Consider the following 72089-nt stretch of genomic DNA (forward strand, 5'->3'; position numbering starts at 1 on the left):
GGATGTGGATTTGAGCCGACATTTAAGGTGGTTCCAGTAGTCTCTATCACTACTTACTTCCTTCATTGTTGGTCTTATCAAAATCGTATGTTGGTGTGTAGACTGTGTGGCAGATGCTGGTGACGGCATTTTTCGGCCAAGTAGCATAAGCTCTCTACTAAAATCTGGACATTCACCTTTATTATAGAGTAAGGCCCGTTTTGGCAATCCCAATGCATTATCCAGTGACAACCCCCCCCCCCAAAAAAAAACAATGTACGTGAAATACACTATGAATGTATTACGAGATATGGCCTGCAACATTTCCTGGGTTTGGTTGCTGGCCATATCTCGTAATACATTCGCAGTAATGGTTACCTCATCATCTTGCTTCAGCTACAATTCAAATCTGCATGCCAGCCGTGCAGAATGGTTGGTTTTGTGAACAGTGTGAACAGATAGTTAGAAATTTCAACACTCACCAGACTTGTCATGAACTTTGCTGGTACATTCACTGTCATTCTCCTCGGACGAGTCATGTTGGTCATCATCACCCACAATGGAACTGGTTTTTTTTCCTTCTTTTCCTTGCTTCATGTATTCGTGAAACACCTCTTGGGTTCTGTCGAGATGATGCTTCCCACCCATCAGGTGTTTGTCGAGACGTTTCACCATTGTCCTGCATCCAGAGACAGGGCAGTAGTATTTTGACGGTGCTGACGATGATGGCTGTTAGAAGTAAAAAAATCCACATTTTCGAATAAATACCTAAACAATAAGTATTCTTTGTCCCTGCCTTCTGTCTGTCCATCTGCCTACCTGACTACTTGGATCAGTGCAAATAAGATACTGTCTTTTAGTCTTTCATAGCTTTGCCACCTGATATCGAGTAGTTCAAGAAATATGTGACTCTCTCTCTCTCTCTGACAAAACCCACCCACCCACGTTTTTTCTGAAGGCAAAGTAATTGAAAAAGCATTACTCTGTTCTTATATTGGGGCAATTTTAAAGCATTATCTAGTGATATTTGTGCACTCTTGAATAGTTAAACTAATTCAATGTGATAAACATTATTGAAAAAATGGAGAAGAAAAATTTTTGATAAAAATAATTTTTTATACATTCCCCCTTTTCTCCATATTTTACCTGGCTTCTTATGAGGGTTTTCTCAGAGTGGGTCACATATGTGAGCATATGAATTTACTTAGCATATCTGTAAACAGACCTGACTTGGTCATACACGCGTTTCATTAGTATTGCGGTATTCTCCGACGGAAACAATATTTTCAAACTTTCGAAAAGGTTTTGTTTCTCGTTCAGAACCTCCCTGACTCTTGCTATTTTGATGGACCTAGTCTTGATTTCATGCTTAAATGCGTGGGCCACTTCTGCTCTAAGAATTTCAGGCCAATACACTTTTGCAGGTTTTTCAGGCTTAGCAGTCTTGGTATCCATGCCATTATCTTTACGACTAGTTGATGGTAGCATCGGCTGTGGTGCTGGAAATGATCCTTGGACTGTGTTCATTGTTTCATTTTTAATAGCAGACGTGACCAGACTTGATAGGTTGGCCATCATGTCATGCATGTTGGTCATTTGCATCTTCAAGATAGACGAATCTACGTTCGAGTCTCTGTTGGCACCATTCCCACTGACACCATTTCCATCGGTATATGTTCTGTTGGCTGTTTCGGTTTCAGTTCTATTGACGCTGTTGGATTGTAGCATCGGTTGTGGTACTGGAAACGATCCATCGACTGCTTTCACTGCCTCATTTTGAACACCAGTCTTGACAAGACTTGTTATGTTGGACATCATGTCACGCATGTTGGTTGAATCTATGACGTGGTCATTGTTGGCATCATTCCCACTGGCACCATTTCCATCTGTATCAGATTTGTTAGCAGTTTCAGTTTTAGTTCTTTTGATGCAGTCGGATCCGCTGGCTGTATCAGTTTCATTGGAAGTGGGGGTGTCGATCCGATTGGGGCAATCGTTTATATTGGTTGTTTCAGTTTCATTGGCGGTATCGGTTCCGTTGGAGCAATCATCTCCATTGGTGGTATCGGTTCCATCATCGGTATCAGTTCCATCATCAGTAGCAGATCCCTCGGAACTGTCGTCACTATCTGATTGATTTCCAAATACGATCAAGTAGTCCGGCTTTTTTTATTCTTCCATCAGTTGTCTATAGTCATCGTGGCCAGGCTTGATGCCGTGCGCCTTACTGCAGAGGTGCCTGTCGAGTCTTTTCACAACAGCCTTGCAATCAGGTACTGGGCATCGGTATTTTGTAGTCGGTTCACCAATAGATGGCGCTTTGGCAGAAGTCGGGCGATGTCTGGCAAGAGCCTGGAAAGCAGACATTGTCAAATGCCACCGAAAAGACTAACACAAGACAAATACTATTAAAAAAACGCACCCTACCCGAATGCAGACACTTTCGAAACTGGCTTGCACAATGACAACCACACTAACACTGGGTGACTTTAAAGTTAGTGTTAGTGTCAGTGTTCGGGGTTAGTGTCAGTGTTGGTGTCTACCTGATGCCCCAAACACCATGCCTGGTGTCAACACCGATTGTTGACCCTAGGTGTTAACACTGGTGTTGACTCAACACCTCATGCCGATATATGGTGTTGAACTGAAGCTCAAAACACCAGGTCTGGGTTGACACCTGGTGTCAACCCCAGTGCTGACACTGAGGAATCCATTTTGTTTTCAATCATGGTGAGCCAGCTGACAAGGTAGGCAAACCACAACTACAGCAGTTTTAATCACATTTTGGCCCACATTTTTGCTTGGCCTTATCACTCACAGATTCAACACATGCTTTGCTGAGCAAAAAGAAGTAACCTTATAAGAGAGGAACATATCAATTCGATGAGCTGATGCAGACAGTGAAGCACGGGGATGCCTTGCCACTCTTCTGGCATGAAATTCATTTGCAACAACATCTATTTGTTCTTGCGTCAATCTCATGTGGTGTAGTTCTACTGGCTCATCACTTTCAGCTGGCTTCCGTCGAATGTTTGGACTTCTATCATCCACTATTCCAGCAACAACCTCTTGGGCTGCTACAAACAACATGGCTGCCAACACCACTAACTGTAAACTCAATCTGGTGTTAACCCCTAGAGGGTTGGTGTTAACACTAATGGATAAGTCCATTTGACTACTTCAAAATTGACACCAGCAGTGGTTCAGCTCAACACCAGGTGTGTCTTTGGGTGTCAACCCAACACTAACACCAACTATAAACATGGGTTAACACCAACACCAAGTGTCAACACTGACACCACTGCTGCAGTTTACAGTTGGTGTCAAATTGGTTCTTGGTGTCGGTGTTGACACTCAACACCGACACCAAGACTAACTTTAAACTTGGTTAACACCAGCACCAAGTGTCAACACCAGCAGAATTTCAGCAGTTTATAGTTGGTGTCAACCAGTTTAATGACGTTGGTGTTAGGTGTTAATACCGACAATAACACTAACTTTAAAGTCACCCACTGTGTCATCTTATCTAATCTACTCTCTGTGTTTGTGTTGAGGCCTTCAATTTGATTTTTTGGAAAATAAATTGACTATAAAAACCTCATATCTTTCATTTTTGGGCTTGGTAATTGGCACTGTATAACCAAAATTGGTGTCGGTGTATCCGACTTTTCTTGTAGCCGGAAGACTGGCCGTGGCTAGGTTTAGTTTTTGACGTTTGCTGACTGACTCTAAAATTTTGCAGCTGTGCATGAGAAATTCGTTTTTTTTTTACTCTCCTACACGAGTTCAAATTGGAGATTTTCATAGTATTGCATCGATCATGGCTATGTGTAACTTACTTGCACATCCTTTGAGTAAAGCTTGGCGGCCAGCTTTGTGAATTTATGCTTTTCTCCAAGGTGTCTGGGAAACGAACCACCTTTTAGTTCTCTTTCACAGAACGGGCACGTTTTTTCCGCCTTTGGCATGTTGTCAGTACGATATTACAGTGAACCTGAAAAAATCACAATCGAGAGTTAGCTTAACTCATTGGTTACTAACAACACTAAATCAATTTCAAAATGAAAAAAAACGCATAAACATTCGTATAGGAAGGGATTCAATGTGTATTTAAGGCAGACATCGCCGATGCAAGCATTGTGATATCCATTTCTGAGCACGACCAGTGAACTCATTGTGCTGTTGATCAAATGACACTTATTCTTCTGAACATGGCAAAATAATGTATAAAAGCGTGTACATCTCTCTATACAAAACGCCCAAGGGCCTGGCGCTCAGCTGATATACATGCCATAATATTTGCAGCAGTCAGACATTCTGAATAGATGGATCCCCTTCAGTGTCATCTTGGATTAACACAGAACAAGGCTAGTGTACACATTATCAAAGGTGTAGTTTTCTGTGTTTTTACTTCACAGCACCCTCAATAGAGTTACATGTACCCAGTGAGCAATCCGCCAATGGCTTCTGAGACAATCTGGCTAAAACCTCCTGACTTTGGCTAATTTTTTTCAAAAGGAAATTGGATTAGGCTAAATAAAATATGGATTAGCTATCAATTTGACTAAGCAAATTCCCAGGAGAGCTCCAACCCTGGGTGGCTAACTAAAGAAACAGAACTGGAAGGTTCTTCGACCTGACACATGACACCCCAATAGATGATCGTAGCCAATTTGAAAAATCTGAAGTGGTGTGTAGAAGTTATTGAGCAGAAGGGAATTACCACCTTTCTACAAAGCGCCCCCTATCGGGCAGAAAATGAAGGATATAGACAAATCAAAAGACATATTATGTACCCCGGGTAGTTGACCCTCTCATAAAAGTTTCATGAAAATTATTAAGGTGAAACTAATTTTTTTTAGTTTTTCACTAATGCCCCCTGGTGGCAAACCGAAGAAATGGATTTGAAGAACCTTTCATTACCTTTGAATACCGTTCATTCACCTTACAAGGATTTTTATTAGGGGCCTATTTCTGAATAGAATTTAATTTTAAACATTTGATGGAAATTGCCAACATTTGAATCACAGTGAAATAGGCCTAACTACATGTAGATTCTTGACATTGTTCAAGTAATAGTAAACAGTCCACTCTTTTCATTCAATCAAGCTTTGCCTTTCCATTGAGCTGCACAGTTCAATCGAGCTACCATTCCAGCACTACTATAAGCTACATAAATCCTTGGATAGAGCTGTGTCAAAGACTTCCACTGAAACCAGTTTGGGCAAAAAAACTGCACATCCATGCAAGCTCGGAATGTACCGGTACCTATAATGTCTCGGTCAAAATTGCCAATTCTGCATGATTAAGCCAGTCCAAATCTAATCTTGCCTTCTTGAGTTTAATGGTGAAAAGTGGCTAAAAACAGAGGTATCATCCTGATTTGAATATACACTCATGAGAATATTTTAGTTGATTCATGTATTTAAATCATCAGGATGGTAATAGATTAAAATGGGACTCTTACCAAAAAATAGTGTTTGCCGTACATTATTTACGAGGTATTGTAGATTCCATTATATTAAAATCAATTCTCTTGTTTATCTGTAGTAATATGAACCATAAAGTCGACAGGAGATGAGGGAAAGCCTGGGTTCATTTTTGAAATAAATCTAATTCAAATTAATTTATTGAAATTTGTTTAGGTTAGACAGCATTAGGCCTATAAATAAAGAAATTGCCACACGTGGGCCCTTTTCTTTGAATTGTGTGTCGAGGAATGGGGACCAAGACTAAGAGATAATATCACCAGATTTGATAACCTGATCAAAAAATCAGTAGGCATAGGCCTGTGTGTTTCTGATACCATAGATATTACTAGGGCCTAGTGCACATCATGACCATGATGACATGGTAGGCCTAGGCCTCTTCTCCGCACCTAGTATCTTATCCGAAATTAGATAGGTAGTTCTTTGTGAGCAAAGCTTCCTCACAAAATAGAAAAAAATATTCCAGTTCCCGGACAGGCAGCCAGTCCAGGCTATGAACATGATGATGATGATGATGTAGCACCAAAATCTGGTGCCCTACCAAGGGTTTCTCTTTAGTTTTTGGGATTTTTGTCTGAAACCCTGGTAGGACACCAGTTCCTCCCATTCACGGTGTGTAGAGGGTCTTGCCGGCGTGATCACGTCGGCGCCAAAATAAAAGAAATTCCCGAACATACCACCACACTGGCAGCCGGCATGGCTGCTGACAACAACACGTGTCTCGGACATGCCAGTCTTTCAATGAAGCCTAACCACTCCATTTAGCGAATTTACTTAGTATACTGTAACCAAACTATTTCTAGACACACTTAAACATCCGTCTACAACAACATATCGAGTGTCAAAAGCAATGTCACACGTAATTAGCAAGAAAATCTCACTTACCGGTGAACAATGTGCGATCTCAGCTGCAGCAAACCAGGAAGAGATCACAACTTTGAAAAATCCGAGTGTGGGGATAGAAGGTGTGTATAGCGTGGATAAAAAGGCACCAAATGTGATTTCAGCAATAAACCACAGCTCTTTATATTCCTACCCGCCCACACAAGTATTTGAAAATTAACTCAACAAAACTTTGTTCAGTTATTTTTCACCAAAATTAACTCAACAAATGTGGACTTTCGATAACAAAGTTTGCAAATTAACGCAACAAATTTTTCAAATAAAGTCATATTTTGTTGAAGATGGTTAAAAGGTTACTTACCATTATTAACACCCTAGGCGCCTAGCAACACTATTCATCCGGGGACGATGTGCTGGATCCTAATGCCAACATTATCTTTGATTAGGCTAACCATGTTAGGGCAATATTTTTTTAATTTTATCCTGGCAAAAATTTGTCTAATTTTATCCTAGCAATTTTGTTTACTTTATAAGAGGGAGAACACGCATGTATTTGAAATCATTCATGGGCCAAACCAAATTCAAATTCAAATTCAAATTCCGTTTATTGAACCTTATAAAACGATTTACATGGGTTTGAAAGACAATAAACAGTAGTGCAGTGTTGTAAGAAAAGAGAAGAATAGGAGAAAGGAGAGTGTGATCTGTCTTCGGAATTGTACACACTCCCCATAGCGTGAAAGAAAATATATAATACAATAAACAGTGACAAGAATACAGTATATATATACAAGACGCAACACAGTACAATGGAGCACAAAGCAATTAAGCTAAAAAAAAAAATCTTTTGTAGTTCATCTATATACGAACGCATCATCGGTTTACGAGGAAGACGGCAATCAAGTATGCTGCTGGTGAGTACATTTTCCTTGATGACTCTTTCTTGCAGAATTTTTTGGCATTGATGGGATTGCATATTTGATTGATAGTATTGTAGATGGTATTGGGTTTACTGAAATCATTTTTACTTATCAAATACCGTTCCGAAGCCAATCCTATCTGCTCTACCGATAGGCCTATGTAATAAAAGGATATATGTAAAGTGACGGGATTGGGATTGTAAACGGGAGTGTGAACGGGACTTACAATATTGTCGGTATCGGGATTACAGATGGTATTATGATATGCTTCGAAATTATGCTCAGTTATCAAATACCGTCTACAAATACAAATTCGTCTGCACTCCCTATCGGCCTATGTTAAATAACGTTCATAATACGCCTGTATGAATGTATGTCATAATAAGCCTGTAGGAAAAGTGTCAGGATTGAGATTGTAAACGGGACTGAACTTAATGTTTGATGATATTGGAACTTGATATCGGAATTGACAATATTGTAGACGGTATCCGGTCTTCACCAAACCACCCCGTTTTTCTTTTCAGAAAACGACGACGAGAACACGTGCCCCATTGAAGGATGTTTTGCAAAGTTCACCTTCAAACGAAGAAGCATGGGCTGAATCCTGGTGATCCCGATTATCATCGATATCTCAGGTTGACTAAGATAACAAGTCCTACCGTGGCGAAAGTGGAGATGGAAACGGATGTTGCGGAGGGTGTTGTCGTCCAGGATGCGGACAATGATGATAGTGGTGATGATAGCAACTATATCCCAACATCTGATGGGGACGATGACGATGACGATGACGATGATGACCTAAGTGATAGAGATGATGATATTCCCGAGTTATTGCAATCCGAAATTCGAGGATTTAAAAAATGGTTGACATCGTTCGGTGGCGGATCCAAGAGTGAAGCATCGAGTCTTCAATCGGCCAGCCAGGTCAAAATTGTGTTGAAAAACTTTGGCAATAAAAAGTTTGAGTCAACGTCGATTATTTCGAATCTGGATGAAATCGAAGACGAATTTATTCCAAAAATGCTCGAAACAAAGCAGGCGAGTACTGTTAAAAATTACCTACTGTCCTTTCAAAAATTCGTGAAGTTGGGTGATATGAAACAAAAGCCATGGATTACCAAAGACTGTGCCGATTCTATCAACGAACATGTCAAACTGTGGAACACTTCATTACATAAGCTAATCTCAACTCGAGCTCACGAGAAAAAGGACTTACTTAGGAAAGCTATTGTAACGGTGGAACAAGTGCAGGCATACCTGAATGGCGATCGTGCGGAAAGAGCACTAGAAATCCTGAACGATGATTTAGACACTGTTTCGCAACAGGATCATACTAATGCGCGGAACCATCTGATAATGTTGTTAGTTTTAGCGAACGCTACACGAGCAGGTCCGATTATCAATTTAACGATCAATGATGTTGTGAACGCTGATGACAATATTCACGGTGAGCGTTGTGTTATGAACGTTCTCGTACATAAAACTGAACAAAAATATGGCACGGCACAGATTTCATTATCAGTGGAAGAATATGAACTGTTACGTTCTTATATTGACAAGGTCATAATGTCCTAACTTCCACTTTCAGTGGTACAAAAATACGAGAGGTCAAACAGGAAGTTAGACAACTTCCGTTTATTCGTCATCGTCCATCACAACACTGTCTTTGTATTTGACAGGTGTTTCGGAGGTCTTTTTACTACGCCCAGTACGCGATTTCTTTGAGCCACCACTACTACCACCTTTCTTATCCTTTTCTTTACCCTTGAAGGAGAAATTTTTCTTTACCTCAGGGTCATCTTCGGCCAAACCCTTTGCACCTTCGCCACCACCACCTCCACGGCTACCACCACTTTCTTCGGTAACCGATGTTGATGTCGTCTCACTGCTCGCATCTCGTTTAGGTGGTTCTGGCGCGTCTTCCTTTTCTTCGTCTTCCTCCTCATCCACATCACCACTACTACCATCGCTGTGTGCTAAGCTTTCGGGTATGACTTCGAAACTTTCTGGTGCTTCACTTACACTTGATCTGCGACTGCTCGCTCTTGTACCAGCGTTAGATCGCATCGCTTCTGCTAAACGTACCATATCGCGGTCGTGTTCCTCTTTTTTTCTTTGGTAATCCAATAGGAAATATTCGTATTTATCCCTGCTGGAGTTTAGGATTTCGAGCTGTTCGTATCTGAATCGTTGAATAAATGAATTCAGTTCCGATTCAATGTCCTTGATCAAGTTGTGTATTTCGTGGTACAACGCATTGAATTCCGTGTTTTGGGCGTTTATTTCGCTGTTATGTTTAATGTACAGTGATTTTAACTGTTTACTCACGTCTTCAGCTTCGTTGTTCTTGCCGTTCGAATGTAAATTTTTGATCTTACTTTCAAGTTGAGCACATTTGCGAACAAATTGCGACATTGAGTTAACATTTCGAAGAGTAAGATCTTTCAATTGTTCCAAAAGTTTTAACATTTCCTTCTTGTTATTCGTAATTACTATTTCGTGTTTGTCGCGGTGCTCTTCCTGAACCTTGACTATATGTGTTCGCATGTCATCTCGCAGTTTATCAAGTTTCTCGATTGCACTTTTGTCTTCGCTAGCAACGTTGGACACTGTCTTATTAGACATATCCGTCATTCGTATGCGTAGTTTATCATTCATGTCGGCTATAAATGATTTTAATGTGGCATTCGATGCTTCAATCATACCGTTGAAGTCGTTTGTTATATTGTGCGTTTCATCGTTTCTATTTTTCAACAATTCACGTCCTACAGTTTCTAAATTCACTGTAGCTGATATTGCTCTGGCCGGCGTGTAATCTGACGCAGATATTGTTCCAAACTGTTTGTTCGATATGGGTGTTTCCTTAGGGGGTGGTTTTGGAGCGCTTGGTGTTGTTGAAGTCGCTGTCAATGACTTTCCGATACTTGCAAACTTGTCACCAAATCCCAAAGAAACTGACGGTGGGGTTTTGAATGAAGACGAACCGTATCCTCCACTGTAGCCTCTACCGTAGCCGCTTGCACCCGTACCGCTCGATATACCAAACCCACCGCAGATACCAGCGCTGCTGCTACCGTATCCACCATATCCTGGTCCCGGTGACCACATGCTACCTCCTCCAAAACCTATACCCGTTCCACCAATACCACCAATACCACTGCTAGGTGGTGGAAGGAAGCTCGATGATGACGACGTACCGTACGCAGGGCCATATGACGATGGTGCGGAAGGTCTGTATCCACTGAATCCACTTCCAGTAAATCGGCGTTTACTACTTGAGGATGCTCCAACACCACCAGCACCGCTTTTGCTCTCGCTCTTTGTCCATCTTTTTCTCTTACCACCACCAATCAAGCTACTACTGTCGTAGTCTGAATCATAATCGCTGTCACTGTCTTTGCCTGGTTTTCCACCGGAACGGAGTAACTTGGCCGGATCGAGAATAACACTTCCTCCCACGTCTGTTGCCACCGAGGGAATGTAATACGTGCGTGGCGGAGACCATTTGTCATCTGGGTCGAACAAGAAAGGCTTGATTTCGTAAATGTCTTTGCCACTACACTTGTATTTTGGCAAGTTGCTTGTGATTTGATCTGTCCTACCGATTTTGATGTATGCAATGTCTCTGGCTTGTCTGTTATACATATGACGAGGTCCTGCGTAAATGCATTTCTTTTTAACCATGTTGAACAGATGTTCTTCCCTGTGTTTGACATCTATCAACCAGAAAGATATCGTATAGGAACAGTCGATTACGTCTGGTGAGCTACCGTCACCGATATATCGCAGTTTACAACTGTATTGGCAGTTCAGTTTATCGTTTTTTAAACGCGAAGACAGCCGACCCATTCCACATTTCGGTATTGTAGTGTTTTGTGGACACACAGATTCGGGATATGGTGCAATCACTACGTATAGATCGCAGTCACTCCTCCTGAGTTGTTCTACGTTGAATAGACGATCGGTTGGAATACGTAAGCCGTCTTCGAAAATTCCACGACATACAGCCATTGTGGTCAGCGTGTTGTAGATGGGTATGGTCAACACGTCGTTTCTATCGAATGACGCGAGCGCAATGGGTCGTATAATGCTGATGAATTTTCGAACAGGGCTTTGCAACATTTCGTTTTCTTCTGCGTTAAAATATGTATCTATATCTTGCTTGAGAGAAGTGAACAGATAGTCTAGCATTGGCGATGTTGTAGACAGGTTTGTACCAAGATTTTTCAGTTCCATTAGTGTCCGATCACATGTTTCGTATAGCACATTCGTAAAATCCGCATAGTACGGACTCACGCTCCCCTCCATGAATTTGAGTAGCGCAGATTTTGAAATGTCGATATCGTTCTTGTTCAGGGGGCACAGAGAAAACATCAAGTTACACGTTTCTAGAATATCGTACATGTTGTCTGGGAATTTTCTACTGTTCATCCCTCCGCCGAGTTTCTCTTTGTCAACGATGTATTTTTCGCCGAGTGTGATCAATGATTTGCATATGACTTGTCTTGTGGGCTTAGGGTCATAATTTCGTCTACTCGATGGGAAACTGCTAATATTCCCATCAGCCACAAACGGGTCCACACTTCGTACAAGTCTCTCCATATTGACTTGTTTTTCTTCTTACAATCAATACGCAGAAAATTCGTCTATCAGAAAGCTGCGTGTGGCTATAGTATAACACCACCAGAAGCAAACGCTAATAGAAATATTTTCCACGCGTGTCCACAGCTAGAAGGAAATCGGCGTACAACTGACAGATGGCTAAAGTAGCTTCTGGGCCAGTCGTGGCTAATAAACTTTTATTAGTCCTACACTTTATATTCGCAGCGGCGCTTTTCTGTTACGTGCTCCTATATCGGAACACGATTTACCACACGGATTTATCAGACTCTGAGACTTCCGGTTCAACTGCGAAAATCGTAAGTGTATTGAAACCCGTGTTTAAATTGTGTTCAACGCTGTCCGGTTGTTATGAAAAAAACGATGCTGGACCACCGTCAGTTAATAAAAACGAAACGGCGACTTCGCTATACGAAACATGTTACGAAAAAATGTATTCTAAATGCGAAGGATCAGACCGATGTTGCCGTGATTGTAAATTAATCGGGGTCAAAGGACTTTCAGATAAGATTCTAGCCAGAGCAAAGGATCCTGATATTAAAAAAATGCTCGAAAATGAACAGACTCACAAACCTTTGCGCATAGACATCAACGACAAGTACAATGAGCCGATAAAGCATTTAATCATCGGCCTATTATCAATAGTCTGCGTTCATATCCTCGGACTGGTAGCGAGCAACATGAGAAGGAGCCAGGAGAAAAAATACGTTGAGAAAAATTGCAAAAAGTGTTTCTTTGATTGCTTAACGTGGGTTGCACTGTTCGTGGTTATAATTGGTTGCTGTGTGTTGCTGATATATTCATTCACAAGTTTCATATCTGCTTTAACCAAAGACGAGAAAATAAACTTCCATGGCATATTTTTCGAATGTAGAATTATTTTCTATACTTACGTTTCCTTCATATGGGTTGTCATATCCTACTTCTTGGATTTCATATCAAGCATAAATTTTGGATATAAAATTGTGAGTTTAAGAAAGAGAAAGGAAATAAATGCCATTGAAAGTGTAAAAAGACACCTTGCTACTGGAAGCGGCGGTAGGGGGGCAGTAAACAGCGAAGGATATCAACAATTCGGTACAGGTGTGGAGGGGGAGACTCGAAAAATGCTCGGTGAGGTATTGGACATTATGGAATCGAACAAGACCGAAGAAAAGGCTAGAGGAAACGGAAAACTCGTCTCGGTATCGGGTGGTCCACAATCCTATGGGATGATACTCATGTTCAAGCTACTTTCTCTCTTAAACGGTATAACTTTGCTTTGGTGGATTCTCGTGACCGTAGACATTTATTTCCTAAGTACTGGTAGATGTATCATACCACCGTGTGAAAAACAACTGTAAAATTAACGTAACGTACGAAGAAATGAAATAAATAATTTATATAATATAAAAGCATTTTTTATTCCATTCGTTCGGTTTTCGAAAAAATAATACATACATACATACATGCATTTACAACTTCCTTTTCAGAACACATTTTCAAATCAGGAAGTTAACACAAGGAATATAAAAATCAGGAAGTTGGGAGTGCAATACGTTTGGACTTAGAAAATTTTCGCAGATTTTTTTGTGATTTTTTAGAAAAGTTTTTTTCGAGGCATTGTGTGTGCGTATTCGTATTGTCCTTCACTCTGATCACCATTCATAACGTCAACAGTCACATATTTCGCGTATTTTCGCACTTTCTTTACCCTTTTAGGTCCTAGTAAATTTTGCATAGTGTTTGGCGAAAGAGTTGTTTTATCCGGTGTAAACACACTATCGAAGTCGTCCATAGGCACTAGATTTCTTTTGGTGACCCTATTGAAAATGTTGTCTGCTCCTTTCGACACGAAATCCAAGTCTTCCCCTCTTGGGCTTTGACACATCGCTGTTGTCGCCGTTACAACTGCTGCTGGATTTGTTACCGAAACATTCGACAAAACTGCTGTCGGTGACCGCTGTAGAAGGAAGTTCGGTACTGTTCTCTTTCCCGGTGATAACACTGTCATTTCGGTCAGTCTTTTGCTCAGAGGTGACCTTGATTGAATTAACGCCAGTTCGTTCATCGACATCTTTCAAACCGGGGAATCCATTTTCGATTGTAGGCTGATATTGTTGCTGCTGCTGCTGCTGTACTAACACGTGTGTAGAATTCGTAGAGTTATTGGTATCATAAGGTGTTGAAATGTGTTGGTGCTGTGGAAAGCTGTTGTTGTACACGAGTGCTGTCCCGTTGGAGAATGTGTCCACTTTCGGCTGAGTTACCAGATTATATAGGGCTTGTTGTTGTTGGATTTGTTGTAACTGTTGATTGTACAACTGCAGATACAAATCTTGTTGATATTGCCCTAAATCGTATTTTTGTTGCTCGTGCTGTGGATAATACACGTACTGCTGTGGGTGTTGTGGTTGTTGTAAAAATTGTTGATGTTGTTGTTGAAAAACGACATCTTGGATCTTCGTTACAACAAATGTAGAAAAATTGACATCTTCCGTCTGTAGGAAAAGTGTCATTCCCAATTTTTGCAAAATATCCTTCGTATTTGCGCGGAACCAAATTTTCTCCTTACGTGAAATGGTTAGACACAGTGGAAATGCACTGTAAATGTCTCGCAGAAATGTCAAAAGCTTGTTGAGCACTTTCACTGTGGTCTGACTAGTAGCGATGACACAGAAGTTGGTAGCTTTCCGCTGGTTGAAATAAGACATTTCCGTTTCGCTGACAACATTTGCATTCCCGTCAAACTGACGAACCTCTTGTATAAGATCGTTAATAATCGTTTCTGTTTCCATTTGCGGGTAAAATACCGAAAATGTTAATGGATTCCGACATTGGAGAAGCACACTCTCTCGCATGAACAAGTTCTGTATAGCTTTTCGAACATTTTCTTCTTCGCCGTAAATTTTAAATTCGTGTGTTTTATCTTGACGTTCGGGATGCCAGATAAAAACGTCAAACATCGCTGCGCAGTACTTTTTTGCTTTTTCCCTTTTCCCAATTAGTTGCGACACGATGACAGCATCCCTTGCATGAAACGATGCAAATTTTCGTCCGCTAGTAGTTTCCTGCATATGAACTTTATACTCCATGATAGTGGTGCTGCTGATACGGGTACGGATATCCTCCTGGAAATGGTGCAGAAGCGATCACTTGTGGTGCATGTCCTGTAGGTGGTGCTTCTCCGCTGAAACCCCAAACAGTAGTGTTCGGGTCCGCCCAACGTGGTGGGATATTCGAGTGGAGATTTTTTGTTGGTCTTGTTGAGTTAGAAGAACCATGAACCATATGTTGATCGGCAGATGATTTTTGTTGTGATTGTCCACATGCGGTCTTCGAGTTGTTGGCAGATGTGCTTTTTCTCGCAGACGAACCACTTGTTCCAAATCCGGATTTTTTCTCCCTGTCAAATTCGCGATATGCCTCGTCAAGTGCCTTGGCCACAACCATGTCTTGTTCCCTTTCAGTGTTTACCAATTTTTTCTTGTACTCGGCTGTTTCGTCCGTAAGCAGTTGGTTGTTCCAGTGCAGCCTCTCCAGTTCATGAGACATCTTTGACAAATCCGCTTGCAACTCCTTTCGCTTCTGCTCACTTTCTACCAAAGCTCGTTTACCGCGTTTATCTTTTTCATTTTTCAATTGAATGCATTCGGTGTTGAGTTTTGCCAATTCTTGAGAGTATTGACTCAGTAGGTCTTTGACAACGCTGTACTTGGTCAATACTTCGTTTGAATTTTCGATCAAGTCTTTGATGTGACCGCTGTTTTCAGTGATATCATCAGACACGAGTCTCACGCATTTGTAGTACACATCATTTTCACCGTCCTTCTTGGCCAAATAATTGAGCGCTGTTTCCACGTCGGTGATATCTGCGACATTCAATCCGTCACGCAGTTCTCGTGTTTTCCTTTCCTTGTCCAGGCGCTCGAGAAATTTAGCAGGTGGCACGTAGTCTTTCAAACTGTCGTATGAAGCGATGATGTCAATATCAGAATCGGCCATCGTGTATGTGGTGTATCTGTACTCGAGCAACACTGTGTAACAAATGTGGAATTATCGTCACACCTCCACGCCTTATATAGTTACCACACGAAACCTCAACAAATATAACGACACGAAACCGATAGCGGGTTTTCCGAGTTATTTTCGTATCCAAAAGCGGAAGTTGGAAATGTTGCGTTTTGTGCTCTGTGAACAGGAAGTTGGGACTTACTGTAAAACGGGAAATTTTCGCGGATGGTTTTTTTTGCGGATTGGCTAAAATTCCTTGAAAAAATTAAATTTTACGCTACTTATTTTTGCGGATCAGAGAACATCTTTCAATAAACTCTATTTAAAATTCCTATTTTGCGGTTATTATTTTTGCGGATTTTAGACACCCGCAAATATAGCAAAATTAAAAACACAGCGAAAATTTCCAGTTTTACAGTATAGAATTTTCCGAAAATTTTCACGAAAATTATTTTTACAGAAAATTGTGCGGTTTCGAACCAGATATGATATGTGGGAATATCAAAACGACATTATTGAGTAGAACGAGTATAATAATGATCCAATTGACACCATAAGACCATCTGCACGTTTCACTGTTGTTTACCAATCCAACCAAGTCAGTTGATGAATTTTTATGCTGTAAATGAGCTAATTTACTGTCTATACCAGCACCACCGATTGCTGCACCAGCTTGGCTTGCTACCACAATCCAAATCAGTACGGTAAACAGTGAAATGCTTCTACACCACATCACAGCCCTGGTTTTCAAGATATCCAAACACCATGAGGGACCGTGTTTTTTGTTTTTCCTATGTTGGTCAGTATTTCTCAATGCGGGAAACGTGCGAAAATTATATTTCCTATCCTGTTGATTGACCTTGTCGATATTCGCCGATAATTCTTGTAAATGGATGATAGAATTGGGTATGTCTGTTTTATCAGCCATATAACATTTTATAGGCTTATTCGCTTCTCCTGGGCATACCATAATGGAATTCGACACGATATTGTTCATTTTTTCTATCTCATAGATTTTTGCACCCATTCTAACTAATTGTTTTACAAGATTGATATCATTCGCATGTTTAATGATCTCACCGGCATCTTCGCAAATAAATTGTATATGTTCGTGGCACGTTAGCCATTCGGAGGCAATTCTTTTCACCAACGACTTGGCATTATTGTTAATATCGTCTATAAGGCGTTTGTGAAACGATTTGGCCATAATGCTCTCATCAACCTTTGGTGTAGACACGACTGTCTTTGTCATTTTTTTCGATTTTGACTCTTTCCCTGCTGTTTTCTTTTTCGTCTTTTGCTTTTTCCTCCTTTTTTTCTGTTTTGATGTCTGTTTGACCAGTTCAGATTCACTATCACTATCGCTGTTGGAAGAAGTTGTTGAACTAGAATTAGAACTGGAACTAGATGAACTCGATGAAGAACTGGAACCGGAACTGGAACTTGAATTAAAAAATTCGTTGAATTCATCACTTGTTTCGAAATAGCCTGTACAAAACTGGTCATGGGCATATGTTTTGTCATCCTTTCGCATAGTCCATTTTTTGTACTCTTTATGTAGCGCCTTCTTACATTTTATAAACATCCGTGTCTCGACGACCCAGTAAAACATGTACCACGCGTTCAATATCACGAGACTAATAATAGTGAAATTCGTGAGAGTCTGCAACTCTGGCTTCCCTGGGCATACCAACAGCGATTCTGCTTCCACTCTCGCATGAAAAACAGAAATTGTTATCAGAAATACGAATAAAATCACTATTATGACTGTAAAAAACCGTAGTGCAATAATTTTGTCCTTTACAGATTTCTGAACATAGTACAGAAGACACTTGTAGAACGAAGATTGTCGAAGAGCTTTAACCTCATCTTCCCCCACAACAGTCAATTGTTGCTGGTCATTTTCACCCAACAGAGGTTTTTTCACATCAGAGACTAAACTGATGTTGTCAAACTCATCATGTACATTTCCACGGCTGTCAGTGTTTATACTTCCACCTTCCATCATCATCCCATTCGAATAACCGAAGAAATAAAAATGGATGTTTATATAAACAGTATCATCGTAAGGGCGATCGGTGATGTCATTGCCACTGAAACGGGAAAACAACAGCGCGAATTAGTTTCCGAATGTGAAAATTTAGCTGACAAAGTAAAGTTACTCCAAAACCAACTTCATTCCGAAAGGGTTGCTGTACGAAAATTTGACGCATTAAAAGTCGATTATAAAATAATGAGTAACATGAAAGATGTGGATGATGACTTAGATCCAGACGATTCGGGCGACGACGGTGCGGGCGGAGATGGTGGAGATAGCGGTAGTGATTCTGACATTGCTGATGAAAGCGGAGGAAGGGTACCAAAGAGAAAACCGAAAAAGCGACGAAAAATAGACTCGTCAGACTTATCGTGGGAAGAATTGAAAGAAATTGCCCTTAAAAAGGCCACAACACAGGGGGAGGGTAGATATGCTGATTATCAGAAAATGGTGCTCACAGCCACACACCCGTCCCTACAAACTGATAAAAATAGGACAGAGTTGGACGACGATTTCGTGACACTGCTCTTCGAAATGACCTACAACGTTAGTAATGCCTATGCGAAACAGCTTGCATTAACATTTAATAAAATCTACGGCAATCTGTACATAGAACAAGTGAAAAAAGTGAAAAAACAGAAACGTAGCAAAAAAGCTGGTGTAGGCAGCACCCCATTCGATTTATTCGAAGATGAAGACAGTGTAACGAGGGAAATGGCGATGAGTACGTGTAGCGTGTGGTTTTTGGAAATGATAGATGTCTACGAAAGTCAATTCGAGGAAGGTGCTAGTGTGAAGGCGATCGGTCCGCGCATACCACAAGATGCCAAATACATGCCAAAACCTGCAAATTTCGAAAATATATACTACGTACAGGATAAGGGCTACAAATTAAACCCTATAACGAAGAAAAGAAACCCATGGGGTGGTATAGAGAAATTTAGATCATTCACTTTCGATATAAGTAACCATTTGACAGTATTTGCGCACGAAATGTTTGGAATGACCGACTTCAATCCACAGAGTGTCGATAAAATGAAAGCTATGTTGAAGGAAGACAAGTTTGCCGACTTGGAGTTGTTTGTAGACTTTGCAATGTTGTCTCTCGAAGACAAACGTCTCTACTACACGTGGTTAGCCGAGCCCGCGTCGTTTGTTGTAGACCCACACCGGCGGAAAATCCTAACAGATGCCATGATCAAGGCTGCCACGTTGCTGTTACACACTTTTCCTAAAAAAGCCTTGTTCAAGACAAACGACAACGGTCAAATACAGTTATGCGTTCTAAAACCGGGTGAAACAATTGTGGAGGACGAATTAACTGGTGCAAGATATGCCGTTCATGCGGAGGAAAAGGTACCCATACCCCAAAAGGTTAACAGCATATTCACATCGCTTCAAATAAGCAATTTGAAGACATTCAAAAAGGAATACAATAAGAAACCCGTATACGTTGGCATGGACAGCAGCGAATTGGCGGGTATACTACTAGGCAGCGACACATCTTCCGAAGAGGAAAAAGCCTACGTGGTTCAATTCAACTCTGTTCTATCACTCATGCTGAATTTCGATATAAAATCGATAGAAGACGCGAAAAAAATATACAACCGAATCAAAGATGTCGATATGAAATACTACGAAGATGCAGGCAACCTGCAAAGTAGGCACGATTTGTATTTCGAACTCTATGCAGCAGCTTCTATGATGAAAATGGTAAAGCCGAGTCACATAGTTGACATTATACACCCAGACCCCTTCATCGAATACGGTATGAGACCTATAGCCGATCAGCACGAAGGTGAGGGATTCGAAATTGACGCCATGCGATGGGTGCCCGGATTTCGAAACGGTATTGTGTATAATAGCATCCCAGCCATTGTACCAGGGCTTCTTTTCTACGTTGGATTGCTACTGGGAACGCCTATAGATAAAAGTGCAAATGTAGGTGCTGCAAATATGAACGAGGAGGAGTTCTTTAGATCAAAAACGGTACCGCGAACAAATGCTCAACAAAAAGTGGACAAGGCAAGGGGCATGGGCACAGGATTTGTAAGTCTCGGCGACGACGATGATGAAGAGGGTGAGGGCGGGGACGGTGGTGATGGCTTAGGCCCCGTGAAAGTCGACCTGCTAGGGTTCTTCGACATATACGGCGCTTTTACAAACACTTTTGTACCGAAAATAAACGACAATTACTTACTCAAAACTATGGGCGGTGAATACGGAACGAAAGCTGGTGATGTGTTGACAGATTTAAACAAATTGGATCCCCATACACAAATAGAAGGTGCTAGGAAGATATTTTACGAACAGAACATGAAATCCATCAAGTCAACCATGTCCACCACACGAAACAGGGTTAAAACAGCGCTAATTAATAAAATTGGTGTGTACAGGTGGAAAATCACTAGAGATTCAATGGACTACTTCAAAAACATGCCACCACATTATTCACCGCCAAACGGGGAAGTGCTGGACACACATGACTTTCCAATGAGTAAATTATATTTGGCCAAAGGTGGTGCAGTTGGAACAACAGACAAGGGAAAGGGAAAGGGCAAAGGAAAAGGGGGTAGCGGTGGTGAAAAAACGACATCAGATCAGATCACATTTGGTGATTTCGAAGCTATGCGAATACCTATCCGATACATGCACAGTAAAGTCGAATACGTTCAAGAGGAAGCAGACGAGGCCTACACAAATAGACAATTAAGGGCAGCCGAAAGACAATTCTATAGGGTACAGTTGGCAAAGGAAATTTCAAAAGCTACAACAGAAGCTCAAAAAGGCAAAGGTAGGAAAACGAGAGCAACTGCATCTAATGCTAGTGCTGGATCTGGATCTGGAACGGCAGGGTCACCTTACGAATTTACAAGTCCATTGGCACCGATATATTTGTAATTTCCTGAAAATCGGTTAAAATCTGATTCAGGAAGTTAGAAAATAGTTGATTTTTGTCAAATTTGTTGGGTGTTTACACATCTTTGATTTTGGCGCGTTTTCGATTGTTGCTCTTGTTGGGCGTTATAATAATGTACACTTAGGACATTTTAACAAATGTAACAAAATTGGACTGTTTATAAGTCGGAAATTTGCCGAAAGTGGACACTTCGGCGAACATCACCACGAGGATACTATACTTCAAACTTGAACCCACACAGCGATACTTAAAAAGTTCTTCCATAATGCCTACCGACTCAGATATCGAAAGGCAAACCAAATTGACTGAAAGTGAAATCGAAGCGGAGAAGAATGGCGAACGATGTGATGTGACCGACTCTGAGGACGATGCCTCAGTTGACGATGAATATGATTCGGATTTTGTTGTTGCTGACGGCGATTACCACGACGACGATAAAAAGCAAATGGCGAGGAAACGAAATCAAGAGAAGAAAAAACGTGTACAAAAACTGGCAGCTGAAAACAAGAAGGGGAAAAACAAAAAGCTGGCAAAGGACCGTATAGCACGTAGGGATCGGCGAAATAAACTGAAAGGTGAAGACAAGAAGAAGAAAAAGTCTAATAAATCGTCAAGCCAGAAATCCTCGAAAAGTAAAAAGTCCAAAAAGGGCAAACGCCGTCACGTCAGCACCTCACCTGAAAGCGACTACAGCGGGAGTGACAGCGGGAGTGAAAGCGAGAGCGAATATAGCAGCGAGAGCGATAGCGAGGACGAAGAAATCACAGCTGAGGAATCTATAAGTGGAAGCGACTTTCACGAATCAGATTTGGAAAGCCAAGACGATGATTTGTTCAACGATTCAGACAAGGAAAATAAAGTCAAAGTCAAAAAATCATTCAGCCCAAAGAAGGGTCAATCGACAGTAAAGGGAAAACCGTCAAAAACCAATCCAAAAAGTAACAAACCATCTGCGAAACAAGATTCGAAAAAGAAGGTCAAAAAATCATTCAGCCCAAAGAAGGGTCAATCGACAGTAAAGGGAAAACCGTCAAAAACCAATCCAAAAAGTAACAAACCATCTGCGAAACAAGATTCGAAAAAGAAGGTTAGTTCTGTAGCTAAGACTGCAAAAAAAGGGAAAAGAAAATCCACTCCCATTTACAGCGATTCAGAGGATGATGTTGAAGCTGGAATGGACAAGGAGAGTGAGAAAGACATAACAGTTCTATCGGATACTGACGGTGCCGCCGATGATAACGTGTATAAAACAGATAAGAAAAAATACAACATTAATGAAAGCGGACAAAGCAGTGATTCGACAGATGGTTCAGCCAGTGAGGACAGCGAAGGTGAACCGCCAGCAAAGAAAATGAAAATGAACAAATCATCACCCTCATTGCCTACACCCAAAGTCAAGAAAGATGGTGAAATTGCCGCAGCTTCCAAGAAGGTCAACAACACATCAAAAACACCAACTGCGAAATCTGCTGCTGCAAAACCAAAACCCACACCGGCTAACAAAAAGGCACCAGCAACGAAGACTGCACCAACGAAAGCCAAATCTACCGCCGCTACAGTTTCTGCGCCTAAGAAACCTATAGCGAAGACCAGTACCGCAAATAAAACAAATGCCACATCAACCGGCTCCTCAACACTGATAAAAGGATATATACAAAACCAAATTCTGCGTGCCCTTAAACACAACAGCCATGAAAAGACAGGACATTTTTTCGAGCTCAATGAGGGAGAAGACAGCGATGAAAATACAATCCTCGACAACTTCATTCCATACATGCACTCTAAGAACTATTTTATCATTAATAGTAAAATTGTTACTATTTAATGGATTAATATTGCACCCACATAGAAGTAGTAATTTTTACTACTTCAAAGTAGTTAAGATGTTTAACCAAATAAATGGTAACTTTTTCTACAATTAAATAGTAATTATTTTACTGTTTTTGATAGTTATTTTTGATAGTTAACTATTCCTGGTGGTTTTGGTTGAACACTCCTCTACTGCTGTAGAACCACATAAATAGTTAAATTTTTACTATTTCTGAGAGTTGTTGTTGCCATTACTATTCCTTGGTGGTAATATCCGTGGGCCGTATTTTGGGGCAGGAAAACATGATTCTGCTGCATTTTTGTATCCAACAGTCAAAACAAGCATGCCATTGGACGCCAGTCTAGTTACTTTAGTCACTTCCATCCTGCCCTCACCTAGATGGAGACGCCACAAGACATCCAGCTGAATCTATAGTCTGTCCACAACAGGAAGAAAAGAGTATTTTAATTTTAACAACAATTTAAAATTTATTCAATAAGAAACATCAACTGCAGTGTACTACCACATATCACATAGTTTGAATCATAGTGTATTACAACAGTAAGTACCAATGCTTCCACCCCCCCCCCCCATATCACTGTAATAAAAGCAATGGAATGTATACATAAGTATAAATACACAAATTGCGCTCCCTCTCTGAATAGAAATTCATTGGCCCATGTCAGTTTCAAGTATTTGCTTGACAGCATAACAATTCAAATAACAAAAAAAGATTTATATCACAAAACACCTTGTACTAAACAACATACAATTTAATGTCCACCTATGGATATAAATTATAACAAGGTAATGTACATGTATATGAATGAATATCAATAACAGTGATAATATGTGCAATATTAATCTCTTCATTACACGGGTAATTTTGTCCTTTCCTCGCCTAGACCCCCCCCCCCCCCAGAATATAGTTTTTTTTTCTCCATATATCTTAAAAAAAGAATGTGTCCTATATCATATAAATCAGTGTATCAAGACTTCTTGATAAAATACATGCTTACCATTTTTTATACATGTACATTTTGAATTTATGTATACACCCACAAGAGATATTATTTTTTCTATATTGGACAAAATGGATGAAAAGTACCATTGCAATATGATCACAAAGTTGGGCAATATCACTTGATTAAAGATATTACACTGAAACCAGTACTAACATTCTCTCCAAACACAATATGACTAGAGTCGAATAAAACTTCACAATTTTAGCCCCCCTGTGATTTGGCAACAAATATTAAAAGTGGATATGAACACAGTGGAGATCGAGATTGGCATTTCAAATTTTCATGGTGATTAAGATTATTTTGACAGATTTTGGCACAAATTAGATACTAGTATTAGGAATACACTGCCATCAGTTTTCATATGATATTGACAAAATACGGTTATTAAAGATGGTTGCCCGTATCCCAGAAGGTAAGTCAAAGTGCGATAATTTTTGGTATGTCAAATTAAGTGGTCATAAGACATCCACACACAAAGTTTCAACTTTCTAGATTCAAGAGTAAGTAAATAGCCACCATTGTTGACAGACCGATAGACAATATTATGAGCCAAAAAACAACATCATTGACAATGGGAATAAAGTACTACCCGATTGTACCAACATTAAGACATCACTGCCATAAATCAAACAATGAACATTTTACATGTTTTTACAGGTCCTCTACCTTTTTGAAATCAACTCAATCTGCATGAAATCTCACAGTCAAAGGGAGTTAACTGTTCTTTCCGTAGAGCCAAAGTCAGACTATAGATCTATACACTTGATTGGGAACATCGATCATTTACAAAAAAGTTAACATGCCAATTCATCTCATTGGAAAATACATTTTCGGAAGATTCTTCTGCTAACTTTTGGAAGACTTTTTCTTTCCAATGGTATGCTTTACTTTTCGATGAGACCATGAGAAAAGCAATAAAATAGAGTGGCAAAATTTATGTAAATCTTGTTCCCAATTAAAAGTATGGATCTATATTTACTGGTATACACTCCAAGGCAGTGCACATTGCACATAAGAAACATCTGATTTGAGATACTGCATATCTTAAGGAACCACTAACATTTTCTCAAAGAACTTACTTGTTGTGTTAGAAAACTGCCAAAGTACCAAAAAGTAGCATCCTGGGCCCAAAGCCAACAAATTTTTATAGCATGTTTCTTACCAGTAATAGGACCTTGCAAAATTCCAAATGTGCTTAAATAATGAGATTCCAATGATCACCTGTGATAGGGTTGTTGTAAATCTAAGATTTTTTCTCACAGTTCTTTATCTAGCAAAACTGCCACTGGCAGGATGAAATGGTCCATGAATCATGTGCTCACGTGTGTGTTCAAATAGATTCAGCTGACTTTGACCTCTGTGACCTTGAAAATAAGGTCAAATAAGAAACCCATTAGTTCTGAGATGCACCCTTGCTAATGTACCTACCATCAAAATTTCGTGAAAATCTGACCAATTAAACATTTTAACTTTGGACCTTTGCCCCCCCCCCTGGTGGCAAAACAGTGAACTATAAAAGACCCCAGTTTGGTCCATGAGTAGGGGTCACCAACATTTGTACCAAGTTAGGAATCTGTAGCTAAAGCAGTTACAAAACATGCTGTCTTGCAAAATGGCAGTGCCATAGAAAAACGTTTATCCCATGCCCGATGTCAGTGAAATCCAGTGCACAAAGTCACGTTTTGTCGTATCAAAACATAATTAAACATAATTATTCCACAAAACCAGCCGAAATTGGCGCAAATGTAGCCCACAACTGTTTTCGAAGCACGACTGATGGTTTATGATAGCCCCAACGCCAGTGATTGCATATTCAAAGACAATAAACGACCGGGGAAATCCGACTGAAACAGCGGTCAGTCCGGCCATGAGATAAAAATACCAGATACCACACGTGCGAATCCAGACTTGCATTGTTGAAACAGTGTTGCAGCCGAAATCAAACTTCTTGCCCAAATTTTCACTAAAAATGATCGAAAGAAATTTACATACACAAAACCACTCGAGTGGGATTTCTGAGGTATCAGACTACACCCCGAGTGATGGTCTTTGGCTGGAAACCCCCGAGAACGCATATTGACCTCTGTGACCTTGAAAAGTAGGTCAAATCAAAAACCAGTTGCTTATTTGATGCAACATCACATTTACTTGTCAACATTGAAATAATTCCTTAAACTCGTCACATCCTGCAGTCTCGGGGGTTTCCAGCCAAAGACCATCACTCGGGGTGTAGTCCGATACCTCGGAAATCCCACTCGAGTGGTTTTGTGTATTTACCTCTGTGACCTTGAAAAGTAGGTCAGATCAAAAACCAGTTGCTTATTTGATGCAACATCATATTTACTTGGCAACATTGAAATAATTCCTTAAACTCGTCACATTCTTACTGATGGCTGTTTGCCCCTTTCTGACAGGCACTTGGTAAACCAAATCCTGCAGAAACTCCCAAACAATGTGACAGCTTGCTGGATAAGCGATGTCCAGAACAAAGAAAAGCTTGAAGCAGCAGTCAACTGCTTTCAACAGAGATGTCTGCTCCACTGCATTGCGCTCAACAATAACAAATGATTGAGTTGGTTTATGGCGATCCCCAAGAGCTAGAATGAATGGTTGGACCTCTCCCTCTACAGTGTCGAGGAAGGCTGCTATGTTTGTTGTTGCCTGCAAGTACAATTCAAGATAAAAAATCAAGCATCATGTCTTGTTTTCCATTGCATTAATTCCGTATCATATTACAAACAAACAATAATGTAAAACATCAGATGAAACATTAAAAATCAGAATCAGAAATAAGAAATAATCACAAATAATCCTGTGAACTGATCAGAAGTTACAACCCCATTAAAGTGTAAGGAGATAATGATCAGTAGCAAATATAACTCCTGAGTGAATTACACACAACACCAGGTTCATTAATACTTCCGAGTCCAATTTTCTTTATATAGCATACATGTAGCAGGCACAAGGCATGTATGCCTACAACAGATATTTACCTGTTTGAACCTGATGAAAGCATTGGCTGCTTCCAAGTTTGATGGTCTATGTACCACATTTGATGACTTTATTGGCTTTGGTGGTAGTATGTGTGGCAACAGTTGGAGGGCCACCACACTTTCTTCATCTAAAAATAAAAGATGAGATAAATAATAAAATATGTTGTCCTTCATAATGGACCAGGGCTTGTCTGTTCAAAGCTTTGCTGGCTGCTAATGGTGGTAAGGTGGCCGCTAAGCATCAGTTTTCTTAGCGTGCTGCCATGCCAAGTTTGTGCCATTAAGCTGAGCGGTCGCTATGTCACTGCTATGTAAGTTGAATCACAAGGCCTCCGCCATGGGGTGCCACTAAGTCTTAGCAGCACCTCAAGGGTGACCCTAATATAGTGATAGCGGTCACTAAAACTAAGCGGTTACGAAACTAAACCAAGCATGGAACAACCGTGTCGTGGAGTGTGGTCGTTTTGTGTAAGGCATTATGTTTGTAATCCCAATGTCGTGGGTTCAATTCCCGTCACTGCCAGCATATGGCAGCAAGTGTCAAGAGAGGTTATATGCATAACCTGTTGTGGACTCCCTCCTATGGCCAGTAAATATTACAGTAATACAGCAATCACTCACTTCATTAGAATGAATGCCAAGAGAGAGAGAGATGAACATTCTGTTGGTACTATGATAGCATTTACTTTGAAATTATAAAAATTGTTTTGTAGTGATGTGAATGAACAACAATTACCTTCATTCAGGACGTCTTTGACACCTAACTTCTCACGCCAATTGCCACGCTTACCAGCTGAGGCATATGTAATGATCCGTTTGCCAAAAAAGCCATCCCAGAGTTTGGTGAGTTGGCTACCATTTTCGAATAAACAATCATAATCCTGTTCAATCTGAAAAAGATGAAATAAATCAACAACTGACATGAAAATGATTTTCGAATGAGTTTTACAAGTCTAATGAATACCTAATAATGCCTTTCATGTTGACAAGGGCAGGATCACACCAGGAATGAAGCTATTCTGAAAAGTGACATCATACTTTTATAGGGCTGTTTGTGCCATTCATTTGCCTCTGATGCCGATTCAGCACTAAATATTATCTTTGCAGAAGTGTCGATCATTTCGATGTACTGCGAGATGCGAGAGGCCCATTTTGGCAACTTTGAGTTACTCAATCTTGCCTGCTAAGTTGGTTATCAAAAACACCCTGTGGAATCAACTGCAACCTCTCCGAGCACCTCCTGCCTCACCGAGAAAATGGCCAACAAAGCAAATCTAGTCTCGGACTGTGGGGTGAGAAAGGCCTTATTATGTTCACCAGATTTCAGTGTTTCCACTCAATAGACTATAGATAGACCGCAACTTTTCAGTAATGTGAGATTGTAGAACTAGAATATCATTGACATTGAAGGACGTATGTTCAATGTATAATTATGGATTTATTTGACCGATTGATATGGGAATGCACTTGACACTTCTCTCGCCATGTTCTCTCGACCAAGATACAGCATGTGAGGTCATGATGTATATCCCTCCTTATGTTTGAAATGAAAGTCCTCAAGTATAATGTTCAGTCCTATGCAACACCAGTCTTTTAGAATCAAAATATCACTCAGTATGCAAATTACTATTGAGAATTCACAAAATAACTTGAATGAAATTACAATTGTCCAGAATATAACCAGGAATAAAGAACAGGCAACAATTGTCCTCAAATACAGACCTCAAAACCTGGAGGTTGCTTTTAAAACGCAATTAACCATAAACGAGTCTCAAAACACAGCTACATGTAGACCATCTGAACCATGAGAACACACAAACTATAACAGAGTCAGGGTAGACAACCTGAACTCTGAGCTCAGTACAGGGTATTATTCTGACCCTAGATCTATAGTACTGGCTTACACGTGTATATATATCGCAAGTATTAAAATAAACGTTTATCTAGCATTGAGTATCGATACGTTTCGTTTGAACGAGTGTCAGTTGATTACACAAAATCGTTGAGATACGCCGGCGTTTTCCTGTCTCAATTTGAGCGTCAGGGCGGTTCATCCCTTGCGGCTGCCGGTATGATTGGATTTCCTAGACGTTGTTCCACGATTTTTCGTCTCTATCTCCGGTTGTTGACTAAGCCCAGTGGCTGTTGTATCTCTGTCAATAACATGTCAGGGTGTCACTGGCATGACCATGATGACTGGTCATGACACGTACAGCAATGTAGCCAGCTTGAGATTGTTAACTCCTGGAAAACTTGTCAATCTATCTTTGTCGGTTCCCAATGTCATGAATGTCAATGATGATGATAGGCTGAGCTACTACGAGGCCTAAAAAAGGCCGAAGCGAAACACTCTCGTCAAGTCTCGAAGTCAAAACACCACCACAGCCACAGTGTCAGTGCTGACAGGGCGACAATACGGTAGTGTCAGAATACGCCAAGTATTTGACGAATATATATCGCCCTTATTCGGTTGTATGTCTATCAAATCATGCAGTTATTAGCCACTGATTAGCTACGCCACAAAACAATTGCACAAAATGTAAAATCTACGCCGGAAATGCCGGATGTTGTCAGTTCTGAGTGGATGCTGCGCCACCATGACTTGAAAAATTGAACTGAATTGTTCTTGATGACGACATTCTTTGGCGGGATATTTGAATTTGTATACTATTTTTCTAAGTCCCCATTCCTAACTTTGTCTCTCCGATTTGCCTTGTTAGTGGCGAAAAATAATCCCAAATATCATCTAAAACATTTTCCGATATGTTTTGCCGCTATAATTCCATAACCAGACCAGATGATTTCGGATTATTGAAGGCCGAAAAAATTTCCTATAGCGCGTCCGTCGCAATGGCGGCGGCGGGTGCGCAACTTGAACACGGCTGACAGAAATCATGATTTTTTTCAGTATTGATCGATAAATATATATTTATATTTCTTTCTTCAGGTGCTACAGATATTCTTACCTTCAAATATTGGAATGAGCTCCTCCATCCCCCATGCTCTTAAATGATTTTCCATCTAAATGCTGTTGCGCGTCTTGGAAAAAATCGAAGCGGGAAAAAATGGCGGCGATTCTAAATTACCGTCTGCGCACGGGAAGCTCTTTGATTGGTCGAGACGTTTACTACCAAAGTAGTAAATGTAGGAATAGACACTTTTGATTGGTCAATTCAATTAACTGCACGGAAATAGTAAACAGCACATACTAAAACAACTGCGAAAGTAGTAATCAGAACCTCTAATAATCATTTAAGTAGTAATATGACGTTAACTTCTCAAAATAGTAAATGAATTAACTACTTTTAGCCCGAATTTTTTAGAGTGTGGAAGCGTGTGAAAAATTTATGGTTAAAAAATTTCAAGTTGCCGAGGGAAAATTAAAAGCTATCCCTGCAAAGCGGTATGCCCCAGGAACAGGTCCCGTTGCCGGAGCTCCTATAATGGCAGTTTTTTTCATTGAACAGAACATATACGAAATGAGAGATGCGATTCTCGCCAAAGTGAAATCTCTCGGCGCAAGGTGTACAATACTGTACAAGAGACATTTAACCCCGCAACAAATATACACCATCGCTTACGATATCGGCGCAGGCAATTCACAGACTATGACTCGCGATGAATCTCGTGAAATTACAAACTACAATGATTTCCGCAATTTCGTGTTCTCTGACTCTCGGGTCATCGAATATGAAAATGAGGAGAAAGCACTTGCAGCGAAAGACACGCAGAAGGCTACAGTTCGCAAATCTGTGAGCGCAGACGCCGATAGCGATGTTGAAATGGTGACCGATAACCCTAAGACTGTTGAAATCGGAAATAGTAAAGTAATTGAACATGCAGAGGGAAAAACACAAATGGATACCGACGAGAAAAAAGATGGGGAAAATGAAGAAAATACCGAAGACAGTGATGGCGATGAGAAAGCGACTGAAAAGGATCTCAAAAAAGAAGCTGAAGAAGATTTGACAATAAGTTCATCTTCGGATGCCAGTCAGAGTGACAGTACTAAAACCTCAAAGAAAACTAAACCTGCAGCTACAACTGCTTTGAAGAAACGCAATGAAAGTAGTAGCAGTAGTAGCAGTAGCGAGAGCGAAGAAGTCGTGTAAAATTGTAACTTCCTGAATATTGTAGCTTCCTCATTTGTAATAAAATATGAAAAATTGTTAATTTTGCTGTTTGGCTTTTTTGACAACAGATGTTTGCATATTAGGAGGATGTGGTACCTCAGTAATCCCATTTTGAATCTGTTCCTGAAACCATACATGATGGAGTACGCCGAATGTGAGCAAAGGCTATGTGAATGTTTCCAAATGATGGAACCGGGTGGAACGTAGAGGTCAACTACGATAATCTCACAGCAAAAGATTATGACACACAGTCGCTAGCTGTCGGACAAGACATGGCAAACATTTTGCAACCATGTATGAAATATCCATCGTTGATGAAAGATTTTATTAAAACACTTTCATCAAAAATGGAACGCCCGCGAGATGAAATGAATCTCATGTTTCTCAAACATATTCTTGACTTTTTGCCAATGAACCATCAGGAATAAATTTACGTTTGGGTATATTTCATTGTAACGCTTTGCATCAATCTCACATACTCTCTCACGATGGCTACAGGCGGAAAATCTGTTACACCCTTGACCGGGGCTGAAATTATTGTGATCATTGATGGCATTGATAACCCAAGGAAATGGGCAACGGACTGGGTAATGAAACGTGATAAAGTTGAAGATTTTCTAGATTTCATCGGTGTGTACGAGTCGTGCAATATCTATGACAGCGGTTTGATTCACATCTCATTCATGAAACCGGTCTCTACCACATTGAAAAAGGTCAGAGATAAACTGCGTTCGTACGGTTTCCGTTTCCAAGGACTGCGAAAAAGAACTACCACTAGAAATGCGGGGAAGCTGCTTGCTGAGTATACAAGTGACGGTACGGGTGAGATATACCCCAAAAACGTTCCCGATTCTGACAGCGAAAGTGAATGTGGTGATGAATGGAATGCCATCAGCAAGAAAATGAACCGTTTGATTGCGAATCAGAAGGAAAAGTTCAAATCAATTCTCGCAAATCACTATGAACAGGTGGAAAAACTTCTCAATGCCCATAAGAACGAAGTGAGCCAACTGATGGACAGAAAAAACAAAGAAATGCAAGATTTTGTCAAGAAGAGTAAAAAATGATTATGAAAAAATATAAGTTCCAAAATGTGTAAGTAATAAACATGTCCAACAAAAACTGTATTTGTGTTAATTTTGTCACAAATTCGTATCAAAATTGATTTACTTGCCTTGGCCCGTCTTTTGTCCCAATATTGAGTCTTGTACTCAAATTGTTTTTGACATATCTCCCCAGCCAAGAATTGAAAGTTTTACACGACATGGAAGCTGGGTATTATTCTAACTTCCTGATTGTTAGGATACGATAAATATTTCTAACTTCCTTGTTCTGATAGTATGAATGGATAGCATAATTAACTTCTTGTTTTTTTATTTTTTACTGGGCCCCTCTGATAACAACTGATATTGACTTTGAATGTAAAACATACTTGGTATTAAACGATACTACTATGAGTAGCAGTAGCAATTTGTTGTAGTTCAGTTAATTTTGGCGAAAATTAACTCAACAAATTTTTGGTATTTGCTGTCCGGTTTCAGAATCGGTTTCGAAGGCAGGGTATATAAGCCGTGTTTGAATTTGTACATTCACACATTCACAAAATGGCACAGTCAAAGCAACAACAGCGATTTCCATTCCCAGTTCTGCGAAATGACAGTGAGGAACGTGATAAAATCTTTTCCTCAGTGGATTACAGCGAAATTGATCCATATATCAAACCTGCGATCATCCATCAGTACAGGGACGATTATAATTTGGAGAAAAAGTATGCTGATGTGAAGTATATACAAATCGTTGGTACTGACATTGCTGAAACGTACCGTGACCTATGGCACGCTCAGAAAACAGTCAATATCTCTGGTACTTTGGAGCAGATCGAAGAAATGAAATTCTTGGATTCGAAAAATGGCCTGTTGTATGTAATGAACAATAGCATTCACCCGGGATCAAAGTCAGACGTGTTCGTGTACGTGAAGAAGGGCGAAGTTGTTACTGTGAAGGTGGGAGGAGAGGAATTGCCTGTCTGCGTTACTCGCGATGAATTCAAGGAAAGATACTTTTGTGAAGTGAAAAATGTGACAATCAATGACATTGCTGAAATTGTGGACACGGCGAGAAAGGAATCGAAAATTGTGACACGAGATGTCTACGTTGAATCGTTTCTGGATGGAGAGTATTGCGGTATGGAAAACTTTCTGAAATAAGGAATTTTGAATTTCGTGTTCAAATCGCGTAACATGATTTTGCCGCATGTTGAAGGGATTCTTGTGATGGCAGGAAACAACCAAAGGACTGTATTTCCCATTCCTGAACTGTTCCGTAAAGTTGTTGTGTTTGATACAGGAAATCCTGATTCACCTGCGTTTTGTTACAATTTTGAGGACGATTACACCCAAAATCCACAGTGGTACCTTGTTTGTACGAATTTGTTCATGTCTAACGCTGGAATGGACCATATCATAAAAGTTGACTTTCAGTAACACATGATAGTGGTAAAAGTAATGATAATAATAATACTATGGTGTATGGCAAAACAATAAAAAATGTGTATTTATAACCATACGTAGGCGTTTATTATTTTCCATCGATTTGGCTATTTTTATGCATAAACATGGGTTGTTTGCTAAATATAACGACTATAAGGAGGCAAATGAGGCCATCGTATGTTATCACGATGCAAGAGGTCAGTTGGCAACTTGGAAACCACCACGCTATAAATCATTTCAAACAATTTGGTATTGAACCTGATGCAAAGTACTTGAAAATTGCACGAAAGTTATATCGGTACAATGCTAATGAGTTCAATGTCCTAATGCATGCAGAACAGTCACAAGAATTGGAAGTTTTCCTGTCATTGATTGATATGATAGGACGTGCGGTCACCAAATTAAACTGGGACATGCCAAACAACATGAAAAGTAAGTTAGCATCCACCTACATTTTAGAAGCACTGTTCCAGAATTTGGGTTATACCGAAGACGATAACCTAATTCCATATGTTTTGGATAAAACTGGTTTCGAAGATCTAAAACCGATACGAAATGCGATATTGATAATTCTTTGTGATTTCTGGTACATGCGTAATGACATTGAGGTTGATCAGGTGGATTTGGAAGACGCGGTTGAAGTGTTGAATAATTATGTCAAAGCAAGATCCGATTACATGTTGGAAATCCCACTTTTCGAAATCACATTCGAGGAAGACATGGACGATGGGGAGGAAACGGAACAAATCTAACAAATTTTGTATATAACACCCATCATGAATTTTGAAAAATCATTTCTGCGTCTGAATTGCAATTCAGACGCAATCATGAAGTTGATTCTGTGTTTGTTATTTGTGGCTGTTGCTGGGCGGCGAGACATTCGGCAAAAGTTTGTGAAAATTGACTGGGACGGCGAATACAGCGCTGATTATGTCGAAATTTCTTGCCCAAAGGACGATCGAATGTCAAATCAACTTGCATGTTGACAGATCATTTAGATGTTACTGTACCACAGACAACTCCAATTTCTTTTGAGAAAATAGAGGTAGTGAGAAAACACAAAGGTAGGAAAAGAAAAAATAGACACGGACGGCGGCGTGGAAAAGGCAAGAAGGATGGTGATGTAGAAGAAACGAGCATTTCTTTTCCTTATTGTATTGGAAATTGTACTCATTCTGGCGGCCTTAATGATATGAACATCAACCGAGAATTGTACCCACCTGATGGCTGAACCCACTTTCACTGATAGAGAACGGTGCCGTAGCACAGCGAAAACAAGCGACCGCACAAGTGCAATGGAAGTTTATGGGTATGACATCGGACTAGGCGATTATACGTTGTTACCAACGTATACAGAACTTAGTATCAGTGATTTCTCTGTTTTTTGGATTCCACCTGAGAAAATATTCAAACAACTCTATGGTATGCCTGAAAACTATGCGATTCCTGATTACGTTAGAAAGATGCATATCTTGGCGATGTTGTTCAACAGTTATGACAAAGTCAGTATATTGCATATTGCGAATGCATACGACTTCTGCATAGGAAAGATAGATTTCAAATATTTTATTGTTGGTGCTCTTTCATTTTGTTTCTATGAATATGTGGAACAAGCAGATAAGAAGTTGACTATAGTAGTTCCTGGTACAATAACTCCAAAGTCTCCCAACTTGCTGAAATATTTTGCCTATAATGGTTGCATCGTGATTCCTGTTGTGTTTGACAATGTTTTGGTTGTTGATATCGAAAGATACATTTTCCCAATTGTAGACAATGACATGTATATGGCCACATGCAGTTATAGCCGCGGAAAAGTTAGCGAAAGACTGAAGTTAAATAAATTACCAGAAAGTATGATCGAAGATATCGCTACCAGCGCATACTAAAATTCTTATTCTCTGTAAATTGTACGGGATTATAGTATAGGTAGGACGTCTGCAAAATTATATTGTTCTTTGGAAAATAATGACCAACAATCGCTGCTGCACGAATTAGATTATGACCTCGAAAGTGTTTTATTACTACTTTCTCAATATGTTCCTCCACCTATGGTCGAGGCACAAACCAGCGGACCAGTAGTTTTATCTGCGACACCCATACTGCATTCTTATGGATTCAAATAATTATACGAATATTATAGAAGCCAAGTGCGAGTTTCCAGTTTTGGATATTAGTTCTGTGTACATGAAAATGAATAAAGGTGAAATTCAAAAAAAATTCAATGCTATTTTGAGCGATACGTGTTCTCAACAATATAATAAGATATGAAATTTGGTGCCGGAGATCCGTACTACTACAAAAGGGGTGCTGATATTCACATGCCTTATGCTCTTGGATGTAGTGTTGCTTCTGGTACGAATTGCGGTAAACAGCACTGTAAATTCAACATTCAAGTGGACACGCATCAGTACAAAATGAAAAATTACGACCCGAATGAAATTATTCAACCGGCCGTGAACGGGAACGAGAACATGACTAATACAACTGCATCCCTCTTTAGCGAATTTGAATGGGTTTGTACCAGCTGGGGCTGTTAAGGTGTCTCACAATCCACTGAAATGCGTATATGATGATAAGAGTTTGCTGACAACGAATGGATTATAGATTCACATTTCGTCCAGTTAACTGGTCATTGTAAGGTTAGATGTTGGTTTGGTGAAAAAAGGATAACGCATCGACAATTGTTGCGAGAATTTGTCTTCCAAAATCCGGACCCAGTTGATAAACCGAAACCTCGAAACCCTGAAAAGAAATGACGTAAACAAAGACATTTTATATTGTAATCACATTTATTAGCATTTTGTATATTCATACTAAAATAAAATAACAGATGTACTCAAAATTCCCAACTTTGATTTTTTTCGAAAAATTTTCTTTCCTGATTTGAAATCAGATTCTGAACAGGAAGTTAAAATTGGATTTTGAAAAATATTCCAAGTCCTAACTTCCTGTTCAAAATCCAATTTTTTATTTCTTCGATTTCAATGAAAATTTCGGAAAGTTTGTAATTTGTTCGCAGTCTGAAGAATCAGAATCGCTATCCGAGTCGTCTCTGGGTAGTATAATGGTGTTCGCAGCCTCCTTGGTCACATGTTTGGCATCCGAGACGTATCTTCTATAGTCTTCGAACCTTTCGGCAATTTCTTCTGTGTCATTTTCGAAATCGCAGATACTTTTAACCTTTTCACCGAAGTAAGCTGCTCTTTTGAGATTTTGTACGGTATGTATTCCTTGGATCACACGTAGGTTGTCGGCTGTTAGTTGTTTGTTGATTTTATAATACTTTTTCTTGTGCTTGAGACATTTCTTTTGCTCATCGGCTATATTGTCAAGTGATTTCAACGTATGCCTCGTTCCCACGTCGTCCACGAGGGATGTTTGACACGCTGCAGCTGTGGTTTGTATATTCTGTGATGCGCTGAGACATATTACCCTGGTCATTTCGTGTTCTCCAATTTCATCTTCCAATTGAGCGGTGTTTGATGCGGATGAGGTAAACGCCGTTGTAGCCGCAGATGATGCTGCCATGATATAGACTCTGGTTACTCGTCGGTTGCTGTTGGCTGTTTAGGTCTAATACCTCTTCTCTGGCGCCAACTACCAAACGTCGACTTCTTTTTTGCTGTTAGGTAGGATTTATTTTGTCCAGGATGGTCTTTTGAAAAGGAATAGTTGATAAATCTCGGACTTTTATTATCAAGGTTAAAGTAGATTGAATCGGGTATAGATAAGAGTGAATCGGTAATAAAGACTGTGTTAAGCTCTGTATTGTTTTTGGTCACTGATCGCAGAATCCACTGTCTAACTGGTGGTATGTATTCGAATTGTTGGGTGATTATTGAATTTGACTCGATATCATGGAATTTTTCAATCCATGTATACCGCAGAGGTGCTTGTCTGCAACTTAGTATCTTTTTAGTAGAAATATCGTATTCCAACTCCCAACTGTTGCCCGAATCTGGATTATAGAAATTAATCACGAGCGAATTTTTGTTTGCATTCGAATACACCGCAGATGTAACCGTACTCCCTGTGTCTACGTATTTTCCACCTAATGTTAGTTTTCTGACAGTGAAACCGTTTGGCTTGATATTGTCCTGTGAATCGTACGACCATATTGTTAAAGTGTATGTGTCGTACCTTTGTCCTGTAGGATCCAACGTGAGCGATAGGAAGGTGTGATCGTTGATTAGGAGAAGAACGTCATTATTTTCGTCGTGTTCGTATAAATGAATTCCATGATCACCAATTCGAAAATCGCCCTCAACAATTGAACCCTGTAGACATTGATCTACAGTTTTCAACTCCAAATTCTTACACAAGAAAAGGGGCGTGGTCTGTTCGGCAGATTTTTTTTGTTGTTGTTGCATTTGTTGGCTTATGTAGGGTCTGACAATTTTAATATTATTCAATTGTAGACAATTGACAATATTGTATAAAGGTTGCTGTTGTTGGTCCACACGGTCCATTTTGTTGTTGGAATTGTTGTATAATGTCAATAGAGGCGTGTCCGGAAACGGAACGTGTTTAAATACTGGTTTTCGATCCAAACAGAGTAAGATCATCGAATTGCAAACACTTGGTACCGTTATGAGATCTTTGGTTATGTCGCTGACTTGAAATCCGTATGTTATAGCCAATGTCTGTGCACTCATGATTACCGAAAGTCCGAATTTATCCGCAAGTTCTAAATCCAAAGACCAAGAATTGCTGTTCAGCGTAGCGTTGTTGTGTACTGTAAATAAACGTCCGTTATTCACTGTAATTATTTTGTGCTTGAATTGACTATCTATGCGAAGTGAATCCATATTCAAATTGCGAAGTTGATATGGCTTGTAATAACGTCAATACCAATCAGAAGGCTGTGGAGGAAATGCTGACCGAAGACTATATAAAGAAGATAAGCAGGGATAAAATCGTGAAGAACGTTGATCGTGTTTCGAAATGTGTAGAATCTATTCGAAGAGAAGTAATCCGCGACAATGTCACTGGTAAAGATTGTGGAATACGAATAGCTACGAATAAGGCAACTGATAAAATGTTTGGAAACGTATATTCAAATGATGTCGAATTGACAGCTCAGAAACGGTTGTTGGCTCAGTTGGACTCGATGGGGGAGATAAAAATGGATAATCTGCCTAATGTGGTTTTATCTATGGACGAAGCTCACAAGGAATTGGAAGAAATGGTCTACTGTATCGAAGATTTGTATTTTAACATGAATCCCGACAGGAGTAGTCGATATTTCGTTGACAACATACTACAACCGATCAAGTTAATGGGCTCTACGAGCAGTGGTGAGAATAATGCTCTGAATGACAGTATTAAAGACATTGTCGACGGATTGGATTTAAGGTGTTGCAGAGGCGAAGAATGTTATTTCTATAGAAAGTATTATCCAGAACTTGAAATGTATGGACCTGTGGCACTACCAAACAGTATCGTGAGTATGGTAACTGATTTTGTGCATGTTGTCAGTTGTTCAAGTATGTTGGACGATTATCTCGAAATACTGTGCAACGCTTTGAAACCATACACGAATAAGCAAAGGTGGATAATGGCAAAGGCGAAGAAAAATCGTGAAAAGTGCAAAAGTGATAATAATACATCTAAAAAGGGAGTTGCCGTTGAGGAGGCGGAGGAAATGTGCAGTTACAAGTGTGGGAATAACCTTTCACGAGAAGACAACACAGTAAAGGACGACGAAGGCATATTTAGGTGTATATTCTGTTTATTAATCGAACAACAACACAATGCTGCGATAAGAGACGTGAGAGACATTCGCGGTGACACAGTTTTACTCGAAGAACAATTACATCGTAATGGTGGCATTAGTACAAACAACGATCAAGGACATGACAAAGGGCACGAAGCAGAACAAAGGCGAAAAAGGCTGAGAATACGTTTGGTTGGTTTTCGTGATTCGGATATTTTTAATTTTGGCCCTTTCGAAAACAGAACCAATTATGCCACAAAACATCTGGATGTGGGTGGTAATACGTTCACTGAACTTGAATCATTTGACTTTAGTAAAGTAACTATAGTTCGTGACCCCATAGATGGTCTTTTGAATGTCTGTGTGAAAACATAATGTGAAATATCGAAAAACAATTTTCGCAAAAATTTCGAAAAATATTCTAAGTCCCAACTTCCTGAAAATGAAGCAAAAATGTAAATAAATGTACAAAGTCCTCACTTCCTGTTTCTAACATCCTGTTTACATTCGTTTTTTCTCATATATGATGTATTTCTTCTGGTTTTTATGGCCGTCTTTCACGATACCTGCAGCATGATAATTTGAAGCAACGCTGGAGATGGCTGCACCAGATATATACGATAAACCACTACTGTCCATTCCCTGGTAGGTGTGTTTTGCCATCAATTCTTGTCTTTCGGAATGATCTCGACCTGTCATACATAATACTATAGGCCATAGAATGATAGACGCGATTAATAAGATGAGTAAAAGTGTGTCCCGGTATTCGTTTATGAACGAGTGATATCTAATGTATGCTGATGACTTGCCGATAACCAAATAACCCGATGGAGCGAGATCTTCGGTTTTTTGACGAACGCTGTCCGACATATTCAGTTTTTCATCCCCGAAATAAAGCGACACGACTTTCGGATCCCACACACTAGGGTTTTGTGGTAGGGCGCTTCTCCTTTGACGTGTACGGTGTCGCTTTTCACGCAGTCTCTTCATGATTGTAACGTTGGTATGTGTAGGGTCATACCTCCAGAGACTGCTTTTTTCACGAACTGGGAGTTCGGGTTGTTTGAAAGAACCGTCCAGTGTCTTTAAGTCGGGGAAATTGGTGTCGTAAGGATAGAAAGATTGTGGTATATTGGATCTTTCTTGTCTCTTGTAACGCTGTAGGTTAATTCTATCGATTGTGTTGCCATCCATTTCTGTTAGGAAATTACTAATTGAAATTGGGTCCATGGACTCTCTGAATGACACTTCTGTCACGTGATCTCTTATTCCCGCAGACCTATGACGATGAAATCGTGTTCTTTCGACATCTTCCGGTGTGGGCACGTAGTCTTGATCGGTAGCAAGCAATACGTGAGCCGCAGTTCTTGAAAAACGTCTTCCAGAGAAATGATGATTGATACGCGTGCCACCGTGCTCCGAACTTGTCGATATTGGGTCGTGTTTCTTCCTATGATACGAGTTATAGTAATCAGATTGCTTGTTGTCGCTTATTCGGTGACTATTGCTCACAAATTTACCGTTGGCGTCGGAAAAAGTATATTTTTCATTGCCCACGTTAAATGTTTGAACTCCGTCGCCTTTTTGACACGGCTCGATCAAATCCAATCGGCGGCTTATCTTCCTTCCGTTATCAACCACTTGAGCGTAAAAAACACCTAAGTGTTTGTTTCGCACTTTAACAATGGGCGAAGTGAAGCACATGTCTGATAAGTAAACAGCGGCAGGTTGTAATTTGGTTTTCAAGTACATATTAGGCACAGGCATATCGGGATAATTTAATCGCAGTGACGGAATGACGATCAGGTTTCGCCAATTTATCGTACCACATCGATGTAGGGCAACTTCGTCACCGGATCGTTCAATTTCCACTTCGTCGTTGCCGAAAATCACTTGAGTTAGAATGCTTGGTTCGAGACGCCCCATTTTGTCGAATATCCTAGTCATATCGGTTCGATGTTGTTCTAAAGTGTTGTAAAGTCTGCCGATTAGTGTCATGAGTGATTTAGTTACGTCTTTCACGCGATCATCGCCAATACTGTTGATTTGATTGCTTTGCATGGGTACAAATGAGCCGGTGTTGATTCCAGTGTATGAACTCAAATGACCCTGTGCTGGTTGGTTTCCCGGCGTGAATCCTGTTACTACAGACGCAGGAGTTGTGCCAATTGTGGTTAATGTGGGAACACCACCCACACAAGCCCAAGTGTGACCGTAGATGTCTTGGTATGTAACTAGTGTTCCGCCGCATATCACAGTGTCCAAGTCCGTTGCTTGTGATGTGAGTTCCTGGTTAAGCACAACGCCGTCAAATTGTGTTTCACGAAATTCTTGATGGAAACCCGTCTTTTCGAAATGGTGTTTGTTTTTAATTCTATTCCAGTCGGTTTTCCGCCTACTATTTACGGGTAGTTGAGTCGCATCAACAAATTGGATGAGAATTGTGTCATCTATCATGTATGTTTGATGAACGGTACCAGGAGAGTCGATACATTTATTGTTATCGCCAACTATTCCTAAATCGATAGCTTCGTTCGAGTTTATTTTCTGAGTGTTGTACACTTTAAAGGAGATGGGCTCTGCAAACGAGTCGGGTGTGTCCTCTATGAAAACGTTGAGATTTTTTATGCCCTTGTTCTTAATTCCGATGTCCGTAATCTGAAGGTTGTCTGTGAAGAAGTTGAAAACGGGCATTTTCGTGTACAGAGTGTACGGACAGATATCCGCTTCCATAATGGACACTATAGTATCAACTCGGTCATTTTTGAGCCACATAACCGTTGCAGGATTGTCGTCTTGGTGATAATGACGCTGCTCGTGTTGATTTAAATTCACCCATCCGTACTTGGTAACATCGTTTGCGTTGTAGTATCCACTGGGCATTATCTTTTCGTCCGCGTCAGGTTCTTTCAGCACTTTTAGTGGAAGTGGGCCATATTTAGAAATAAGCCGTGGTCCATAGTTGTTTGATTTGAAGGGGAAGGAATACGTAAAAGGCACGTTAGTGTCAACGATGCAATTTCTGACAAATATTCGCCCGGCAACACGATTCGGACAATGTTTCAAGACATCTGATCGAGCGTATTTGTCAAAAATTGAATAAATCGTTGAATCGGTGACGTTTGTTCTGTACATAGATTCGCTGATTTGACCTAGACGCATTATCTCGTGCTGAAAATTTACTTTTTTAGCCGAATCGTCGTTATTGGGCGTCTGCATGCTAAAAACGGTACATTGTCTATCGTTTTTCCACTTGTAACATTCTTCCGGGTCCACTACTGTGATAATTTTCGGTAACCACGTAAATTGGATATCCCAAGCATTATCGTTGCATTTGAAAGCGACTTGGTACGTTTCAGCTTTACAGGCAAAGGCCGTGTTGAGAATGGCCTTTTTCTGATTGGGTGTGTAAACTTTGAGTTGTCCCGTTGTTTGACGTGTATTAACTAGCAAACCTTGACCATGGGGCCCATCAACGTGTTCGGTCAGCTGTTGATATGTGTCTAGACTGACATAACGATGCGGTTTTTCTTCGCAGAGTTTCACATTCCTCGAATCGTGTATGTCGGCCAATATTTCAGCATTCTTGAAAAGTATGGTCATAATCGGTAAGGGACGTGTGGCAATTTTATCGTTCCTGTCCAAGTAGGCGAGGAAGTTTTGATTGAATTTCGCAGCTACCGTCATTTGTTTGTAGGCCTGTCTCGTGTTCCTTATTCGTGGAAATAAGTGATCTAAAACCTGTTGTCGTGTGATTGTAAACGTGAATGTTAATTTCGTATCTGTGGAAACCCCTTCAGCCGACGTAATTGGACATGCGTCAAAATTTACAGCAGTGGATGGAAGTGACGGACACAATTTCAGCTTGGCTGCCTTATCGTAGAAAGCTTGTGCCGCCGTGTATGCTTTATCGGTTATTTTTATGTGTAACAAAATGACATTCTCCCTGGGATCGACAACATATTCATCTCCTGTTTCGGCTATGAAATTATTAGCACCCACGAGGTTATGTGCTTTTTCACCATCCGCCTTGAGTTTGCTAATTAAAACATCCGATAATTGTCGAAGATTGTATTGTAGCAACGGCGTGCCGTCACCAATAGCATTCGCAGATTGAAAGGCATAGGCGAGAAAAACAGCAAAATTACAATACAAATAATAATAAAAAGACATGGTTATTACAGTATGTCGACACCAACATTGGGTGGAGGATTTATTTTATTTCATAGAAAAAACACAATTGGTAAATATGAAAAATTAGTCCCGGTTGAGAATTAGGTTACTCGTCTTTTTCACGCATCATGGTCTTTATACCGGTTGGATTTCTCCTTTGGAAGAGTGTGTCATAGACAAGTCTGTTTACCAAGTGGATCGTAGCCGACTTTTGTTGTACGACCCCACAGAGCACCACCACAAAGAATAATACAGCACACGCAATGTGAACGTATATCGAGTTCATGTGTTGCGGATGAAATTCGACCAGAGTTCCAATACAAATTGAAATGAAAACTACGTACGGGTAGATGAGAAGACGACTACCCAGAAATATTGCGTCGAAAACAGTGTAGCATAGACATAGAATGGTTATGACACATATAAATATGCACAAGACAGTTTCGGTAAAGAGAACGTTGGGTGGCGTGATGCCTTGTACGAGAGACGGTACGTTATTGGCTACGCTGTGTAGATGGGCAAACACCAATGTTGCATCTATAGCGTTAATTAGTGCAACGAGCCCAAACGAGTAGAATCCGGTTTCATAGAAGAAAAACATTACGGTAGAATAAGTGTTGTTGAGCCTGAAATAGTGATCGCCCGTTTTACCACTGACAATGTCGTACTGAGACTTGGCGTCTATAATTTGTGCATCTTTACTAATATTGATAGTGGTGGAAGAGGACTTTGATCTTTTTTTCGTACCGCTGGAGGACGTTTCTTTCGAAAATACAGTATCTTCTTCGTCCCCAGAGTCCAAGGGGATATTGTGATCAATGCGTTTGTACTTTTTATGTCTGTGACGGCTCATTTTCACCTTAACCCAGTCTATAACGCCGTATAAAGGTAAGCCAACTTTACGAGCCAGCTCCTTTTCAAGTTGGTCGGGCGGCAGGAGACACGCCACCTTCATCATACGAATCACATCTTTTCGGTGGAAATATACAGCTAAGAGAGCGTGGAATAGAAATGCAGCCCAGAAACAGATGAACGACGCTGTAATGACGTTTTCAAAGTTTTTGTTGTTTTCCAAATATGCGTTCATGAGCTTGTAGTAGCCTGTTATGCCAGTATCGTGGTAAACTACGCCTTTCATGGGCTTAACGCTAAGATTATCCGTAGCTAGGGTTAGCGTGTCTCTTGGAATGGCGTATTGGCCGACTTGAAAAGATTCCGGCCCAGCATTGCGATAATTGAAGATACGTTTTCGTTGATCACTCAAATACGATCCGCTAGCATAGAACGTACGTATGGACGAGCCTAAGGCAAAAAACGCCATAGACACAATGTCCCACGTGAAACTTAGTGGACTTTGTTCCATCATTGACTTGAAATACCAAGCAACCTGTCCCAACTTTTTCTTTCTACCCTTTTCCGTGTTGTCCATGACATTTTTAACGAAATCCTCGTAGTTTTTTCGATATCCACACGAGAAGTAGACGATTTTCGTGAGGGTAGCCATAAGAAGAAATACCGGGATAAACAGTTGCACGAAACAGTAGCCTTTCGTATTGAGAATCGACAAAACGGGCACGAAACTGTCATTTCTCGCAACCCTCATCTGCTGGAAGAGCTTATAGCCTTTCCGGTAGAAATCCAAGTTTCTAGACGATACGATGTCGTGAGACACGTACTCTCCACCGTAAATCATGATTGCTTCGCTGTGTCACTTTTTGAAAAAAATGATGAAAATTTCGAAAATTTTTCTAAGTCCAACACTTCTTGTTCGTGAATAATTTCTAAACCAGGAAGTTAAAAATACGTTTGTAAAACGTTGAAATTTTTCAATGTCCCGACTTCCTGTTCGGAAACCATTCCGTAATATCACTTTCAACAGGAAGTTGGACTTGGTTCATTTTATAGTGATCGATTTTGCTTCCAACGCAAGTGAGACGTCTGTGAAAGACTGTATGGATTGTTCATCAAATATGGAAATAATCGTATCGTCCGTTGAGAGAGTTAAATTGCGAATTTCACGTTTCGATTCCTTTACAGCAGTTTTGAACACTGCGGGTACTTGAGATGTCGGAGATGATAAGAGTCTCTCTAGACGTAGGATTTCGGCATCGAGTATTACACCCATTAACCTTTGGTCACTTTCCTTAAAGTTATTGTTGTCTCCAGTGTCTGATAATGCTAATATTAAAATTTCCGATAGCGTTGCTGCGGCCGCGGGTGTGGTGTGATTGGGTCTTGACTTACACGTTGTTTCGACATGCGACACTACGGCTGGTAAATGAGTGGCTGTTATCCACCCAAATTCACGTAGTACAGTCCATATGAAGAAGGAGCCAATCAGGTGCATTTTCGTGTCTTCTGATTGAAGAGAATGTAAAGTCTGTTTTAACGTTCCGAATGCTTCGCCAGGACTGTCTGAAAATATCGTTTTGAATCCAAGAGCAGACAGGTCTTCGCCGATAACGTATCGTATGCCAATAATAACTTTCGGTTTTACACTCAGAACCACGCAAAGTCTGAATAGAGCATTTTCCAACGTGTTGATCGTGAACGAATTTGCGTTGTAGGCTGACATCAACAGTAAGGGTGCATGTTGTCCAACTTCCGCATTGTGCACGATAAAATTGGTCAAGAAGGTGTCTGTGTCGTTGTTCATGAATTGCGAGGCGATAAACACTTGTATGTCCTTCGTATCTGGATACAAGGCGATATATCGTTTCAAATTCGTGAATATCAACTCGGTTCCTTCGAATGAGGGTAATCTTTGATGAGTGGTGGCGATAGTTGATGATGTCTTTGTTGACGTGGATGATGTGGATGACGGAGATGACGACCAATGTTTATCGTGAGCTTCTTTTGAACGCTCCACCAACAGACACACTGCTGATATCAGGAGACATTTCAGAGCCAATTCATTGTATAGGAGAAAACTCAAGTGTACACCGTGTTTTCCCATATTTTTATCATTGACATGCGAGGGTCGAGTAATGTGGTAGAAGGCTTTCATCAATTCTACAGTAGCGTGTAAATTTGCCGAGTAGCAGGGATGTAACTGGGCAAACAGGTTTGAAATTGTATTATCTTTCATACATGGTGAATTTTCGGTCAGTGTCACTTCTTCAGGTAGGTCCCTATTCAGGTAGCGTAGTAGAAGCTTCCTTTTTGGCTCGTCTTCAGAGTATTCGTTTGTTTGCATGTAACTTCTATACAGATCCAATGCCAATTCGACAACGTATGCAAATGTGTACTGGAGACGCTGTAAATGTGTGTGAAGTCTAGCCTGAGGTTTGCACAATTCAAAGAATAATTTCGGACCGATATCAGCTTCTTTGTGGACAATCAGATAATCCAGTTGATCTGAGGTGAGAAAAATGTTCTTGTGAATACACTTGATCCACTTTGATTTTCCACTCGTGAGCACGTAACCGACACCGGGCATAACGAAATGGCCCATAGGGTTGTTTGTGGATTCTGTTGACGCTGTCGTGGAGAGCACTTTCCAGAGTATGTCGGCTACGGTGAGATTTTCATTGTCGAAATGTAACTGTGCTATCGTGTCTGGAACAAGGTCTATGATAACGTCGAGATTTTTGAACGTTTCCTCGAGCATAGGTTGATCGGATATCGAAGAGACGAATTGTCCGCAAAGATCTAGCATTCTCACTAAATAACGTCCGGTATAGAATATAGTATTGTCTCTGAATGCTTTTGACTTGTCCATGATGCAGATGTTCATCGTGTTGACGAGTGACATGATTTTTGGTGCTGCAAAGTTTTTCACAGCGTCCCAAAGTCCACGGCCCCATTTCAGGACGGTTTTCAGTTTGGGTACCGGTACGGAGTGTGTGGTATCACTAAGCCACCGAAGGAAATCGTCGATGATCGGGATATTGTATTTGTTGTTGAAAATACTGTGAATGAGCGATGTGATATTTTCGCTCTCGCTCGACCACAGTCTTGTATATAGGAGAGTGTAGCTTATTTGATGCCCATATTTCTTCGCGCTGTCCAGTGTGCGAACAAGCCACCATACGGGATATCGCTCGGGATAGAGCGCATTTATGTTTTGCCGATCGGCCAACGAATGTAGACCAGCTAGTGAATAATCATTGTCTTTCACGATGGGAAGTAACCATTTTTCGTCGCTTGAATCGTAGACAAGTCTTGTGAACAGAGTCAACACGTCACAAGCGAGTTCAGACATGTCTATGTTCATAGCTGGGACGTCTGGTGTGAGCTGAGCGAAATATTGATAAAAAAGCATGTGTACGTCTGCGGTGGTGAGCGCCGTATTGACATTTTTCATGACTAGTGTCTGGTCCAGTACCCGTTCCACGAGGACTTTGTACTTAGGTGCTGTGTTGCTGATGACGGCTTGCCATTTCCGCAGAAGCGACGTTATAAATTTTAACCATGTGTATCCGTGTTGAATGATGGCGTTTGCTGCGAGGAGAACGAATGCAGTAGAGTCAATTTTATTCGGTTCTACGATTTTACTGATAAGCGGTGTATTTTCTATCCACGCCATGGGGCCGGTGTTGGCGGCGGTATCGCTGTTGAATTTGTAGAAGTCTTCTGGTGTCAGCCACTGTGTGCACAAGGGTAGCTTGTTGGGGTGATGCGTCGAAGAAAACTCCATGAGCTGTGCGTAGATTTCACCGGGAAGTATGTGTGAGGGGTCAAACCACGTGAGTCCTATCCAGGAGTAGGTATGCTGTGTGGCCGGTATGGTATAGAGGATTTTCGGTAGGTAGGAGATGACTGAGGCATCGATGTTCACATAAATAGCATCTGTTATGTTGGTGATCGTGGAAGTGTGCCTGTTGAGTATTTCGAGCGAATGTGTGGTGGATGTTGATTCTGACACGTTTGTGGGCCCTTTACTACCACACATACCCTGGAGGATAGGTAGGTACTTTTTCAGGTAGAAATCGTACGAATTGGCGTGTGCAAAATGAACACATGCGTCAGAGATAAAATTCTGGTTGAGAAAAACTTGCATTATGTGCGTGCGATTGTCGAGATTTTTTACCGCTGCTAGTGTAGGTATATTGTTTTTTTGCCAATACTCGAAGTCGATCACATGTCGAAATGCTTTGGAGAGTTGGTTTAGAAATATCATGTAGAAAGCGACCACATCCCATTCGGCATCTTCTCGGGGTAGGAGCGAAATCCAAGGTCTAATTTCCTGCATGATTGGAAATGCGTAGAAATATAGGCGAAGGTCATTTTCGTTGTAAGCGGGATCGGCGGAGACGGCACATTTTTCTTGTAGGAGTAGATTGATTTGTGCTTGATCGTTGAACACTTGTAAAATAGCAGGTACGTTTTGCTGTCCGGAGAAAATGCGTTGCATATTAGCGTTACACACTTGCCATTTCGTGTACGGAAAATCGTCCGGTGTCACAATGTCTACGAGATTTCGAGTTTCTGGAAACACTAAGGCTATTTCTTTCGGTTTATCAGAATTTATTTTACAAAAATGCGTTTTTACAAGGCCGTTTATCACTACAAGCAATGCGAAGCTAATGTCTTGAACGCCGGTGGTGTCTTTGCTTATTGAACGAGCAGCTTTTATAGCCGAGTAGGTGTAATCGAGAACATGTTCGTCGTTGAGTAGTTCCATCATTCGATTTATCACAGCTCCTTCGTTCTGAGTAGCGAGTAGATTTTTGAGCATGTTTAGAGTTTGTTCGATAATTTGTTTGAGTGCTTCCGTGCGTTTAGTGAACATACGGTCGGTGACCATTTCGGTGAGCGAACGAGTTTCGTTGGGGAAATTTGCTTCGTGTATCACAGTATGAAGGTCCTTGAATGTAAAATTGCCGCTGTTGTTTTTATCGTTCCCTAGGCAAAATACTTGTGTAATGACGTATAGACAACTTCGTAGGATGTTTGCATCGTTATTTGCCGCGTCCCGCTGTATAATGTGAATGAAATTAACTGCATCTTCGGTGTCTTGGTCGTCCATTCGAAATCCGAGGTATTGGTCGAATAGAACATTACCGCTGCCATCCGCTTGGTTAGTCAACACCCAATGCCTAAGACTAGATTTCTCATCCGCATTGACCAATTCTGCAAAGATATTTTGCGATATCCGGTCCATACTTTTCGATTTTTGTTTTCGTTATATAAACAGGAAGTTAGATGGGAGACATATTTATAATTGAATGAATGAATGAATGCAATCATATCGTATGTACACCGAAATTGAAATCCAAATGGCATTTTTTTATTTTCGTCTTTTGCCACTGCCCGTGTTACTGCTGTTAGAACATACACACATACCACGACATTCTTTACACTCTCCCTTATCGCTACTGTAGTTGTATACACGACTATTTCTAACTACCGATGCCTTGCTGCCACTTCGTTTCATAGAGCCCAATTCAATGTCTTCGTCATCGTCGTCGTCCTGATCGATAATAGAACTGTAATCTTTGCGAGAGAAGTTCTTTTTCTTTGCTCTTGTTGTGTCCAGTACCATATTTTTACGGATCGATGCTGCAATAACGAGGATTATCAAGAGTAGGATAAGATAGAGAACGTATATTGCTCCTTGTACGCCGAGAACTGTTTGTATAACAAGTGGCAATTTCATAAAATCAATTTTCGTTGCTAAAAGCTGCTCCACAATCTTCTCCGCAATATCATCTGGCATAATTGGTACCGGTGTAGTTTGATCAGACATCGCGGATTTTCAAGAGAAAAAATATCTATCAGACAAAATGATCGTAGCAAGTCCAAAGACAAACAAACGGCAGTCGGTCAGTTGGTCACGTCGATCTTGGAAATCTACAACGCGGTGAAGTTGTTTGATTGTCGATGAATATTATGTGAAACTGATATGTTGACTAATATGAAGAAACTGATTCTACACGGTTTTCAAAAATGGCTGATGTGCAGCAAAAGAACGCCTTTGGATGCTCTCTTCAGTTATTGCACAAATCTACGAAAAATCGCTGCGAAAATAAATTTCGAGTCCAACCCGGAAATTGAAGGGACTGTGGATGTATGCAGCTGCGTTGTAGATTTTATCGAGACCAACTTCCAGATAGCCGATTTTCATCATCCAAGGGGTGACGTCCCAAAAGTTGTGGTTGACCAAGATACGTCATTAGAGTTGGCTAAGAAAGTGCGGAGATTCGTTTTGGAGTTATACGCATCGAATAATGGAGTGTTAATAAACTACGTGTTGGATGAAATTTTCACAAACTCCAGCAGAAATGTCAGAGAGTGTTATAGACCGGATATGGCCACTCCGTGGGATTGTAGGAGAGGTAACAAGGTGTTGTACGTGAGCATTCGAGATTTAACGCGAATATATTTGGACACGGCGCCAATGTCATGTAGAGAGAACGCGGCGTCAGGTGGTGGACAGGGAGGTTTATTCGAATACGCTTTAAATTTACCTTGGTCAAAAGAATGTACGTATACGGTCATGGATAGACGTATAAGTTTGCCTTTTTTTAAACGTAACGATGCGGATGAAAATATGGAAGTGGAAGAGGGAGGTGACGATGAGTGGATTAGACATAAGAAAGAGAAGAAAAGAAGTAACAGATCCACGCCCCTAGCAAGTGATAATTATTTACCATTGCTTTTGGTGTGGTTTCGAAATGAAGCCTACGTACCCGAGAGCGAGCACGTGTACGAGAAGCTGTTGGAAGAAATTCGGGATTACGACAGCGAATTATTGGACACAGGCTTAAACGATGACAAAGGTGGTGAGAAGAAAAAGAAGAAGGCGATGAAAAATAGTTTCGATTTGAGATATGGGATAGCCAGATTCGTGTGTACTCGGATGCTGGGCGTATTAGACGATTTCGATTTCATCGACATTATCAACTGCGATTATAACCAACTTTTCCGCGCATTTCGGTGCTTAGAAGTAGTATGTAACTACGTTTTCCCAGATTATACGCAACGACAAGGATCGATATCTGTGTTGGAGTACCACGAAAAGGGATTCGAAGGTAATGGGCACAACTTGATACATACAGTGTATAAAAGAGAGCCATTTTCGACCAATTTGTACGATAATATTCTATCAGAAGAGGGAAAACAGGCACAAGACGAACGCGAAGCTGTGGAGTCGAGTTTAGGTGTTGGAAAACGGATTGAAGGAGATTTCACGTCAAAATGTACGAAAATTGAAAAAGGACTGCGGGAAGAACTTTTCGGGAGGGAAACATTGGAATGGTTTCAGCATCGAATTTTTGGCATTGTGCCAGTGGAGGATGTGGTTGTTGGACTGAAGAAATCGAAAGACGTGCCCATTTTAGGGGCATTACTGGACATGCTTCAGTACTTTGGATTTTGCAGCCCAACGAAAAAACAATGGTTGTGGTTACACGTGAGCCTGGCGATGCTTCAAGACTTTGAAATACGAATGCGATGGTTAAGGAAAGGAGAAGGGCAAGCAAGAGGTAAAAACGGAGATGTAGAAATGGTGACGGCGGTGGTTGATACGGTTGACTTGTACCAGTTGACAATGGATAAGCGATCGAATGACATGGAATATTTTCTACACTGGCAAGGTAATGTGGATGGTGGTGTTGGACTTCGAGATTTTTTCATTGAAGCCATTTCAACGGGTGAAAGAGAAAGCGAAGAGATAAATTCAGCCCTCCGTGACATTTTTGTGCCGATAAATGCCAGAGACATGGAAAATATCTGTTCGCTGCTGGTTAGAGTGAATGGGAGTGGCAATATTGTGTCGGATAGCAAGAAATTGTACAAAAACATGCTGGGCGGTATCATCTTACCGGGTATATTGAATCGGAAATATAATCACGAAATTGTGGAAAGTGCTGTGAGCAGTGCTACAGGTGTAAATACAAAAGATATCTACAGTATCGTGTTGAAGGAGGGTGACGGGATGAGAATGGACGGTGGGGAGTGTGATATAAAAGTGGACAAGAATTTGATTAAATTACCCGGGAGGCGATCGAGGACGGTAATAAGCGGTGCAGAATCGATTGTGTTAAGATGTGGTATTGAAGAAGGGGAAGAAAACGACTTGGTCTATTTGTCTTTGTTTTTGCACTATTCGGTGTGGTGCATGATAAGTGGTGAAATCACACCGCTGAACACACTACTAGAGTTGACAGCGATTTGCAGCTTAAATTTGGAAAAGGAGGAGATCAGACATGGAATGGAACAGTATTTATTGGGCGGCGGTGATAAAATGAACAATGAGGAGTATATGGTGAATGGTGTGATAGATCGATTCAAAGAAGCAGCCCTGAGACAAGGAATAAAAAATTCCGATGTGTGGTACTATTATTACTACTGGTACATGTACTACACTAGAAGTGTCCTGTGGACGGGTTTTGTGTGCGCTATGCGAAGTGTTTTGACTATTCACAATTCGAATGCACTTGGATGCTTAAATACCGAAACTATGAGAAAAGCCAAGAAGGATGATATTCGGGGTTTAGGCATAATGGACTGTCCGTTTGATAGGGAATATCAAATTTTCATGTCCGAGTGGTTCGTGAAGGATAAGAATGATAAGGCTGGTGTGTCTAATATGGTTCACACGGTTTTTGCGCCTATCAACATACCGTGCTGCACTATTCACAATGGGAGATGTTTGAATAATGGACGGCACATAGGTGATGGTGGTGCTGGAAGTCGTTCAAATCAAATTGGCATACCCGAGATGTCTGTATTTGTCAATAGACAGTGTATGACTTGTGTAAACGATATTGAACACCTCGAGCGATGTTTAGAACGATTCACGAGCAGCAGCAGCGAAACAGCGAAAGCCCAAAGTGGCAAAATGGGACGGAAACGGGTGGAAAAGAGAATGGAGGTAGATGTGAGACACGCTAGCTGGTTGGATGACATTTCAGACGAGGTGGCAAATACCGAATCGAAAAAAATCGCATTAGAAGAGAAACTGAAATACATGAGGAACGTCTATCGCTTATTGGACGGTAAACTGTTGCATAAAACGACGACAAACAGTTTTACTCGTCATATTCGGTGTCTGGGTGACTTGAGCTATTTTCCACGAATTCTTTATGGTATACCGTCGAATAAAAGTCTCGTATGAACATTGGAAGGTGCTTTAGTATCGCAAGTGCGATAATAAACGATTTGGAACGAAAATCAGAATTTTGATTTTTTACTTCGAACAATTTTCTAAGTCCAAACGCACAGGAAAATGAACATCGTAACTTCCGGTTGAGAGGCCAGGAAAATGTATAGAAGTGCGTAACTCCCTGTTCGAAATAAGAAAATGGGAAAAATGAAAAATGGACATTTTTCGGCGCGTAAAAAGCCGTCTGTGATATGTATTTTTATATTTCTATATCTCTTATGCTGTGGTAATGTTGGATATGGTCAACAGGCAGGGGGTGGAGGTGGCAGTGACAACAGTCAAACGAAAGACGGTAAAAGTCATGATGGCATTATCGCACGGTCGAATTGGGGCGTGTTTTTCACGAAAGAAATAACAATTCTCAATGGGGAGAGTTACTTCAGGCACACATATGTGTTTGATATGTCCCCATTCGATACACCGTTGCCTGAAATTGCCAAAATCGAACCGTGTGACTTAGAGAACGCAGCTAGTAAACCACGAAAATTCAAGTGCATGGAAATCAATCTGTTGGTGGATAAAGTGAATGTAATGATTAAAAATGAAGTGAATACCATCATTAAAGACGCTACAGATGCTATGAAAATCGTACCACAAGGTGTTAACATCGAGAGTATAGATTTGGTGAATAATGAGAAAGACGATGGAGGAGGAGGTGGTGGTAGGAGGAAACGATCTGTCGATGACGGTGATGTCAGTGATGACGCTGCTGATAGCGAAGAGTCTTCCGGAGAGCAACCAGAGGTACAAATTGACAAAGATCGTGTCACGATCATTAATAGCGGTGATACTGATGGATTCGATGTTGAAGAAGATGAAGATGAGAGTCGGTCGTTGTTTTCAAAAGTGTTCGGTTCTGTTTGGTCTACATTGGTTAATAGGGTGAGTGGAGGTAACGGTCCGAGCAGTGGTACAGACACCGTAGATGACGAGACAATACCCGATAGCAGTAAAATGCAGAGGAGCAGGCGCAAGAGGAGTATATTGACGACTGTTGGTAATTTTGCATCTGATTTATTCGGCTGGCCAAGTCAACAGGACGTAGATGCGTTGGAAACACACATGAAGACATTATCCGAAGTGGGAAGTAAATTGAAAGATCAACTGATATCTTCGAGTAATTCGCTGAGTACATTTCAAATCAAATCTCAGTACGCCATGGCTGATGCGATGAAAGGTCTGAAAGAAAATGGCAAAAATATCGACGCGCTGCGAACGAATATCGTGAATATTCAAAAACAACATCAAGCGCTGGATGATCAGGAGATGGAAGCGTTGGCTATTTTGAATAAAAACGTCGATGCATATGGTAAATTCCTGATGGGAGTGAACGCTTATCAAAATTCCATCGAATCACTGCGTCATAATGCCATCATGTTTATCGATTCGATCAAAGACTTAAGTAGAGGTTTTATCAACTCGTTTATTTTGCCACCAAACGACATTAAACAGTTGTCAAAGCATGCCAGCGATGCCCTGAAGACATACGGCGGTACTTTTGAGTTGAGCAATAGCGATGATAATCCGGGTTTTTATTACCAGATGCAAAACCTGTTGTATACAAGAAACGGCAATAATTTGATTCTCATGATGAAAGTGCCCTTCCATAATACCGGTGGTGTGCTAAATGTGTACAGGACTCACAGCTTCCCGATTTATAGAAGCAGCGAAAGTTTGGAGACAACGCAGATTACGAATTTGCCCAAATATTTTGCAGCGGATAAAAATGGACAGCATTTCTCTGAATTTGACGATACGTACTTTGATTCGTGTAGAGGTACGAATTTGAAATCGTGCAATAGTCAAGTGTCGTTGCAACGTGCGGATGACGACGATAACCCGTCTTGTGCTCTGGCGCTGTTTAGAGGAAATTCTCGAAATATCATGAAAAATTGTCATATAGCCTACAAAAAGCATAAATACCCATCTCTACCAAAACCGTACATGTTACCGAATGGAACGTATTTCATTGTAGGCGGTGATCCTAGATCTAAAGAGGAATGGTATATTCAATGTCCCGAGGCAACGGATGGTCACAATTCAAGAATTATTCCCGCTTGTACTCTGTGCATGATAGACGTGCCGTGCTTCTGCGGGCTGATCGGTAAGGGCTTTAACATACCGATTCGTTTGACTGGTTGTATTGGTAAGGATGCCAATCACCCAGAATTGGTGTATAGGAATCTGATCAACTTACCTTCGGTGAATGCGCATTTTACGGAGAAGATCGCCAGGGAATTCCGATCTGATGTTGCACAAATTGGAAAGAAGTGGAAGGAGGAGACGTATTTTAAACCGGTTAAAATCGACGAAAGTAATATCGACGACGTTTTGGCAGCAGAGGGGAAGGATTTGAAGGACTTTAAGAAAATTAGCGAATTGGAGAAAAAGAAAACTCGCATGTACGGTAGCGAAGCTGCGAAATTGTTTAAAAAATCTGAAGACATGTCCGATTTGATGAACGCACATACTAAAGAATGGGAAAAACAGGACGATTTTGCGAACAATACATTTTTGGGTGTTTCGGTTACGGCGCTACTATCAATCGCAGCACTGGTATTTTCGTGTTTTGTGTTTATCAAGAAAAAAGTCTAACAATCCTGACAAATTTTATGGATTTACCAAAAAAATTGAATGCAGTGTTCGAAGTGGTGGCAGTGGTGGCAAATCATTTGTATTTTTGTCCGTTGGTGAATGAACAAGTATCACCGTATTATTCGTAAAGGATGTGAGTTGTGAAATGATGAAGTACAATTTCAACTACGACCACGAAGATATCGAAAAGACACGTTACCACATAACGGCGGCGTGTAATATGGACAAAGTGGCGGAATATTTTTGTAAAAAATTAAACAAGTTTTACAACAACATTGACGTGTGGCGCATCGTATACGTGCAACGGAATGGATGAAACACGAATATGGAACAAGAAACATACGTACATAAATCCACAACATGTGACGTTACCTATTGGACTGTTGTATATATTATTGTGACTAATAATTTCCGCTAATATGATTTTGTGGTGTAAAAATGTGTAATAAGTGTGCCAAAATAACTTGAAAGATTAAGGGACGCAATGTTTTGTATCAAAAAAATCGTTTGAGAAAAATTCCCGAAGATTTCGAACGAAAATTTTTAAGCCTTTTTTCAAAGGCCTAACTTCCTGAAAATGAGGCTAAATTTGATATAGATTTTATAACTTCCTGTTTTATATCAATAATTAACCGTATACATGAGTCATAAATAATTAGTAATAATATTTGTTTGTATAAAATTAACATTTCATTAATTAAAAATAAATATATATACAACAAAACGTAACTTCCTGTATTGATGCCTCTATCCTAACTTCCTAGTAGGTGTGCGTGTTTTGCTAGGCATAAAGGCACGGACCATATTTGAAAAATTGGTCTTAAAAGTGGTATTTGAAACGGAAGTTAGGCCGATTTTTAGCGAAAAATGTATGGAAAATCACTAACTTCCGCTTCAAATTTATTTTTCAAGAGAGAATCCATTTGGTCGATTTGGATCCTCTCTTGAAAACAAGTGTGTACAGGAGGAAAACGCGAAATATTATTTTTGTGATAGTAAGAATGGTTGTAAAGGGGATTGATGGACGATTAAAGTTGTGATATTATTTTGGGGAAGATTAAAAAAAACCGAAACAAAAAAATCATAAATTAAAAAGGAAGTAGCAAAAACATATGATGAAAAGGAAGTTAGCTAACACATATTGCAAATAGGAAGTTGAAATGTGCTGCGAATCTAACTTCCTATATTATATGTATTTTTCAAGAGAGGATCCATATAGCCACATTGGGTCCCCCCTTGAAAAATTTTAAAAATAAGGAAGTTACAAAAATCCAATACATTTCTCACAAAAAATTGCATTAACTTCCGGTTCGGTTACAAATTGTAGACGTGAAAATCACAATATGTACCTTGCCTTTATGCCGAGCCCAACAGATCACACATAATAAGGAAGTTAGAATAGAGGGAATAAAGAGGAAGTTAGAATATTCATATATATGTAGAATTGAAAAAATAAGATAATATGGAATATAAAATATAGGTATGAATATTTATTCTAAATATGACATAATACAAAATTCAGTTCAAATATAAGTAGTATCAACACGTATGGTAAGTATGACATAATTAGAAAATCAGTTCAAATTGTTCTTCCTCATGTTCATTGGGATCGTAGAGAAGTTGTTTAGGGCAAATCATATAACCACGCGTTGTTCTCATTGTGGTGAATTTTAAGGCGTACTGGTGTTCGAGAATGCCTAAGTCTTTGTCATCAAAATAAAGATTTGTACGCTTCGTATAAACGTAATTTTGTGGTGTCTTGCCGACGTCAATTTTATATATCTTAGAAGCGTGTTCAGTAATGTGTGGATACATAAGAGATATCCTTTCCATGTTGTCATAGAACATTTCAATGTCTTTTTTGGCTTCCTGCAGGCGGCCTTTCTTCAGAGGTACAGATTTAGGAGTCGTTGATGTTGCAGTGTGTTTACATGAATATGCGCCGGTGCAGTGTGTACGTATGACATATCTGGCATATTCGATAGATCCACACACAGTATAATGTTCCAGGCTAACTGCACGATTTTGTGCGGAACATATTTCAAACAGTTTACTCGCATTATAAACGGTATTGTTGTTTTCGTCGTTGCAAGGTCCGCAATACACGTCGGGGTCCGTGTCGTCACGTGCGGGTAGGTTATTAACGTGTTGAACAACACCTTTGCCATTTTCATTTTTTTCCAGAAAATACATGGAGTTTTGTTTGAAATTCCTAGATCGTGGATTCGTATATGCAAGAAGATGTGTCATAACAGTCGTGTCAATCGGATTGTCGTAGCTCTCCCATGCATACGGGTAAGTGCTAACAGTGTAGTATAGGATTTTATCGCGTGTGTGACGAACACGTCCAAGCAGTTGAACAACATCGTATACTGAAGGACCTTGTTTAACCATTTTTGCGAAGAGAAAGGCGCAATGAAAGTGTCCCTTTATATCGATAGAAACACCAACCGACATCGAAGTGTTACAAATGAGAACGTCGACTTGACACATGTCGTAATCATCACAGCCCTCGTAAACTTCTCACACGTCCTTGGCCAAATAAGGGCTTCAACCATGAAACAGGAACAACAAACAAATGTGCATGACATGTTATCGCCTGCAGCGCGTAAAAGTCGTCAGCGACGAGACCGTAAATCACTTACGCCAACACTCATCAATGTTACACGTTCAGACAAGGAACCGATATTTACCGAAATCGTTGACGACGACAAGGTCATGCGACGTATATATCAATCACTATTTAATGAAAAGAAGAAAATTGTTATTTATTGTTCCACCAAAACAAAGGTCCTCCAAGTAAAGCGAGACGACAGCAATACCTCGTTTGTCAACGCAGAAATCGCAGTAGCTTGTTCCAACAAGTGAAATGCACGTTCAACAGCTTCGGCACCGAGCAAAGTGGCAAACTGTGTACCGTTGATTAGAGATAATCCCTCCTTTGCTTCCAATTGAATCGGTTTCAGATCATACGCTGTGGAGTTGGTGAAATTTGTCAAAGGTCTGCGTGAATTCGTTGGAGATGAAATCAGTGATAAATACTTCTCGCGGTATATTTTCCCGCGACAACTTTGTGTTGGAAACAAATACAGCGGAAGACGACGTAGCAAACGAAAATGACGTTTCTGACACAGCAACAGATTCTATCGATGACAGCGAATACGAGTCTAATACAGACATTGAAATGGAAACTATAGTGACACTCGCAAACTGTCCAAATCCAGTGTTTATTCCGTAGACAACTCTCTGAGGCGACGATCTAACACCTTGTCTATTTCTCTCCTCGCAGCATTAACACGATCCAAAGCTTTTTGTGATACATCGATTTGGGCATCCAGATCAAAGTACAACCTGGTAACGTTATTTACCTCTAGAACTTCGTATATGTGGGGGTCTTTCTTATGGAAAACATTATACCTATCGCTGCTTAGTACTTTAGAGTTTGGTTTTCTTTTCAGAGTGAAAAAAAACTTTGGCACCTGTTTTTCTACTGAGATCTTCAGAAATAACTTTGCCGCTACATGAACTTATAGCATTCGATTGGGATTTGAACCGTCTCACTTCGAAGTTTTCGCAGTACTTGTCGGTATACACCTCAGTGTCGCCGTCACTCCTACACTCAGATGATGCCATCCTTGTATATCGCTGTGTCAGGAAAGGTTGCAAAAGTTGGTGTGTCCGACTTCTACCTCATATGAAATATTTGTACAGATTTGCCCGTGTGTTTTTCAAATCAATCAATCACATCCGTGTACGAAAATCTGGACTTTGAAATTTTTCACACATTTACACAACAAATTCAACAAAAATTTGGACTTTCGCACATACTAAAATGACGTTTTCATCTTTTTGATGTGTTTCTTCGACCGTATCGGGTGTGCATACCTGGGCTTTTGGAAAACCACGTTCTTGTATTTCTCGTTCAAATATCGATTTTTCGAATCACCGCTATTACCACCGCCGCTACCACTTACATTGCATTTTTCATGCTTCTTTGGTTGCGATGGCTTTGGTTTCTTGCTACCACCACCACCTTTTGCGGTTGATTTATTCTGAGACTCCATTTCAATTTTTTATATTTTCAAAAATATAATCGACCTTCTACTTGGACAAAAATATGACAAAATTTCATTTTTAGCTAATATAATAATTTTGTTTTATTACATCAATTTACAATACACCATTGTAATACAAATCTTTAAAATTTACACCACTATTCTCAATGTCTCTGCAGAAGTTGCATATCATGTCTCTGTACATCGGACACACTACACTGAACGCATTGTCTGTGTATTCGTTGACTTTTCGTATGAATGCTGCTACAAAATCGTAAGGATAAGACGATCCGTATGGACCACCTTTGTCCGACGGTATTTTTCCGCAAACACGATGACAGAGAATTTCCACTGCTTTGTAGATTCCTTCTTTTAACATTTCGGTGCCGGTTGGAAGAGCCTCTTCGCTTAGATGAACGTTGAAATATTTCGAGAAAAATAAACGCAGATATTTGTCCGACCGCATTCTATCGCCACATTCTCCTCCACAGCCATCGTGACCATCATCAAACACCTGTACATTCGTCAGCCATTGTGCACATTCGCTTAGAAACATCACGCAATAAGCCAACATATATTTGCTGACTTTATCGTCCACACTCATCAATTTTTCGAATCGTTCGTGTCTTAGGAAACCGTTAATATTTGCTTCTTTTTTACACATTTTGCTCATTACAAGACGTTTTCGAATCTCATCAGACATTGCCTGTTTGTATTTCCTACAGTAATTTAACAATTCCATTCGTTTCGCAGCTAGAAAATGTCCTTGAACAACTTGCACTTTAGTAATGTTTGTTTCGCAGTCATTTTCCAAGTCCCAAGCCATAATACTTAAATCTTGGAACAAATTTATATCACTCGAACTAATCGTGGGAAATCTCTGTGAAACGCAGTCTTTTTCATCCTTCATTTTCCCCGCCTCATCTTCAACGCCGTATAAACACCGCAGACAACTTTCGATAATATCTTCGGTGATGAGGCTCATATTTGATATTTTCGAAATCGTCGAAAATAAAAAAAAAGTCCAAAATTCCTGTTCGTGAGTCAAAAATAAAATTTACAACTTCCTTGTTCTTAACTTCCTGATCAAAGAGACAAAACTTTTGCAGTTTAAGTCAAGTGTTTTGACTTAGTGAATGTCCGTAACAGAACACCGAATCGATATATATACGAAAATACTTTTGCTGAGTATTCATATCTCCAACAAATACAAAAATATTTGTCCGATTTTCACTCATCACCATTTTTAACAATTTGCACGACATTCTTACACGGACATTTACTATTTGGAATTTTAGCCTTGATTCGTACCTCTTTCAAATGGTCATATCCACTAGCCATGCATTCTTTCATACTCCATTCCATAGTCGGCCTCCAACACCACGTTCACATTCATCGGAATAGGCACACTATCGCAGATTCCAAACTTGACACTTTTCAATGGAAACATATCTATTGAGTCTTTAATAGCCATAGCATATCTGGCGTTATAAAAATACACTCTAACACTCTTGTCGACTTTTTTCTTCAAGAAAAACACGTCCAGCATCGGAAATTTGTATTTCAAGTACCTCTGCATGACTTCACCGTCTCTCTTGAATATTTTCCACTGAAAGGTGCCATGGAACCATAAAACGTCAAATGTCTTACTCTTCTTCAAGGCGTCTCTCACTTTCCAACGTTCATCCCACATAATGCTGTTGATATCGTCGTCCCATGGAATGACTTGTCCCTCGTGTCTAACGTAATTCATTGCAATAAAAAATCCCTTCTCCTTGAAAAACTCGACAACTTCGCAAAGGAAACTGGTCAATGAATCATGCACCTTCTTATGTACAGGCTCAAAACCAGGGGCACCTGGATAACACATATTCATCTCTTCCCTTCGCCGTTCAATGTCTTTAACTTTATGTTTTATATCCACAGCACTACCATCATTTTTTACTTGTGTAATCCATTTTTCAATTCGCAATGAGAAATCAAAAGCGAATATTATCAATAAACTCAGAGAAACGAGGAACAAGAAAAATTTTACATTAGCGTGCATAGGTACGGGCAAGACAACCAAAACGCTTCAGTTTATATGTAAGAAAATTGTCGAAAAGAAATATATTAAACGTGCTCTTGTTATAACCCCACGTATTTCCTTAAATGAAGAAATTGGAGAAAACGTTAAGGAGTACATTTCAGCAGAAAAAAACACGTACCAGGAAGAACTGTCCTAACCTTAAGATTTGCGTTCTCGACGGAAAACGTGCGCTTGAAAGAAGCCACGACAAATGCGATAGAGTACAAGATGCTTACAGTATTCGGTGTGTGCCTCAAGTTCATGGTGTTTTGTACGAGAAGGTGATGCAGGTTAGGAAAACACTCGATACCGAGTTGAACAGCGCTACAGATAATCCCTGATCATGGGGAACGGTAAATTCATATCTGCGGGTAATTTCCACGGTCAGTACGTGGCCAATGCTGTAGATGAGTTGACTTTGGCAGTTCACGAATTGGGATCGATTAGCGAGAAAAGGTGTGAACGGTTGAATGACAGCGCCTATAGCAATGGGTTACCGGCTTTCCTGACAAATAAAGGTGGATTGAACTCTGGCACAATGATCGTTCACGTCACTGCCACGGCGTTGGTTGCTGAAAATAGAACCCTGTGTACGCCGGCTTGTGCCCATACGATTCCTAGCAGCGGTGGTACTGAAGGTCACGTTTCAATGGGTGCGTGGGGTTCTCGCAAGTGTTTGTTGGTGTTGGATAACGTCAAAAATATCTTGGCAGCTGAGTTGTTGTGTGCATGCAAAGCGCTATATATTAGGAGACCTTGAAGACAACTCCAACAAGTCCACATTTGTTGAGTTGTTTTTCGTGAAAATTAACTGAACTACCAAACAAATATTATTCGAAAATTTGTAAGTCCTCATATTTGTTGAGTTAATTATAGGCGAAAAATAACTCAACTACGGAACAAATTTTGCACACTGATAAAAGATGTGATCTATGAATAAAAGATGTGAGAACATATTAAAAAATTATTGATTTTGATTTATTTTATTTTCCTGACGGTTTATTACACAAATATTTTGCTCACATTTTAACTTTGCAGTACGGGCAAGTGTCTTTGCCAGAGTTTTTTACCCAAGATTCGAAACATTCTACATGAAACACGTGTTTGTTTTCACAAAATACTTTATCAATGTCATTATTGTCTTTTGCTGTTGCTGTTGTATCAGCATCAACTGCAGGCTCGTCTGTGAAATCAGCTAGACATATGGAACACGTTTCCGGATTAACAAACTCTATGGCATCACCACCTTCATTCAACTGTTTTTTACACCTTGTTTTGACATTTTCGATGATTTTAATTTTGTGTTCGTTGCTTTTCTGCACAGACACTAATATAGACATACTGTCAATTACAGTAAAGGGTACAAAAACAAATACATCGCTTGTAAATGCTGCATATGGACCACGTGTTTGTAATAAATGAAGGGTGATTCTAAAAAAGTCGTTCATCGCCTGTATGGGAATGTTCCCACAGAATTTGCGAAGTTCACCGTCGCTGTCGTCTTTGAGAGTTGGTTTGTGGCTTGAAATCACTGTGAAATTGACTGTATCGTCTACACCCTCGAATCCCATGAAATGATTGTGAAATATTCTGTTGTCTCTTGAAGGGCACACTTTCATCACTTCGACGGTATACTTGTTATCTATTTCTGGATGGGGTAGAATATACATTGCAATGCAACCACTGTCATTCGTAGTTGTAAACGTTTCGCACAATTTTCGACACATATCGTTGGCACAGAAAGATTGTCCTTTTTGTAGAATGACGATTTTCAATAGTGTACGCCGGAGAGCTATTACATCTATAATATCGTGGCTTGTGCTGATCAACAGTTGCACGTGGCTTTCGTTCTTTATATACGGTGAGAAATCATCGTTGGTGTCGTTCATCAGGTACTGTATCATGTGTACGAGTTGTTCTGTCACAACATGATTGATTTTTACTTGTAGTTCTGCCATACTAACGATGGTGAATCGATGACTGATTTCATACGTTATGTGTTGTTGTACCCGTCGCCATACACTATAAATACTTTATTTTTGTTACATTTGTTGGGCCAATGCGAAAGTTAACTGAACAAATCTGACTTAGTCTTTTTTCCACACAACAAATTTGTTGCCAAGTCACGAAGTTCAACTACAAACGCATTTCCAAGCGCCTTATCACAAGATTTACATTTGTACACGTCGCCGTCTTTCCATTCCAAAGTAGCTTTGTAGACACACTGCGCGCAGATAGTGTTTTCGCAGCAATGAATGAAAAATCCTGCTGTGTGTGGGAAAATGAATTGGCCGCTATATATACACTACGCGGGGGTTAATGTGTTTTTTGTTCAAGTATTTGGTGAAAATTAACTCAACAAATTTTTTAGAAACACACCTGTTATTCACATAACTGAACTGAAGGAGGTAGAATCACTTTCACTGTCAGAAACACACGATGATAAATGCCTCCTCCGTTTGGTGTTTGTAGCATTTGGCAGTTTTCCTAATTTGCATTTGCAGGAATGTTCCTGTTGATTGACATATCCGTTTCTGCTCTGAATTTGAAAATGAATTCGTGCAGCCATCCAACGGTAGATGTGATTTTTCCTGGATCGTGAAAATATATTCCTTTCGCTGTCAATTGTATACTCCATATCAAACAAGGGGTGGGTGACGGTTCCTGTAGCTGGATCGCACACATTTACGTTTGTTAACGGGACAATACATTTCATGCACGATAGGTAGTACAAATTACGTTTTATTTTCATGTCGACGTCGTACTGGAACCAACGACAGAGGAATTTGGTGCTTTCCGGTGCCAAGTGGTCCACGAAAAGAATATTGGCCTCTGAAATGATCCATCTAACGTCAATGTCAGTTTCATAGTTTGATTCGGTGATATCGGCACGTGAAACGGTTACCGCTGATTTCTTAGCTTCATTCAATTGTAGAGGAATTGTTTCGTATTGTTGGTAGCAGTCTTCTGGAACATTTTCATCGTCATTTTCGCCGTCAGAATATTCCAGATAGACTATAGACGAGGCCTCTTCGGTATCTTCGGTATCATTGATCTTGTAATTGTGGTTCACCACGGTTTGTAGTGAATCGGTATAAATTGCATCACCTTCACTGTTCATGTCAACTTTGACTTCAATTTCGCCACATGAAGTCTGGAGATAAAGCATGTGGATAGGAATGTTCATTCGATTATCTCGAAGCATTTTCACAAAAGTTTTTCCAGTTTCGGATGTCATATTTTCTCTATTTGCAAAAACAACGGTAGCGAAGAGTTTCTCATCGCCATTCACTTCTTCGAAGCAAGAGAGTGGTATTTGACTTGTAGCCGCCATGTTACCCCAGATCGAAAAATCTGTCAATTTGGAATTATGATGTGAGTGAAATTGGGAAGAATTTTTGTATCTGGTGAAATATATAAATGTAAAATGTATAATAAAATGCGTTTATCGTACGAATGCAAACATGTCTCTTCTTATAATGTTATATTGTTGTTGCAGTTTGATATTTTCTACATGTTTTGCTGCATTACCTAGTCCCGTGGTGGAAATCGATTTTAAAATTCCACAGAATAAGGCACCGGTACTCAACTTTTCGATAAATGTTCTTTCGATAGGAAAGACGATGAATATCGAACCACGAGTATCAGTTTATTTCCACTTGATACGAATCACAGAGAAAACTACGTGGGGTCTGCAGTATACCTAAATTCAAAGTGTGCATATAGTGGTGTGAGAAAGGCACATTCGGCTATAAAAGCAGATATAGACGCACTCTCGGATAGTACAGATATTGAGAAGAGATGGTCACCCCAACACAGATACATGACATCGTGCTCTGTTAGCGATTCGAAATTCGAACTTACTATTCAAGTTCATAATCCACAGGAGTATGACTTGACCGTTTGGCAATGTAGGGCACAGGCAGTATATAAAAGATCTCCTGAGAGAGTAGATGTAGTTTCAACCTCTTCGGAAGGCTTGACCGGCTATAGGATTATACCTTTTAGCGAGGGTACTGCGGGAATACCTCAGAAAGGTCAATCGTTCGATCCACCAGAGCCAATATTGATAGATAACCCCGAAAATGATTTATTTTTCGTAGGCTGTAAGGTAAATAACTTTCGATGGGTCTCAGTGGACTCGGCGTCACAAACACCCATTTGGTCTGGGTATAAATTGATGCTAAGTCACAAGTATTACAACTCGCCAACGCAATTGGAGGACTTTGACGACCAGATTTTGATGCAGGGAGATTTGTACGGCAGAATTACTGTGAAGGGAAATGACGGTAAAGGAGCGGCGGCGACGGCGTTTTCTGTGAACGATTTAAAACCAACACTTCAACTGGTGCCACCTACAGGGGCTGAACACCGTTTCTGCGGCGATTATGATAATTTGAAATTGGCACGATATAGAAATCAGAAGGATATAAGCGGTATTGCAAAGACCATGTGCCTATTACCCCCACCTGTCAAATTCCAAACGAATAAGGGGAAATATTCGTACGCTCTGGGAACGAGCGGCATTCCCTTTCACGTCCATGCAAGCCAAATGAACATACTTAAAGCATGTTGGGATAAAATGTACCTTGTCGGCGGTCAATTGGATAGAATCGTTGGAAATCCCGTCAAATTGGCAAAAATCAAACAAGAAGGACGGGTTACCGACACAGGAGATGCAGTGTTTCCTATTTTGACAAACAACGACGCTCATAATTTCACAAACTTTGGAACTATTGATCTGACGGGTGTTGAGACGGTGGTTGTGAGTCTGCCAGATATACCAGATTCGGCTGTGAGGATGTTGAAAAAAAAATCGGAAGATAATGTTGGCCCCGCTACGAGCAATGTGTTATATAGACACATTAACAGCGCCCGGGGCGATCCGCCAGCGAATGATTTGTCTGTGAGATTGGAATATGGGCGAAAGAGAATTGTGGATATCGTTTACCAGTTTAAAAATGTCGAATCCGATTATAGGTATCATAAGATGAATCAATTGTGTATGAGGGATGTAAAAAGGACGGTGAAAGACGGTTGGAAGGTTTTGTTGACTGAACAACTGACCGAAACGTTTTACATGAACTATTTTAGGGTGGTGAGGCAATATCAGTACGTGAAATACGAAATGGCCAAAACAATCCGCCTTTCAGATGGCAGAGACGTGTACAAGTACGAATGTGGAAATCCATTTGATCCCAATGAGAATGCCGAGGTGTTATTTTTCTCCAGCGGTTCGTGTGAAAAACTGGAAATATGCAGCGGTACCGATCAGAGGGGCAACGGTGTATATAAACTGTGCAAGAACGAGCCGTCAATGTTGATACCGAATACAAACAAGGACAGTTGGTGTGGTAGCGATAGTGCTGTTAATAAATATTCGTGGCGTGTTTATATTAAAAACGCACGTGCCAGAGGTTCACTGTTTCTCACGAAAAAGATGAGACCCGATGATGGTAAGTATTATGATGCTAGCGTCAGCTGTGCATCGCCAAGGTATGTTTGCTTTTATGGAAGGAAAAGACAAAATCTCCGCGAAATCATATTGTTGGACTACTTGAAAGATAAAAAGGGCGCAAACACACACATACCGTCGCCATTGGAGAGTGAAGACAAAATGTTGTTGAAAGAGCGAATTTACACTCACGACGGCTTTATAAAACCTGACGAGTGCCCGCAGTACGAGAATAAAGCATGCAGGGCTACGGAAAAAACCCTGAACATTTATCGCTACGAGTATGGAAAAAACAAAAAACAAGACAAAAATTGTGTTGACAGGAGCCGTGACATGTGCTGGCACGATTTCACGTTAAATAGATGGCTCAAGGACTTTTCCCCTTATTCGTATTATGCAGGTGAAGTGAGCAAACACTTCAACTATTACAAAGAGGTTACTATGTACCTGGAAAGCGGAGAGTTGACATTAAACACGCGCAGTTTTGAAATATAGCACCTGGTAAAGAGATCCACGAAAAATCTGATGAACAAATGCAACCAAAATGTGTTTGGGAGCAATTGTAAGGTAATCAACGGACATCGCATGGGTATCTATGAAGATTTATCGCTTGTGCAGTGTCCGTGTCGTTCAGTGGGATCCGTGTGTAAACGAAATAACTTACCGAATTTATCGGGCAACATTGTGTTTACAGCGGTTATGAATTGGGAGAGTATCATGTCCACGAACCCGAAAATCAACAGCCAACTGAGATGTGGTACTTTTGGTAAATATGGTATGCGAAAAAGTGTGTACAACATGATGAGTTACAGAATGTGTACGAGACAAACGTTGTCTTTGCCAAAAGTCATAAACGACATGAAAACGGCTAAGAAATTTTCCGAGTATATGCCCTACTTTCTCAGGCCGTATACAATTCGACTGAACATACGCTACATAGGTGTAGTGTGACCAATGTTTATGGGAAACTGTCCAAAACCGTCTAGAGTAATATTCACCACTGTAGCATACGACGAGATCAACAACCAGAGAATCGACATGTTTTACGAAAAGAAGACAACAGCTGATGGTGTAATCACGTGGAAGAAATGTATTAAATCGATAAGCATTTCTGAACAGTACAAACACTCTACGGTATTAGACGTTCTACCCGAAAGATATGATGTTTTAGCGAACGCCGAAAATTACAAATGTATCGTAGTAGCACCATACGCGAGCAGTTTCACACCGAAAAGACCCGATCCCAATCATCACATACCCGAGATGGCAGTGTTTACAGATGCTGATATAGTGGGTTCGAAATATCTGTTCTGCGCTTATCCGGAGACGAATCAGATCACCCCTATAGCCAAGACATCGGATGTTTTCGATAAGGAGGGTGATAACGACATGGGTTGTTCTGCGAGAAATTATTTCTCCAACATCGCCAAGGATGTCAATGGGAAATGGTTCATTTTCACCGTTCGATACAGTTCGTATTTCGGTACATGTCCAACACCAGGCATGTTAGCGAAATTCGTGTACGGCGCTAATCAAATCGTTGATCGAAAACTTCTAAGATGTAGCATGTCGACTAGGGAAAGGAAATACACACTGAAAGAGGCTATGGCACCAGATTTCCACACGAAGATAAATTACACCGGAACAGAGAGAATTTGTATACATGATAAGAACACGACGTCATTTACAATGTTTGTAAATAAGGAGAAAATAGATGCCTTAAAACAGGCTATCACAATGGCAGATTTTCAGTATTATTTCGACGGAAAATCGTATTTGGGTCCAAGAGGTAGACACCAATATTGGGGTAGACCGGCCGTGAATAGGTGGTTTCCCAATATCGTAAATATAAAGGTAGTGCCACCGTGCTACGACATACCAGATACGCAACAGAATAATGAGCCTATTTCGGCGTTAAGAATTGTGCCTACGTCGAATGGCGTGCGCGTAAAGTGTGGTTTACCTAGATTTATCAACATGGAAATATTCAAGGGTTGCGAAGATTCCATTAAGAAACTGTATCCGTTTAGCGTGTATGCTATAGTGTACGAAAAAGGCACTCCGACACGGGTCAGGAAACGAATTTTACTCACAAAATCTGCCAGCACGTTTGAAAAGACTGAATGTACCATTTCCAACGAACTGTTGCCAATTTCAAGTAACCGTGACGCTGTAAATTGTACAATTTCTGCGTACAACAAAATTCCAATGGACAATGTGATGATAAGTGCTATTGTACCCGATAATGCTGCGTTGAATTTATTCAAAATGACAGAAGCCGATTCGCCTAAAGGTCTATTGCTCGGTTTCGAATGCAGTTTGGGCAACATAGGCAGTGGCCAAGTGAATGGTGGTCTGTTGTACGATTACAATTCACGTTTAGAGGCATTGGATTCTTATTTCAGTATCAGGGCCAATAATCTTGCCGAAAGTATGAAAATAGACGCAGCGGGCCAACAGAAACAAGAAAGGCGAAAAAGACAGGAATTCGAAAATAAAAAAGAGTCTGTGGAGATCGATGTGGACGTAAAGGACACACTAAACCCAATATACATTTTAATAAGCGTTGTGTCTATCAGCGTATTTGTAATCGCGTTAAGTGTGTTGTTGTACAGAAACAGAAACATTTTTGCGAAGATTTCACGAAGAAAATAAATTATTTTTTCTCGCTCACGAAAATTTTCTAAGTCCAACGCTTCCTGTTCAGAGACAAGAATTCCAACTTCCTCATTCTAACTTCCTGGTTCTAACTTCCTGGTTGATGTAACATGGATAATTTTGCAAGTGTTTCGGCAAATGAATGGGACGACGGCGATGGCGATAGTAGTAGTGGTGGTGGTGTTGGTGTGAATTGTAAGGCAAACGGGGGCGATGGCGAAAAGGATAAAATGGTTGTAAATTTCATTACGTGTGTCTCCCTAGCAGCGAATTTTGCCAAAAAACACGGTCATCATGTAAATAAATTTAGAAACAGTATACACAGGTCTTCAACAGTAGGTAAGGGAACGAATAAACGAGATTGGTCTAGGGCATTCGACGAAGGAGAGGGTAAAGAAGGGGCAGATACGGCAACGAAAGGTGCAACAGAAGTGATGGAGGATCTGATAAGTAACGAAATCTCAGACTGCGGTATGGCTGGGCATGTTAGCGACGGTTCGGTTATACACAGCTACTTGGCGTTAGAAGAAGACAGACACGACGAATAATATAGCCACGAAACATGCGAAGCTGAAGAGAACGAATATGACTGGAGGAAAATTTGTAAAATTATGGACGATAGTAAAATTGATGCAATTTCGAAAAAGATCAAAAAGGGACCGTGTCGATTTCAAATGTCTGCGAGTCACGAAGAGAGAAAAAAGGCACGTGAAAAAGCTTACGGTATGATTGAAACATGTAATTGGTTGAAATTGTATTTTTTCCGTGGCTACGTTACAGAAGCTGATTTCGTGTGTCCGCTGCCTAGGTCAAATCTTTCGGATAGAGTTAATAAAAAAAGACAGAAACAGATAGCTGAGAAGAGACGTCAGAAAGAGGATTATATTTAAGGGCAGCAAGCACAACATAATACTGATAATACTGATACAGAAATTTTAGTAAGTGGATTGTCGAGGAATACAGATGCGAATGACAGGGAGGTGGATGACACACCTCCTCCGTGTGGTGAAATAATTGCTCTGCGAGGATCTATAGATGCCATATATAAAGTCAGCAACTGTCCATGGTGGAAAAAGCAAACGAAAAAGGACGTACGTGAAATTAATAGGCCGTGGTTGATGAACTTGGGCGATAAAAGTAGTGGAGAAGAGGACGACGATGCAGAAAAATACGATTCCAGGATTTTTAATATTAAAATTGTCGATGTCAAGTCACACAGTAGGCCATATTCTGTATACGATCATCAAGAGCCGATAAATCGTGTTTGCTGCAGTCAGTTTCAAGTGGGCATATACCAATACGCTTTAAAACGTCTGTCATATTTGGGCAGTAAAGCATTTTCTCAAATACACGAGACCGATGTTGATGGTGATGCAACGGACGGGGAGGGAGAAATAGATCCTTATACGAAATATTCAGAGTTGAAAGAGTTGGCGTGTACATGGATGGAAGAATTTGCTATCAGCGAGAAATACAACAAACCTGATGAACAAGCAACCGTGCCAGTGGACTTGGTGTTACGACAGTTGTATTTGTTGTTCAGGTCTAGTAGCCAACAAGCGGATAGCAAAGATATATTTGGGACAGACATCTGTGTTCTCATTCGTAAGCAGAGCGAGCTTGTGAATAAAACGATATTAGGAGGAAACGGATATATCACGTTGAAAGCACTCTTCGAATTGGTACTTCTCCCGAGTTTGAAAGCCTTCTTGCCACATCACGAAAATTTCGCAAACCACTGCCACGCGGAATTAAGACATTTGAGCAGGACCCATTTTACTTCGTATTTGGAAAACACTGACGCAGCTGCTGCTAACATCGGCGAGTGGGGTAACTACGTACCTGTGGAACATTTACCATTAGAGCATATCAGGCGACTACTGGAAGGTTGTTGGTAGATAGACGACACAAGATAAGCACAAAACAAAAAATGATGGCTGCTGCGATGAACTACGAACAAGAGATAGAAGTGAATGTGGTAGACGTGGAAGTTTCAGCTGACGACG

At 40.3% G+C, this 72089-nt stretch overlaps 3 protein-coding genes across 3 annotated transcripts; 2 read left to right on the forward strand and 1 right to left on the reverse strand.

Annotated features, from left to right (window-relative positions):
- The first annotated feature begins 21067 nt into the window (after positions 1-21067).
- On the forward strand, positions 21068-22627 carry LOC135499354 (uncharacterized). The gene has a single exon (XM_064790099.1). It carries the CDS (start codon positions 21068-21070, stop codon positions 22625-22627), a length of 1560 nt encoding a protein of 519 aa, XP_064646169.1.
- Positions 22628-25344: 2717 nt separating this feature from the next.
- On the reverse strand, positions 25345-27727 carry LOC135499888 (uncharacterized). The gene is made up of 3 exons (XM_064790914.1): positions 27367-27727; positions 26631-26758; positions 25345-26298 (listed from the first exon to the last, which is right to left on the reverse strand). Exons 1-3 carry the CDS (start codon positions 27551-27553, stop codon positions 25978-25980), a joined length of 636 nt encoding a protein of 211 aa, XP_064646984.1. The 5' UTR covers positions 27554-27727; the 3' UTR covers positions 25345-25977.
- Positions 27728-30109: 2382 nt separating this feature from the next.
- LOC135499355 (uncharacterized G-patch domain protein DDB_G0278987-like) lies at positions 30110-30742 on the forward strand. The gene has a single exon (XM_064790100.1). It carries the CDS (start codon positions 30110-30112, stop codon positions 30740-30742), a length of 633 nt encoding a protein of 210 aa, XP_064646170.1.
- The last annotated feature ends 41347 nt before the right edge of the window (positions 30743-72089 follow it).

Source organism: Lineus longissimus, chromosome 15 (genome assembly GCF_910592395.1).
Source record: "Lineus longissimus chromosome 15, tnLinLong1.2, whole genome shotgun sequence".
Lineage (NCBI taxonomy): Eukaryota > Metazoa > Nemertea > Pilidiophora > Heteronemertea > Lineidae > Lineus > Lineus longissimus.

Bases quoted from the DNA above. Each gene is read 5' to 3' on its own strand.
- LOC135499354 (XM_064790099.1), top strand. From the start codon at position 21,068: ATGCCTACCGACTCAGATATCGAAAGGCAAACCAAATTGACTGAAAGT.
- LOC135499355 (XM_064790100.1), top strand. From the start codon at position 30,110: ATGAGAGATGCGATTCTCGCCAAAGTGAAATCTCTCGGCGCAAGGTGT.
- LOC135499888 (XM_064790914.1), bottom strand. From the start codon at position 27,553: ATGTCAGTTGTTGATTTATTTCATCTTTTTCAGATTGAACAGGATTAT. The intron at 26,759-27,366 runs GTAATTGTTGTT...TTTTATTTTTAG, and splicing joins CAAAGACGTCCTGAATGAAG to ATGAAGAAAGTGTGGTGGCC. The intron at 26,299-26,630 runs GTAAATATCTGT...TTGTACTTGCAG, and splicing joins CTTTCATCAGGTTCAAACAG to GCAACAACAAACATAGCAGC.